This window comes from Xenopus tropicalis, chromosome 7 (assembly GCF_000004195.4).
Source record: "Xenopus tropicalis strain Nigerian chromosome 7, UCB_Xtro_10.0, whole genome shotgun sequence".
Classification (NCBI taxonomy): domain Eukaryota; kingdom Metazoa; phylum Chordata; class Amphibia; order Anura; family Pipidae; genus Xenopus; species Xenopus tropicalis.
The window spans coordinates 76636967-76699217 of record NC_030683.2 but is presented as its reverse complement, the minus strand read 5'-3'; the positions used below and the strand labels follow the sequence as shown (position 1 = coordinate 76699217).

Below are 62251 nucleotides of genomic sequence, written 5' to 3'. Positions count from 1 at the left end.
ATCTATCTATCTATCTATCTATCTATCTATCTATCTATCTATCATCTATCTATCCATCCTTACTAACACACAGCTTTAAACTAAGCACAAATCAACCAATCTATTTTCAAATGTCTTGCAACAATAAGAATTTACTAAAAATGAGTTACAAAGACAAATGTGCATATCTAAAATAACCATTCCAACTAATATAACTATATACATATCTATATTCTACTGCTTCAATATACATTTAGCAAAGTGACTAAGTTTTTACCTGCAACATATGGGGGGTTTAACCTTAAGAAGTAAACATGTTGCAGGTAAAAATTGGCTCCTTTGCTAAATGTATATTAAAGCAGTAGAATTCTTAATAAATCACAAAATTCAGTGTAGGACTGGCCAGAAGGGATGACTTTGACATAGTTGGCAAGCTTGAAGTATATTGCAATATATGGACAAACAATCCCTGTTTTGCTTAAAGGGTAGGGCATTTCTTAGTAGCTTAATGCACAGAATGCCTTAATGTCCTTTATATATTGATAATGGGTGAGTGCAGAGGATCTTTTCTAGTTTTATATATATATATATATATATATATATATATATATATATATATATATATATATATATATATATATATCCACAAATAGTTTGAAATTTTAAAGATATATGTGTGTGTTTCATTCCTCTTTGTGCAATCAACATCCTCTGTCTCCTCTCCATCTTCACTAAAGATGTGTGACATGTCACCTTGTACTTGAAGGCTAGGCCTTTGAAGCCTGTTGCCATTGTCCTTCCTTCAGACTTCGGCTGCATACTTGCATACCTTATAACAACTTTATCTGACAATGTTCTAAACTGTATTGCCAATAAGTTACAATTGTTGGAGGTTTACTATCAAATCTTAATTTTTAAGTTTTTGCTTAAAAAAAGTAGTTGTACGAATGTATTTAGCTTATAAATGTTCATATATTAGGCTGTGTGTATATTTATGTGTATAGATTTCAAGTATGCAGGGGGAGCCCTTAGATGGGCCAGACATTTTTGGTAATTTAAACAATGGCATATGGGCCATACACACAGAATGCTAAACTCTGAAATGTGCCCCCATCAAAAAGTTTCTGGGTGACCCCCGGGCAACGGTAGCATATAGACTGCACACCTGGAAGTCTGAAATAGACATCTCTCTGTGTGGTTTACTTTTTGAAATCTGCAACTGCTCGTTGCTTTCATACCAATAGATTTCAGAAGTCATTCTGTGTCCAATCTACAATATCTATGTGGATATTGGGGTAAAGGTTTATTGTTACAAGACATTAAACAAATGTGCAGTTGTTCTGTGCTAAGGTCAAGCTGTATGTGTGTAAATATATTTGTGTTTGTGTATGTCTGTAGTATATATATATATATATATATATATATATATATATATATATATATATATATATATATATATATATATATACATAAGTTTTAGCTTGGTAAATGCTTTTTCCAGTAATAAAAACAGGCCAAAAATGTAGTTTTTGTTCCAAATCATTTGATTTGCAAAATGAGGAATGAAACACACACACATATCTTTGAAATTTCAAACTATTTGTGGATATATATATATATATATAATATATATATCTATCCACAAATAGTTTGGAATTTTAAAGATATATGTGTGTGTGTGTGTGTGTTTCATTCCTCTTTTTGCAAGTCAAATGATTTGGAACAAAAACTACATTTTTGGTCTGTTTTTATTATTGGAAAAAAGCATTTACCAAGCTAAAACTTAGAAAGTTCAGATTTGATAGTAAACCCCCAATCAATTCTAACTTCTTTGCATGAAAGCTCTAATACAGTTGGTACCACTGTCAGATTAAGATTGTTGTAAGGTATGCAGCCTAATCCCCTAGACTCCCATGCCAGAGAGATTAAGTTTTTGACAACTTGACTTAATCCCCCTGTACCTACATACTGATCAGCAACAGGTGTGAAAGAATGTTAAGCTGTAGCAGAAACTGTAACACCTGTAACTGTAATCCCTATAAAGAATGAAGTTTGATTAATACACAAAAATCTAGCCAGGTATTGTCTCCATGTCTTGATTTCTATTGGTTTGCTATACTTGTTGGCTGGTATAAATATTCCCTCCTGCTCTCATTTGAACCATACCTCATTTTGTGAATCATTGAAGTAACAAGCTCCTGTAGCTTGCCTTCCTTTTGTGAATCACAGAAACCGTTACTTCATTTTTGGCTTTTTAATTTTATTTGAAAATGGATTCTAAGAAGACACCTAACCGCTATCATCTTGCCTGCAAGTTTTGCCTGAAGCTTACAGGCAAATTGCCTTTCATCTGAGGAGAGCCTGCATGAAACATGCAGATAACCAAGAAATTGAATTTGTGATGCAAGAAGCAAGAGGAAAGATGAGAGCAATCCTGGAAGGGCTAAGTATTGTTAATTATGAAGACCTGGACTATGAGGATTCTGATCCTAAACAATTTTTTGTCCAGTTCCTGGAGAAAAATGGCTGCTATATTAGAGGGAAGCAAGAGTCAGCAAGGTATGTATTGCTCCTGTCTGGCTGTGTCTAGACATGTATGTCCATATGTCTTTAATATTATTGTTTGTTTTTATTTCTTCTTAACAATCAATCTTTTGTTGCATTACAGCTGTGCCATGAAAGAGAGCATCCGTCCATCAAATATGGACAGAAACAAGGTGAACGTCAATTGGCCAGCAGATGAAGTAGTGGAGACACAGGCCCCTTGTAAAGGTCTGGACCTGTAAGTATACTCGGCATATGTTCTTTTAAGATTCACCTGTCTACATTGTAATTTGCACATTGTTATTCATTGTTTCTGAAATGTTGTTGATGTTTATCAATATTGCCCTGTCAGGTCACATAAGATGATAAGCCCCAGCCCCTTGAATGCTGAAAATGGGCAGAAACAGCAACCTACACTTCAGTCACTTCAGGAGAGCATTGACTTCCTAATGTCACAATTGGCCAAAATGCATGAGAAGGTAAACTCCAGACCCTTGAATGCTGAAGCAGTGCAGAAACAGCGACCTGTTGTACAACAGGGCCTGTAAGTATACTTGCCATATGTGCATCTAATATTCACCTCTACTTTGTAATATGTGTGCATGGTTTTTTTTTTGTGTTTCAATCTTTTCTGAACTTTAGTTGATATTTATTATTTTAGACCCATCGAGTCAGATGAGGAGGACTTTGTAAGCCCTGTGAATGAACAAGAGGTGGAGATGCAGGGACCTGAGCTTGACCTGTAAGTATAAGTGTCATATGTACATCTAATCTACACCTGTACAGATACTAATATTAACCTCTACTTTGTAATATGCGTGCATGTTTTTTTTTTTGTGTTTCAATCCTTTCTGAACTTTAGTTGATCTTTATTATTTTAGCCCCATCGAGTCAGATGAGGAGAACTTCGTAAGCCCTGTGAATGAACAAGAGGTGGAGATGCAGGGACCTGAGCTTGACCTGTAAGTATAAGTGTTCATATGTACATCTAATCTACACCTGTCTACATAGCAGTATGTGTTTCAACTTTTTTCAATCTGAACATTTTGTTGATTTTTTATTAATACAGTCCTGTTGAGTCAGAGGAGACCAATGCAGACCCCTTGACTGATGACAACGATGATGATGATTATGATGATGACGGCAAGGAATATGAAGAGATGGAGACACACAATCTTGTTGGAGGGCTTGAACAGTAAGTTAACAAGCGTATTTTAAAGGGAAAAGTAACATTAAAAAATTTTTAACTAAATTTTTTAACTAAAAAAATCTATTCTACCCTCCCCCAATAATTGCCCTATCCTGAAAACCATTTGTTATTTTGAATGCTTTAGAAGAAAATACCTGTTAAACTTGGCTTCCGGTCATTTGACACCGGTCCATGTTGTAATAAGTACAGATTTTCAATCATTTCTAAATATATTTTTCTTTGGACTAGGAGCGAGACCAATTCAAATTACGTTCTGCTTAGAAGAAGAATGATGGCTGCAGGCATGTATAGAAAACACTCTCTTGAATGTGGTGTTCTTGCTCGCTTCCGAAAATATCTGCAGCAAGAATTACAAGTAAGAAGATGGTCACAAGAGGTAAGAGTCACACCTGTCTATGTAAACATTTGTTGTTTACCTTTGTTATTTTGCTGTTCACATTTCCTCATAATGATATTTATTCCTGTGTATCATTTTAGGTGGCAAATGTGGCCAGGTTTTTGTATTTTGTGGACCCCTCCAAGGCATCCTTAAGCTTCCTGACCGACACACAGAAGACGTTGGACTTTTTTACGGCACTTGAGAATTTGGGGAACGCTCATGCCACAATGTTTTCGTACCTGAAACATATCAAGAGGTTTGTGAGATCTCAAACAGATACTTTGTCCAGCGGATCCCATCAAAGTGAAGAACTTGTCGGAAAATGCAAACGCTATCTCGACATGACCTCGCCTCTGCAGCGAAGGCTGAGCAAGGGAATTTCGGCCAGCGTTGTGGGGAAAAAGTAAGTATGCTTTAGTACCTGTGCATTTATTTTGGCTTTTTGTGTGTGTAGGTTTGGTGTGTAACATTTACTACCCCTATTCACAGGTTTGACTATCTGACATCTGCAAAAAAGGACCCCTCAGAGTGTCAACGGATCCTCATAGTGGCCAGACCAACATTTGAGCAGATAATAAAGAAGGCCAAGATGGGTGGACGTCTTTTGGAGAAGGAAAAGTCTTATGTCGTCTATTACTTGGAGGCACTGATTGTCTTAAAATACCTCCAGCGACCAGGGGTTGTGCAAAATATGACTGTGAGTATACATGATACATTTTTTCACTGCCATGCTTTTTATGTTCCGCTGACATGATATGAACGTGAACTTTTTGATATTTTACCGATCCTTGTGTCTTTTTTGCTTATAGGTGGAAGAATGGTGCAAGAGGATACCATCTGATTGCAAAACCCGTATGGTCATTGGTGTAAAAAGGCATAAGACATCCACTCAGCAAGTCGCCTCTATACTGCTAGAAGAAGAAGAAGAAGAGGTATATGTCTGAAACAAACAAACATTGCATATTGTGATAGACTTTTTGCATAGCATTTTTTTTAACTTGACTTTCTTTTCTGTCATTTTAGTGGTTTGATGTTTTTTATAAAAAAATACGGCCATCATTTATCAGGAGTGGGAAATGCCCACAGACATTTTTCATATCGTCAACAGGGGAACCAATTCACAGTGTGACGAATGACATCGCCCGGCTTCATCATAAGTAAGTATAGATTGTCGCATACAAATACAAGTATTTGTTAGTTCTTCTCAGAAACTATAGCTATCGTGTGATTACTGGCATAGGCTTACGTTCTAGCCCCGTTTAGTACTGGTTTCAACGTTCACATTTCTGAACATACATTTTTTCCCTTAGGTTTAAATTGCGCCCTGTCACAAGTCAAGAGGCTAGAAGGACAATGGAGACATACATGGTCTCCCACTTTCAAACTGATGCTCAGAGGAACATGTTTGCCAGGTTGCTTGGCCATTCAAATGTGACTGCCGGAAGGATATATGGCGAGAAGACCGTTGACAATATGGTAGAAGCGGCAGAAATGATGAAGAGGGCGATGCATGAATCCCAGCCATCAACATCAAGGTAATTTAATAGAGCATTTACATGGCTTTGCATATGCAATTTTTTTTTTTTAAGTACAGATAAATTATGATTTATACAGAAAGCAGGGAATAACCACTCGTTTCTTTTTAATTATTCATTTAACAGGTGTCAAGAGGTGCCACAGAAGCCCCTGCAAGAAGAAACACCAGAAGTCTCCCGTGGGTTGAGGGAGGAAGCCTTTGAAAAATTTAAAAAGTGCCACCCACTTACTATTGATGCCACGCCTCCTTGCTTAAAGGCAGCACTAGGCTTTTCCCGTGAGTACGGCCAGTACGTTTATGACCGTTGGAGAAAACAGCAAAATAAGATGAGAGTGGATTATGTTGCTGGTAAGTCTTCCTAAATTGTTGAATGTTCAATCACTGAATGTATCCGTTTGTATACGTTACCAAGTGAATATCTAATAATTCTTTCTTCTCTACCCATCCATTCTAGGACTTCTCAAATATGAGAATCCACATGAAGAAAGAGATGTATCCAAGGCACTGGATGGAAGACCAACTTGCCACCGATAAGGGATATTTTGGAAACCTGTAACCCTCGGTAATAGTGAATCAGGTTTCTGAACACGTTCCAAGTGGAATGGGCATGAATTCAACTTGAAAAAAGATAAGTACACTTATTTACTTCCCTCCCCGACACCTTGTCTCTCACGCACTCACTCTGCCTCTCTGAGTTATATTTGTTATCAAATTTATAACATATGTTTTATTTTTTAGGTCTAAAAAGAAGCACAACTTGGATATCAGAATGGCCATAAATTCATCCAGAATAAGATAAGTACACCTATTTTATACTTATTTTCTGACATTACTATTTAGCATTTTTTCTCTTTTTCTCCGCCCTTCTTTTTTTTTCTAATGAACAATACATCGACACAGTTTAGATAATTGACTGTGACCATTCTGATATCTATATTATTTTTAGGCTTTAAAAAATAAGCAGAGTCATCACTGGAGTTTTTAGAGAGAATGGTGAAATACTTTGGCTTCTGAAGCATTCCTCATGTGAGATGCAGATGAGAAACCAGCACCTGAAACCATCAAAAGAGTCTGAAGAGATTGTCAGTCTACTGGATATGCCACATGAGGGAAACCATGAAATACTTTGGACTTTTTTTTTTTTTTGAGGGGGGGGAGTTTTTAGAGAAAATTGTGAAATACTTTGTCTTCTGAAGCATTCCTCATGAGAGATGCAGATGAGACACCAGCACCTGAAACCATCAAAAGAGTCTGAAGAGATTGTCAGCCAACTGGATCTGCCACATGAAGGAAACCATGAAATACTTTGGACATTTTTTTAAGGGGGTGGTGTTATTTAATTTTTCCTTCAGAGTGTTAATAAATGTTCCTTTACTTATAAACCTCTTGTGTATTCTCATTGAGTGCCCTGGAAATGCTAGGCCCTGCTGAAGTCCCCATGCTTACCTGTTTCGGGGGGGGGGGTGTGGCTGGCAAAACCTTAACAATAGCTTGTGGCTACCTCATTAGCAATTGAAGGACACAGCCCCCAGGAATCCCTTGCACTACATACCCCATGATGCCCTCTGAAGCTAGGGCTCAGATAGCTGTTGTAAATATATGGACCATATATATATTTTTATATATGCACATTTATGTGTGTGTGTGTGTGTGTAATTTACTTGGGATAAAAGTTTATTGCTCCAAGACATTAGACAATAGAGCAGTTGTTCTGTGCTAAGGTCAAGCTGTATGTGTGTAAATATATTTGTGTTTGTGTATGTCTGTATATATATATATATCCACAAATAGTTTGAAATTTTAAAGATATATGTGTGTGTTTCATTCCTCTTTGTGCAATCAACATCCTCTGTCTCCTCTCCATCCTCACAAAAGATGTGTGACATGTCACCTTGTGCTTTAAGGCTAGGCCTTTGAAGCCTGTTGCCATTGTCCTTCCTTCAGATTCCGGCTGCATACTTGCATACCTTATAACAACTTTGATGTGATATGTCATAAGGTGTAAAAGAAAGTTGTGAGACTAATTCCTCAATTGAGGTGACAAAGTCCATAATGCATAATCCCCAAGACTCCTGAAACAAACATATTAATTGAACAGAGACATCCAAAACTTACAAAGCAGGCATTATAGGTTAAAACCATTTTAAAATATATCTATCTATCTATCTATCTATCTATCTATCTATCTATCTATCATCTATCTATCCATCCTTACTAACACACAGCTTAAACTAAGCACAAATCAACCAATCTATTTTCAAATGTCTTGCAACAATAAGAATTTACTAAAAATGAGTTACAAAGACAAATGTGCATATCTAAAAATAACCATTCCAACTAATATAACTATATACATATCTATATTCTACTGCTTCAATATACATTTAGCAAAGTGACTAAGTTTTACCTGCAACATATGGGGGGTTTAACCTTAAGAAGTAAACATGTTGCAGGTAAAAATTGGCTCCTTTGCTAAATGTATATTAAAGCAGTAGAATTCTTAATAAATCACAAAATTCAGTGTAGGACTGGCCAGAAGGGATGACTTTGACATAGTTGGCAAGCTTGAAGTATATTGCAATATATGGACAAACAATCCCTGTTTTGCTTAAAGGGTAGGGCATTTCTTAGTAGCTTAATGCACAGAATGCCTTAATGTCCTTTATATATTGATAATGGGTGAGTGCAGAGGATCTTTTCTAGTTTTATATATATATATATATATATATATATATATATATATATATCCACAAATAGTTTGAAATTTTAAAGATATATGTGTGTGTTTCATTCCTCTTTGTGCAATCAACATCCTCTGTCTCCTCTCCATCTTCACTAAAGATGTGTGACATGTCACCTTGTACTTGAAGGCTAGGCCTTTGAAGCCTGTTGCCATTGTCCTTCCTTCAGACTTCGGCTGCATACTTGCATACCTTATAACAACTTTATCTGACAATGTTCTAAACTGTATTGCCAATAAGTTACAATTGTTGGAGGTTTACTATCAAATCTTAATTTTTAAGTTTTTGCTTAAAAAAAGTAGTTGTACGAATGTATTTAGCTTATAAATGTTCATATATTAGGCTGTGTGTATATTTATGTGTATAGATTTCAAGTATGCAGGGGGAGCCCTTAGATGGGCCAGACATTTTTGGTAATTTAAACAATGGCATATGGGCCATACACACAGAATGCTAAACTCTGAAATGTGCCCCCATCAAAAAGTTTCTGGGTGACCCCCGGGCAACGGTAGCATATAGACTGCACACCTGGAAGTCTGAAATAGACATCTCTCTGTGTGGTTTACTTTTTGAAATCTGCAACTGCTCGTTGCTTTCATACCAATAGATTTCAGAAGTCATTCTGTGTCCAATCTACAATATCTATGTGGATATTGGGGTAAAGGTTTATTGTTACAAGACATTAAACAAATGTGCAGTTGTTCTGTGCTAAGGTCAAGCTGTATGTGTGTAAATATATTTGTGTTTGTGTATGTCTGTAGGTATATATATATATATATATATATATATATATATATATACATAAGTTTTAGCTTGGTAAATGCTTTTTCCAGTAATAAAAACAGGCCAAAAATGTAGTTTTTGTTCCAAATCATTTGATTTGCAAAATGAGGAATGAAACACACACACATATCTTTGAAATTTCAAACTATTTGTGGATATATATATATATATATATATATATCCACAAATAGTTTGAAATTTTAAAGATATATGTGTGTGTGTGTGTGTGTTTCATTCCTCTTTTTGCAAGTCAAATGATTTGGAACAAAAACTACATTTTTGGTCTGTTTTTATTATTGGAAAAAGCATTTACCAAGCTAAAACTTAGAAAGTTCAGATTTGATAGTAAACCCCCAATCAATTCTAACTTCTTTGCATGAAAGCTCTAATACAGTTGGTACCACTGTCAGATAAGATTGTTGTAAGGTATGCAGCCTAATCCCCTAGACTCCCATGCCAGAGAGATTAAGTTTTTGACAACTTGACTTAATCCCCCTGGTACCTACATACTGATCAGCAACAGGTGTGAAAGAATGTTAAGCTGTAGCAGAAACTGTAACACCTGTAACTGTAATCCCTATAAAGAATGAAGTTTGATTAATACACAAAAATCTAGCCAGGTATTGTCTCCATGTCTTGATTTCTATTGGTTGCTATACTTGTTGGCTGGTATAAATATTCCCTCCTGCTCTCATTTGAACCATACCTCATTTTGTGAATCATTGAAGTAACAAGCTCCTGTAGCTTGCCTTCCTTTTGTGAATCACAGAAACCGTTACTTCATTTTTGGCTTTTTAATTTTATTTGAAAATGGATTCTAAGAAGACACCTAACCGCTATCATCTTGCCTGCAAGTTTTGCCTGAAGCTTACAGGCAAATTGCCTTTTCATCTGAGGAGAGCCTGCATGAAACATGCAGATAACCAAGAAATTGAATTTGTGATGCAAGAAGCAAGAGGAAAGATGAGAGCAATCCTGGAAGGGCTAAGTATTGTTAATTATGAAGACCTGGACTATGAGGATTCTGATCCTAAACAATTTTTTGTCCAGTTCCTGGAGAAAAATGGCTGCTATATTAGAGGGAAGCAAGAGTCAGCAAGGTATGTATTGCTCCTGTCTGGCTGTGTCTAGACATGTATGTCCATATGTCTTTAATATTATTGTTTGTTTTTATTTCTTCTTAACAATCAATCTTTTGTTGCATTACAGCTGTGCCATGAAAGAGAGCATCCGTCCATCAAATATGGACAGAAACAAGGTGAACGTCAATTGGCCAGCAGATGAAGTAGTGGAGACACAGGCCCCTTGTAAAGGTCTGGACCTGTAAGTATACTCGGCATATGTTCTTTTAAGATTCACCTGTCTACATTGTAATTTGCACATTGTTATTCATTGTTTCTGAAATGTTGTTGATGTTTATCAATATTGCCCTGTCAGGTCACATAAGATGATAAGCCCCAGCCCCTTGAATGCTGAAAATGGGCAGAAACAGCAACCTACACTTCAGTCACTTCAGGAGAGCATTGACTTCCTAATGTCACAATTGGCCAAAATGCATGAGAAGGTAAACTCCAGACCCTTGAATGCTGAAGCAGTGCAGAAACAGCGACCTGTTGTACAACAGGGCCTGTAAGTATACTTGCCATATGTGCATCTAATATTCACCTCTACTTTGTAATATGTGTGCATGGTTTTTTTTTTGTGTTTCAATCTTTTCTGAACTTTAGTTGATATTTATTATTTTAGACCCATCGAGTCAGATGAGGAGGACTTTGTAAGCCCTGTGAATGAACAAGAGGTGGAGATGCAGGGACCTGAGCTTGACCTGTAAGTATAAGTGTCATATGTACATCTAATCTACACCTGTACAGATACTAATATTAACCTCTACTTTGTAATATGCGTGCATGTTTTTTTTTTTGTGTTTCAATCCTTTCTGAACTTTAGTTGATCTTTATTATTTTAGCCCCATCGAGTCAGATGAGGAGAACTTCGTAAGCCCTGTGAATGAACAAGAGGTGGAGATGCAGGGACCTGAGCTTGACCTGTAAGTATAAGTGTCATATGTACATCTAATCTACACCTGTCTACATAGCAGTATGTGTTTCAACTTTTTTCAATCTGAACATTTTGTTGATTTTTTATTAATACAGTCCTGTTGAGTCAGAGGAGACCAATGCAGACCCCTTGACTGATGACAACGATGATGATGATTATGATGATGACGGCAAGGAATATGAAGAGATGGAGACACACAATCTTGTTGGAGGGCTTGAACAGTAAGTTAACAAGCGTATTTTAAAGGGAAAAGTAACATTAAAAAATTTTTAACTAAATTTTTTAACTAAAAAAATCTATTCTACCCTCCCCCAATAATTGCCCTATCCTGAAAACCATTTGTTATTTTGAATGCTTTAGAAGAAAATACCTGTTAAACTTGGCTTCCGGTCATTTGACACCGGTCCATGTTGTAATAAGTACAGATTTTCAATCATTTCTAAATATATTTTTCTTTGGACTAGGAGCGAGACCAATTCAAATTACGTTCTGCTTAGAAGAAGAATGATGGCTGCAGGCATGTATAGAAAACACTCTCTTGAATGTGGTGTTCTTGCTCGCTTCCGAAAATATCTGCAGCAAGAATTACAAGTAAGAAGATGGTCACAAGAGGTAAGAGTCACACCTGTCTATGTAAACATTTGTTGTTTACCTTTGTTATTTTGCTGTTCACATTTCCTCATAATGATATTTATTCCTGTGTATCATTTTAGGTGGCAAATGTGGCCAGGTTTTTGTATTTTGTGGACCCCTCCAAGGCATCCTTAAGCTTCCTGACCGACACACAGAAGACGTTGGACTTTTTTACGGCACTTGAGAATTTGGGGAACGCTCATGCCACAATGTTTTCGTACCTGAAACATATCAAGAGGTTTGTGAGATCTCAAACAGATACTTTGTCCAGCGGATCCCATCAAAGTGAAGAACTTGTCGGAAAATGCAAACGCTATCTCGACATGACCTCGCCTCTGCAGCGAAGGCTGAGCAAGGGAATTTCGGCCAGCGTTGTGGGGAAAAAGTAAGTATGCTTTAGTACCTGTGCATTTATTTTGGCTTTTTGTGTGTGTAGGTTTGGTGTGTAACATTTACTACCCCTATTCACAGGTTTGACTATCTGACATCTGCAAAAAAGGACCCCTCAGAGTGTCAACGGATCCTCATAGTGGCCAGACCAACATTTGAGCAGATAATAAAGAAGGCCAAGATGGGTGGACGTCTTTTGGAGAAGGAAAAGTCTTATGTCGTCTATTACTTGGAGGCACTGATTGTCTTAAAATACCTCCAGCGACCAGGGGTTGTGCAAAATATGACTGTGAGTATACATGATACATTTTTTCACTGCCATGCTTTTTATGTTCCGCTGACATGATATGAACGTGAACTTTTTGATATTTTACCGATCCTTGTGTCTTTTTTGCTTATAGGTGGAAGAATGGTGCAAGAGGATACCATCTGATTGCAAAACCCGTATGGTCATTGGTGTAAAAAGGCATAAGACATCCACTCAGCAAGTCGCCTCTATACTGCTAGAAGAAGAAGAAGAAGAGGTATATGTCTGAAACAAACAAACATTGCATATTGTGATAGACTTTTTGCATAGCATTTTTTTTAACTTGACTTTCTTTTCTGTCATTTTAGTGGTTTGATGTTTTTTATAAAAAAATACGGCCATCATTTATCAGGAGTGGGAAATGCCCACAGACATTTTTCATATCGTCAACAGGGGAACCAATTCACAGTGTGACGAATGACATCGCCCGGCTTCATCATAAGTAAGTATAGATTGTCGCATACAAATACAAGTATTTGTTAGTTCTTCTCAGAAACTATAGCTATCGTGTGATTACTGGCATAGGCTTACGTTCTAGCCCCGTTTAGTACTGGTTTCAACGTTCACATTTCTGAACATACATTTTTTCCCTTAGGTTTAAATTGCGCCCTGTCACAAGTCAAGAGGCTAGAAGGACAATGGAGACATACATGGTCTCCCACTTTCAAACTGATGCTCAGAGGAACATGTTTGCCAGGTTGCTTGGCCATTCAAATGTGACTGCCGGAAGGATATATGGCGAGAAGACCGTTGACAATATGGTAGAAGCGGCAGAAATGATGAAGAGGGCGATGCATGAATCCCAGCCATCAACATCAAGGTAATTTAATAGAGCATTTACATGGCTTTGCATATGCAATTTTTTTTTTTTTAAGTACAGATAAATTATGATTTATACAGAAAGCAGGGAATAACCACTCGTTTCTTTTTAATTATTCATTTAACAGGTGTCAAGAGGTGCCACAGAAGCCCCTGCAAGAAGAAACACCAGAAGTCTCCCGTGGGTTGAGGGAGGAAGCCTTTGAAAAATTTAAAAAGTGCCACCCACTTACTATTGATGCCACGCCTCCTTGCTTAAAGGCAGCACTAGGCTTTTCCCGTGAGTACGGCCAGTACGTTTATGACCGTTGGAGAAAACAGCAAAATAAGATGAGAGTGGATTATGTTGCTGGTAAGTCTTCCTAAATTGTTGAATGTTCAATCACTGAATGTATCCGTTTGTATACGTTACCAAGTGAATATCTAATAATTCTTTCTTCTCTACCCATCCATTCTAGGACTTCTCAAATATGAGAATCCACATGAAGAAAGAGATGTATCCAAGGCACTGGATGGAAGACCAACTTGCCACCGATAAGGGATATTTTGGAAACCTGTAACCCTCGGTAATAGTGAATCAGGTTTCTGAACACGTTCCAAGTGGAATGGGCATGAATTCAACTTGAAAAAAGATAAGTACACTTATTTACTTCCCTCCCCGACACCTTGTCTCTCACGCACTCACTCTGCCTCTCTGAGTTATATTTGTTATCAAATTTATAACATATGTTTTATTTTTTAGGTCTAAAAAGAAGCACAACTTGGATATCAGAATGGCCATAAATTCATCCAGAATAAGATAAGTACACCTATTTTATACTTATTTTCTGACATTACTATTTAGCATTTTTTCTCTTTTTCTCCGCCCTTCTTTTTTTTTCTAATGAACAATACATCGACACAGTTTAGATAATTGACTGTGACCATTCTGATATCTATATTATTTTTAGGCTTTAAAAAATAAGCAGAGTCATCACTGGAGTTTTTAGAGAGAATGGTGAAATACTTTGGCTTCTGAAGCATTCCTCATGTGAGATGCAGATGAGAAACCAGCACCTGAAACCATCAAAAGAGTCTGAAGAGATTGTCAGTCTACTGGATATGCCACATGAGGGAAACCATGAAATACTTTGGACTTTTTTTTTTTTGAGGGGGGGGAGTTTTTAGAGAAAATTGTGAAATACTTTGTCTTCTGAAGCATTCCTCATGAGAGATGCAGATGAGACACCAGCACCTGAAACCATCAAAAGAGTCTGAAGAGATTGTCAGCCAACTGGATCTGCCACATGAAGGAAACCATGAAATACTTTGGACATTTTTTTAAGGGGGTGGTGTTATTTAATTTTTCCTTCAGAGTGTTAATAAATGTTCCTTTACTTATAAACCTCTTGTGTATTCTCATTGAGTGCCCTGGAAATGCTAGGCCCTGCTGAAGTCCCCATGCTTACCTGTTTCGGGGGGGGGGGTGTGGCTGGCAAAACCTTAACAATAGCTTGTGGCTACCTCATTAGCAATTGAAGGACACAGCCCCCAGGAATCCCTTGCACTACATACCCCATGATGCCCTCTGAAGCTAGGGCTCAGATAGCTGTTGTAAATATATGGACCATATATATATTTTTATATATGCACATTTATGTGTGTGTGTGTGTGTGTGTGTAATTTACTTGGGATAAAAGTTTATTGCTCGAAGACATTAGACAATAGAGCAGTTGTTCTGTGCTAAGGTCAAGCTGTATGTGTGTAAATATATTTGTGTTTGTGTATGTCTGTATATATATATATATCCACAAATAGTTTGAAATTTTAAAGATATATGTGTGTGTTTCATTCCTCTTTGTGCAATCAACATCCTCTGTCTCCTCTCCATCCTCACAAAAGATGTGTGACATGTCACCTTGTGCTTTAAGGCTAGGCCTTTGAAGCCTGTTGCCATTGTCCTTCCTTCAGATTCCGGCTGCATACTTGCATACCTTATAACAACTTTGATGTGATATGTCATAAGGTGTAAAAGAAAGTTGTGAGACTAATTCCTCAATTGAGGTGACAAAGTCCATAATGCATAATCCCCAAGACTCCTGAAACAAACATATTAATTGAACAGAGACATCCAAAACTTACAAAGCAGGCATTATAGGTTAAAACCATTTTAAAATATATCTATCTATCTATCTATCTATCTATCATCTATCTATCCATCCTTACTAACACACAGCTTAAACTAAGCACAAATCAACCAATCTATTTTCAAATGTCTTGCAACAATAAGAATTTACTAAAAATGAGTTACAAAGACAAATGTGCATATCTAAAAATAACCATTCCAACTAATATAACTATATACATATCTATATTCTACTGCTTCAATATACATTTAGCAAAGTGACTAAGTTTTACCTGCAACATATGGGGGGTTTAACCTTAAGAAGTAAACATGTTGCAGGTAAAAATTGGCTCCTTTGCTAAATGTATATTAAAGCAGTAGAATTCTTAATAAATCACAAAATTCAGTGTAGGACTGGCCAGAAGGGATGACTTTGACATAGTTGGCAAGCTTGAAGTATATTGCAATATATGGACAAACAATCCCTGTTTTGCTTAAAGGGTAGGGCATTTCTTAGTAGCTTAATGCACAGAATGCCTTAATGTCCTTTATATATTGATAATGGGTGAGTGCAGAGGATCTTTTCTAGTTTTATATATATATATATATATATATATATATATATATATATATATATATATATATATCCACAAATAGTTTGAAATTTTAAAGATATATGTGTGTGTTTCATTCCTCTTTGTGCAATCAACATCCTCTGTCTCCTCTCCATCTTCACTAAAGATGTGTGACATGTCACCTTGTACTTGAAGGCTAGGCCTTTGAAGCCTGTTGCCATTGTCCTTCCTTCAGACTTCGGCTGCATACTTGCATACCTTATAACAACTTTATCTGACAATGTTCTAAACTGTATTGCCAATAAGTTACAATTGTTGGAGGTTTACTATCAAATCTTAATTTTTAAGTTTTTGCTTAAAAAAAGTAGTTGTACGAATGTATTTAGCTTATAAATGTTCATATATTAGGCTGTGTGTATATTTATGTGTATAGATTTCAAGTATGCAGGGGGAGCCCTTAGATGGGCCAGACATTTTTGGTAATTTAAACAATGGCATATGGGCCATACACACAGAATGCTAAACTCTGAAATGTGCCCCCATCAAAAAGTTTCTGGGTGACCCCCGGGCAACGGTAGCATATAGACTGCACACCTGGAAGTCTGAAATAGACATCTCTCTGTGTGGTTTACTTTTTGAAATCTGCAACTGCTCGTTGCTTTCATACCAATAGATTTCAGAAGTCATTCTGTGTCCAATCTACAATATCTATGTGGATATTGGGGTAAAGGTTTATTGTTACAAGACATTAAACAAATGTGCAGTTGTTCTGTGCTAAGGTCAAGCTGTATGTGTGTAAATATATTTGTGTTTGTGTATGTCTGTAGGTATATATATATATATATATATATATATATATATATATATATATATATACATAAGTTTTAGCTTGGTAAATGCTTTTTCCAGTAATAAAAACAGGCCAAAAATGTAGTTTTTGTTCCAAATCATTTGATTTGCAAAATGAGGAATGAAACACACACACATATCTTTGAAATTTCAAACTATTTGTGGATATATATATATATATATATATATATCTATCCACAAATAGTTTGAAATTTTAAAGATATATGTGTGTGTGTGTGTGTGTTTCATTCCTCTTTTTGCAAGTCAAATGATTTGGAACAAAAACTACATTTTTGGTCTGTTTTTATTATTGGAAAAAGCATTTACCAAGCTAAAACTTAGAAAGTTCAGATTTGATAGTAAACCCCCAATCAATTCTAACTTCTTTGCATGAAAGCTCTAATACAGTTGGTACCACTGTCAGATAAGATTGTTGTAAGGTATGCAGCCTAATCCCCTAGACTCCCATGCCAGAGAGATTAAGTTTTTGACAACTTGACTTAATCCCCCTGGTACCTACATACTGATCAGCAACAGGTGTGAAAGAATGTTAAGCTGTAGCAGAAACTGTAACACCTGTAACTGTAATCCCTATAAAGAATGAAGTTTGATTAATACACAAAAATCTAGCCAGGTATTGTCTCCATGTCTTGATTTCTATTGGTTGCTATACTTGTTGGCTGGTATAAATATTCCCTCCTGCTCTCATTTGAACCATACCTCATTTTGTGAATCATTGAAGTAACAAGCTCCTGTAGCTTGCCTTCCTTTTGTGAATCACAGAAACCGTTACTTCATTTTTGGCTTTTTAATTTTATTTGAAAATGGATTCTAAGAAGACACCTAACCGCTATCATCTTGCCTGCAAGTTTTGCCTGAAGCTTACAGGCAAATTGCCTTTTCATCTGAGGAGAGCCTGCATGAAACATGCAGATAACCAAGAAATTGAATTTGTGATGCAAGAAGCAAGAGGAAAGATGAGAGCAATCCTGGAAGGGCTAAGTATTGTTAATTATGAAGACCTGGACTATGAGGATTCTGATCCTAAACAATTTTTTGTCCAGTTCCTGGAGAAAAATGGCTGCTATATTAGAGGGAAGCAAGAGTCAGCAAGGTATGTATTGCTCCTGTCTGGCTGTGTCTAGACATGTATGTCCATATGTCTTTAATATTATTGTTTGTTTTTATTTCTTCTTAACAATCAATCTTTTGTTGCATTACAGCTGTGCCATGAAAGAGAGCATCCGTCCATCAAATATGGACAGAAACAAGGTGAACGTCAATTGGCCAGCAGATGAAGTAGTGGAGACACAGGCCCCTTGTAAAGGTCTGGACCTGTAAGTATACTCGGCATATGTTCTTTTAAGATTCACCTGTCTACATTGTAATTTGCACATTGTTATTCATTGTTTCTGAAATGTTGTTGATGTTTATCAATATTGCCCTGTCAGGTCACATAAGATGATAAGCCCCAGCCCCTTGAATGCTGAAAATGGGCAGAAACAGCAACCTACACTTCAGTCACTTCAGGAGAGCATTGACTTCCTAATGTCACAATTGGCCAAAATGCATGAGAAGGTAAACTCCAGACCCTTGAATGCTGAAGCAGTGCAGAAACAGCGACCTGTTGTACAACAGGGCCTGTAAGTATACTTGCCATATGTGCATCTAATATTCACCTCTACTTTGTAATATGTGTGCATGGTTTTTTTTTTGTGTTTCAATCTTTTCTGAACTTTAGTTGATATTTATTATTTTAGACCCATCGAGTCAGATGAGGAGGACTTTGTAAGCCCTGTGAATGAACAAGAGGTGGAGATGCAGGGACCTGAGCTTGACCTGTAAGTATAAGTGTCATATGTACATCTAATCTACACCTGTACAGATACTAATATTAACCTCTACTTTGTAATATGCGTGCATGTTTTTTTTTTTGTGTTTCAATCCTTTCTGAACTTTAGTTGATCTTTATTATTTTAGCCCCATCGAGTCAGATGAGGAGAACTTCGTAAGCCCTGTGAATGAACAAGAGGTGGAGATGCAGGGACCTGAGCTTGACCTGTAAGTATAAGTGTCATATGTACATCTAATCTACACCTGTCTACATAGCAGTATGTGTTTCAACTTTTTTCAATCTGAACATTTTGTTGATTTTTTATTAATACAGTCCTGTTGAGTCAGAGGAGACCAATGCAGACCCCTTGACTGATGACAACGATGATGATGATTATGATGATGACGGCAAGGAATATGAAGAGATGGAGACACACAATCTTGTTGGAGGGCTTGAACAGTAAGTTAACAAGCGTATTTTAAAGGGAAAAGTAACATTAAAAAATTTTTAACTAAATTTTTTAACTAAAAAAATCTATTCTACCCTCCCCCAATAATTGCCCTATCCTGAAAACCATTTGTTATTTTGAATGCTTTAGAAGAAAATACCTGTTAAACTTGGCTTCCGGTCATTTGACACCGGTCCATGTTGTAATAAGTACAGATTTTCAATCATTTCTAAATATATTTTTCTTTGGACTAGGAGCGAGACCAATTCAAATTACGTTCTGCTTAGAAGAAGAATGATGGCTGCAGGCATGTATAGAAAACACTCTCTTGAATGTGGTGTTCTTGCTCGCTTCCGAAAATATCTGCAGCAAGAATTACAAGTAAGAAGATGGTCACAAGAGGTAAGAGTCACACCTGTCTATGTAAACATTTGTTGTTTACCTTTGTTATTTTGCTGTTCACATTTCCTCATAATGATATTTATTCCTGTGTATCATTTTAGGTGGCAAATGTGGCCAGGTTTTTGTATTTTGTGGACCCCTCCAAGGCATCCTTAAGCTTCCTGACCGACACACAGAAGACGTTGGACTTTTTTACGGCACTTGAGAATTTGGGGAACGCTCATGCCACAATGTTTTCGTACCTGAAACATATCAAGAGGTTTGTGAGATCTCAAACAGATACTTTGTCCAGCGGATCCCATCAAAGTGAAGAACTTGTCGGAAAATGCAAACGCTATCTCGACATGACCTCGCCTCTGCAGCGAAGGCTGAGCAAGGGAATTTCGGCCAGCGTTGTGGGGAAAAAGTAAGTATGCTTTAGTACCTGTGCATTTATTTTGGCTTTTTGTGTGTGTAGGTTTGGTGTGTAACATTTACTACCCCTATTCACAGGTTTGACTATCTGACATCTGCAAAAAAGGACCCCTCAGAGTGTCAACGGATCCTCATAGTGGCCAGACCAACATTTGAGCAGATAATAAAGAAGGCCAAGATGGGTGGACGTCTTTTGGAGAAGGAAAAGTCTTATGTCGTCTATTACTTGGAGGCACTGATTGTCTTAAAATACCTCCAGCGACCAGGGGTTGTGCAAAATATGACTGTGAGTATACATGATACATTTTTTCACTGCCATGCTTTTTATGTTCCGCTGACATGATATGAACGTGAACTTTTTGATATTTTACCGATCCTTGTGTCTTTTTTGCTTATAGGTGGAAGAATGGTGCAAGAGGATACCATCTGATTGCAAAACCCGTATGGTCATTGGTGTAAAAAGGCATAAGACATCCACTCAGCAAGTCGCCTCTATACTGCTAGAAGAAGAAGAAGAAGAGGTATATGTCTGAAACAAACAAACATTGCATATTGTGATAGACTTTTTGCATAGCATTTTTTTTAACTTGACTTTCTTTTCTGTCATTTTAGTGGTTTGATGTTTTTTATAAAAAAATACGGCCATCATTTATCAGGAGTGGGAAATGCCCACAGACATTTTTCATATCGTCAACAGGGGAACCAATTCACAGTGTGACGAATGACATCGCCCGGCTTCATCATAAGTAAGTATAGATTGTCGCATACAAATACAAGTATTTGTTAGTTCTTCTCAGAAACTATAGCTATCGTGTGATTACTGGCATAGGCTTACGTTCTAGCCCCGTTTAGTACTGGTTTCAACGTTCACATTTCTGAACATACATTTTTTCCCTTAGGTTTAAATTGCGCCCTGTCACAAGTCAAGAGGCTAGAAGGACAATGGAGACATACATGGTCTCCCACTTTCAAACTGATGCTCAGAGGAACATGTTTGCCAGGTTGCTTGGCCATTCAAATGTGACTGCCGGAAGGATATATGGCGAGAAGACCGTTGACAATATGGTAGAAGCGGCAGAAATGATGAAGAGGGCGATGCATGAATCCCAGCCATCAACATCAAGGTAATTTAATAGAGCATTTACATGGCTTTGCATATGCAATTTTTTTTTTTTTAAGTACAGATAAATTATGATTTATACAGAAAGCAGGGAATAACCACTCGTTTCTTTTTAATTATTCATTTAACAGGTGTCAAGAGGTGCCACAGAAGCCCCTGCAAGAAGAAACACCAGAAGTCTCCCGTGGGTTGAGGGAGGAAGCCTTTGAAAAATTTAAAAAGTGCCACCCACTTACTATTGATGCCACGCCTCCTTGCTTAAAGGCAGCACTAGGCTTTTCCCGTGAGTACGGCCAGTACGTTTATGACCGTTGGAGAAAACAGCAAAATAAGATGAGAGTGGATTATGTTGCTGGTAAGTCTTCCTAAATTGTTGAATGTTCAATCACTGAATGTATCCGTTTGTATACGTTACCAAGTGAATATCTAATAATTCTTTCTTCTCTACCCATCCATTCTAGGACTTCTCAAATATGAGAATCCACATGAAGAAAGAGATGTATCCAAGGCACTGGATGGAAGACCAACTTGCCACCGATAAGGGATATTTTGGAAACCTGTAACCCTCGGTAATAGTGAATCAGGTTTCTGAACACGTTCCAAGTGGAATGGGCATGAATTCAACTTGAAAAAAGATAAGTACACTTATTTACTTCCCTCCCCGACACCTTGTCTCTCACGCACTCACTCTGCCTCTCTGAGTTATATTTGTTATCAAATTTATAACATATGTTTTATTTTTTAGGTCTAAAAAGAAGCACAACTTGGATATCAGAATGGCCATAAATTCATCCAGAATAAGATAAGTACACCTATTTTATACTTATTTTCTGACATTACTATTTAGCATTTTTTCTCTTTTTCTCCGCCCTTCTTTTTTTTTCTAATGAACAATACATCGACACAGTTTAGATAATTGACTGTGACCATTCTGATATCTATATTATTTTTAGGCTTTAAAAAATAAGCAGAGTCATCACTGGAGTTTTTAGAGAGAATGGTGAAATACTTTGGCTTCTGAAGCATTCCTCATGTGAGATGCAGATGAGAAACCAGCACCTGAAACCATCAAAAGAGTCTGAAGAGATTGTCAGTCTACTGGATATGCCACATGAGGGAAACCATGAAATACTTTGGACTTTTTTTTTTTTGAGGGGGGGGAGTTTTTAGAGAAAATTGTGAAATACTTTGTCTTCTGAAGCATTCCTCATGAGAGATGCAGATGAGACACCAGCACCTGAAACCATCAAAAGAGTCTGAAGAGATTGTCAGCCAACTGGATCTGCCACATGAAGGAAACCATGAAATACTTTGGACATTTTTTTAAGGGGGTGGTGTTATTTAATTTTTCCTTCAGAGTGTTAATAAATGTTCCTTTACTTATAAACCTCTTGTGTATTCTCATTGAGTGCCCTGGAAATGCTAGGCCCTGCTGAAGTCCCCATGCTTACCTGTTTCGGGGGGGGGGGTGTGGCTGGCAAAACCTTAACAATAGCTTGTGGCTACCTCATTAGCAATTGAAGGACACAGCCCCCAGGAATCCCTTGCACTACATACCCCATGATGCCCTCTGAAGCTAGGGCTCAGATAGCTGTTGTAAATATATGGACCATATATATATTTTTATATATGCACATTTATGTGTGTGTGTGTGTGTAATTTACTTGGGATAAAAGTTTATTGCTCCAAGACATTAGACAATAGAGCAGTTGTTCTGTGCTAAGGTCAAGCTGTATGTGTGTAAATATATTTGTGTTTGTGTATGTCTGTATATATATATATATCCACAAATAGTTTGAAATTTTAAAGATATATGTGTGTGTTTCATTCCTCTTTGTGCAATCAACATCCTCTGTCTCCTCTCCATCCTCACAAAAGATGTGTGACATGTCACCTTGTGCTTTAAGGCTAGGCCTTTGAAGCCTGTTGCCATTGTCCTTCCTTCAGATTCCGGCTGCATACTTGCATACCTTATAACAACTTTGATGTGATATGTCATAAGGTGTAAAAGAAAGTTGTGAGACTAATTCCTCAATTGAGGTGACAAAGTCCATAATGCATAATCCCCAAGACTCCTGAAACAAACATATTAATTGAACAGAGACATCCAAAACTTACAAAGCAGGCATTATAGGTTAAAACCATTTTAAAATCTATCTATCTATCTATCTATCTATCTATCTATCTATCTATCATCTATCTATCCATCCTTACTAACACACAGCTTAAACTAAGCACAAATCAACCAATCTATTTTCAAATGTCTTGCAACAATAAGAATTTACTAAAAATGAGTTACAAAGACAAATGTGCATATCTAAAAATAACCATTCCAACTAATATAACTATATACATATCTATATTCTACTGCTTCAATATACATTTAGCAAAGTGACTAAGTTTTACCTGCAACATATGGGGGGTTTAACCTTAAGAAGTAAACATGTTGCAGGTAAAAATTGGCTCCTTTGCTAAATGTATATTAAAGCAGTAGAATTCTTAATAAATCACAAAATTCAGTGTAGGACTGGCCAGAAGGGATGACTTTGACATAGTTGGCAAGCTTGAAGTATATTGCAATATATGGACAAACAATCCCTGTTTTGCTTAAAGGGTAGGGCATTTCTTAGTAGCTTAATGCACAGAATGCCTTAATGTCCTTTATATATTGATAATGGGTGAGTGCAGAGGATCTTTTCTAGTTTTATATATATATATATATATATATCCACAAATAGTTTGAAATTTTAAAGATATATGTGTGTGTTTCATTCCTCTTTGTGCAATCAACATCCTCTGTCTCCTCTCCATCTTCACTAAAGATGTGTGACATGTCACCTTGTACTTGAAGGCTAGGCCTTTGAAGCCTGTTGCCATTGTCCTTCCTTCAGACTTCGGCTGCATACTTGCATACCTTATAACAACTTTATCTGACAATGTTCTAAACTGTATTGCCAATAAGTTACAATTGTTGGAGGTTTACTATCAAATCTTAATTTTTAAGTTTTTGCTTAAAAAAAGTAGTTGTACGAATGTATTTAGCTTATAAATGTTCATATATTAGGCTGTGTGTATATTTATGTGTATAGATTTCAAGTATGCAGGGGGAGCCCTTAGATGGGCCAGACATTTTTGGTAATTTAAACAATGGCATATGGGCCATACACACAGAATGCTAAACTCTGAAATGTGCCCCCATCAAAAAGTTTCTGGGTGACCCCCGGGCAACGGTAGCATATAGACTGCACACCTGGAAGTCTGAAATAGACATCTCTCTGTGTGGTTTACTTTTTGAAATCTGCAACTGCTCGTTGCTTTCATACCAATAGATTTCAGAAGTCATTCTGTGTCCAATCTACAATATCTATGTGGATATTGGGGTAAAGGTTTATTGTTACAAGACATTAAACAAATGTGCAGTTGTTCTGTGCTAAGGTCAAGCTGTATGTGTGTAAATATATTTGTGTTTGTGTATGTCTGTAGGTATATATATATATATATATATATATATATATATACATAAGTTTTAGCTTGGTAAATGCTTTTTCCAGTAATAAAAACAGGCCAAAAATGTAGTTTTTGTTCCAAATCATTTGATTTGCAAAATGAGGAATGAAACACACACACATATCTTTGAAATTTCAAACTATTTGTGGATATATATATATATATATATATATATATCCACAAATAGTTTGAAATTTTAAAGATATATGTGTGTGTGTGTGTGTGTTTCATTCCTCTTTTTGCAAGTCAAATGATTTGGAACAAAAACTACATTTTTGGTCTGTTTTTATTATTGGAAAAAGCATTTACCAAGCTAAAACTTAGAAAGTTCAGATTTGATAGTAAACCCCCAATCAATTCTAACTTCTTTGCATGAAAGCTCTAATACAGTTGGTACCACTGTCAGATAAGATTGTTGTAAGGTATGCAGCCTAATCCCCTAGACTCCCATGCCAGAGAGATTAAGTTTTTGACAACTTGACTTAATCCCCCTGGTACCTACATACTGATCAGCAACAGGTGTGAAAGAATGTTAAGCTGTAGCAGAAACTGTAACACCTGTAACTGTAATCCCTATAAAGAATGAAGTTTGATTAATACACAAAAATCTAGCCAGGTATTGTCTCCATGTCTTGATTTCTATTGGTTGCTATACTTGTTGGCTGGTATAAATATTCCCTCCTGCTCTCATTTGAACCATACCTCATTTTGTGAATCATTGAAGTAACAAGCTCCTGTAGCTTGCCTTCCTTTTGTGAATCACAGAAACCGTTACTTCATTTTTGGCTTTTTAATTTTATTTGAAAATGGATTCTAAGAAGACACCTAACCGCTATCATCTTGCCTGCAAGTTTTGCCTGAAGCTTACAGGCAAATTGCCTTTTCATCTGAGGAGAGCCTGCATGAAACATGCAGATAACCAAGAAATTGAATTTGTGATGCAAGAAGCAAGAGGAAAGATGAGAGCAATCCTGGAAGGGCTAAGTATTGTTAATTATGAAGACCTGGACTATGAGGATTCTGATCCTAAACAATTTTTTGTCCAGTTCCTGGAGAAAAATGGCTGCTATATTAGAGGGAAGCAAGAGTCAGCAAGGTATGTATTGCTCCTGTCTGGCTGTGTCTAGACATGTATGTCCATATGTCTTTAATATTATTGTTTGTTTTTATTTCTTCTTAACAATCAATCTTTTGTTGCATTACAGCTGTGCCATGAAAGAGAGCATCCGTCCATCAAATATGGACAGAAACAAGGTGAACGTCAATTGGCCAGCAGATGAAGTAGTGGAGACACAGGCCCCTTGTAAAGGTCTGGACCTGTAAGTATACTCGGCATATGTTCTTTTAAGATTCACCTGTCTACATTGTAATTTGCACATTGTTATTCATTGTTTCTGAAATGTTGTTGATGTTTATCAATATTGCCCTGTCAGGTCACATAAGATGATAAGCCCCAGCCCCTTGAATGCTGAAAATGGGCAGAAACAGCAACCTACACTTCAGTCACTTCAGGAGAGCATTGACTTCCTAATGTCACAATTGGCCAAAATGCATGAGAAGGTAAACTCCAGACCCTTGAATGCTGAAGCAGTGCAGAAACAGCGACCTGTTGTACAACAGGGCCTGTAAGTATACTTGCCATATGTGCATCTAATATTCACCTCTACTTTGTAATATGTGTGCATGGTTTTTTTTTTGTGTTTCAATCTTTTCTGAACTTTAGTTGATATTTATTATTTTAGACCCATCGAGTCAGATGAGGAGGACTTTGTAAGCCCTGTGAATGAACAAGAGGTGGAGATGCAGGGACCTGAGCTTGACCTGTAAGTATAAGTGTCATATGTACATCTAATCTACACCTGTACAGATACTAATATTAACCTCTACTTTGTAATATGCGTGCATGTTTTTTTTTTTGTGTTTCAATCCTTTCTGAACTTTAGTTGATCTTTATTATTTTAGCCCCATCGAGTCAGATGAGGAGAACTTCGTAAGCCCTGTGAATGAACAAGAGGTGGAGATGCAGGGACCTGAGCTTGACCTGTAAGTATAAGTGTCATATGTACATCTAATCTACACCTGTCTACATAGCAGTATGTGTTTCAACTTTTTTCAATCTGAACATTTTGTTGATTTTTTATTAATACAGTCCTGTTGAGTCAGAGGAGACCAATGCAGACCCCTTGACTGATGACAACGATGATGATGATTATGATGATGACGGCAAGGAATATGAAGAGATGGAGACACACAATCTTGTTGGAGGGCTTGAACAGTAAGTTAACAAGCGTATTTTAAAGGGAAAAGTAACATTAAAAAATTTTTAACTAAATTTTTTAACTAAAAAAATCTATTCTACCCTCCCCCAATAATTGCCCTATCCTGAAAACCATTTGTTATTTTGAATGCTTTAGAAGAAAATACCTGTTAAACTTGGCTTCCGGTCATTTGACACCGGTCCATGTTGTAATAAGTACAGATTTTCAATCATTTCTAAATATATTTTTCTTTGGACTAGGAGCGAGACCAATTCAAATTACGTTCTGCTTAGAAGAAGAATGATGGCTGCAGGCATGTATAGAAAACACTCTCTTGAATGTGGTGTTCTTGCTCGCTTCCGAAAATATCTGCAGCAAGAATTACAAGTAAGAAGATGGTCACAAGAGGTAAGAGTCACACCTGTCTATGTAAACATTTGTTGTTTACCTTTGTTATTTTGCTGTTCACATTTCCTCATAATGATATTTATTCCTGTGTATCATTTTAGGTGGCAAATGTGGCCAGGTTTTTGTATTTTGTGGACCCCTCCAAGGCATCCTTAAGCTTCCTGACCGACACACAGAAGACGTTGGACTTTTTTACGGCACTTGAGAATTTGGGGAACGCTCATGCCACAATGTTTTCGTACCTGAAACATATCAAGAGGTTTGTGAGATCTCAAACAGATACTTTGTCCAGCGGATCCCATCAAAGTGAAGAACTTGTCGGAAAATGCAAACGCTATCTCGACATGACCTCGCCTCTGCAGCGAAGGCTGAGCAAGGGAATTTCGGCCAGCGTTGTGGGGAAAAAGTAAGTATGCTTTAGTACCTGTGCATTTATTTTGGCTTTTTGTGTGTGTAGGTTTGGTGTGTAACATTTACTACCCCTATTCACAGGTTTGACTATCTGACATCTGCAAAAAAGGACCCCTCAGAGTGTCAACGGATCCTCATAGTGGCCAGACCAACATTTGAGCAGATAATAAAGAAGGCCAAGATGGGTGGACGTCTTTTGGAGAAGGAAAAGTCTTATGTCGTCTATTACTTGGAGGCACTGATTGTCTTAAAATACCTCCAGCGACCAGGGGTTGTGCAAAATATGACTGTGAGTATACATGATACATTTTTTCACTGCCATGCTTTTTATGTTCCGCTGACATGATATGAACGTGAACTTTTTGATATTTTACCGATCCTTGTGTCTTTTTTGCTTATAGGTGGAAGAATGGTGCAAGAGGATACCATCTGATTGCAAAACCCGTATGGTCATTGGTGTAAAAAGGCATAAGACATCCACTCAGCAAGTCGCCTCTATACTGCTAGAAGAAGAAGAAGAAGAGGTATATGTCTGAAACAAACAAACATTGCATATTGTGATAGACTTTTTGCATAGCATTTTTTTTAACTTGACTTTCTTTTCTGTCATTTTAGTGGTTTGATGTTTTTTATAAAAAAATACGGCCATCATTTATCAGGAGTGGGAAATGCCCACAGACATTTTTCATATCGTCAACAGGGGAACCAATTCACAGTGTGACGAATGACATCGCCCGGCTTCATCATAAGTAAGTATAGATTGTCGCATACAAATACAAGTATTTGTTAGTTCTTCTCAGAAACTATAGCTATCGTGTGATTACTGGCATAGGCTTACGTTCTAGCCCCGTTTAGTACTGGTTTCAACGTTCACATTTCTGAACATACATTTTTTCCCTTAGGTTTAAATTGCGCCCTGTCACAAGTCAAGAGGCTAGAAGGACAATGGAGACATACATGGTCTCCCACTTTCAAACTGATGCTCAGAGGAACATGTTTGCCAGGTTGCTTGGCCATTCAAATGTGACTGCCGGAAGGATATATGGCGAGAAGACCGTTGACAATATGGTAGAAGCGGCAGAAATGATGAAGAGGGCGATGCATGAATCCCAGCCATCAACATCAAGGTAATTTAATAGAGCATTTACATGGCTTTGCATATGCAATTTTTTTTTTTTTTAAGTACAGATAAATTATGATTTATACAGAAAGCAGGGAATAACCACTCGTTTCTTTTTAATTATTCATTTAACAGGTGTCAAGAGGTGCCACAGAAGCCCCTGCAAGAAGAAACACCAGAAGTCTCCCGTGGGTTGAGGGAGGAAGCCTTTGAAAAATTTAAAAAGTGCCACCCACTTACTATTGATGCCACGCCTCCTTGCTTAAAGGCAGCACTAGGCTTTTCCCGTGAGTACGGCCAGTACGTTTATGACCGTTGGAGAAAACAGCAAAATAAGATGAGAGTGGATTATGTTGCTGGTAAGTCTTCCTAAATTGTTGAATGTTCAATCACTGAATGTATCCGTTTGTATACGTTACCAAGTGAATATCTAATAATTCTTTCTTCTCTACCCATCCATTCTAGGACTTCTCAAATATGAGAATCCACATGAAGAAAGAGATGTATCCAAGGCACTGGATGGAAGACCAACTTGCCACCGATAAGGGATATTTTGGAAACCTGTAACCCTCGGTAATAGTGAATCAGGTTTCTGAACACGTTCCAAGTGGAATGGGCATGAATTCAACTTGAAAAAAGATAAGTACACTTATTTACTTCCCTCCCCGACACCTTGTCTCTCACGCACTCACTCTGCCTCTCTGAGTTATATTTGTTATCAAATTTATAACATATGTTTTATTTTTTAGGTCTAAAAAGAAGCACAACTTGGATATCAGAATGGCCATAAATTCATCCAGAATAAGATAAGTACACCTATTTTATACTTATTTTCTGACATTACTATTTAGCATTTTTTCTCTTTTTCTCCGCCCTTCTTTTTTTTTCTAATGAACAATACATCGACACAGTTTAGATAATTGACTGTGACCATTCTGATATCTATATTATTTTTAGGCTTTAAAAAATAAGCAGAGTCATCACTGGAGTTTTTAGAGAGAATGGTGAAATACTTTGGCTTCTGAAGCATTCCTCATGTGAGATGCAGATGAGAAACCAGCACCTGAAACCATCAAAAGAGTCTGAAGAGATTGTCAGTCTACTGGATATGCCACATGAGGGAAACCATGAAATACTTTGGACTTTTTTTTTTTTGAGGGGGGGGAGTTTTTAGAGAAAATTGTGAAATACTTTGTCTTCTGAAGCATTCCTCATGAGAGATGCAGATGAGACACCAGCACCTGAAACCATCAAAAGAGTCTGAAGAGATTGTCAGCCAACTGGATCTGCCACATGAAGGAAACCATGAAATACTTTGGACATTTTTTTAAGGGGGTGGTGTTATTTAATTTTTCCTTCAGAGTGTTAATAAATGTTCCTTTACTTATAAACCTCTTGTGTATTCTCATTGAGTGCCCTGGAAATGCTAGGCCCTGCTGAAGTCCCCATGCTTACCTGTTTCGGGGGGGGGGTGTGGCTGGCAAAACCTTAACAATAGCTTGTGGCTACCTCATTAGCAATTGAAGGACACAGCCCCCAGGAATCCCTTGCACTACATACCCCATGATGCCCTCTGAAGCTAGGGCTCAGATAGCTGTTGTAAATATATGGACCATATATATATTTTTATATATGCACATTTATGTGTGTGTGTGTGTGTAATTTACTTGGGATAAAAGTTTATTGCTCCAAGACATTAGACAATAGAGCAGTTGTTCTGTGCTAAGGTCAAGCTGTATGTGTGTAAATATATTTGTGTTTGTGTATGTCTGTATATATATATATATCCACAAATAGTTTGAAATTTTAAAGATATATGTGTGTGTTTCATTCCTCTTTGTGCAATCAACATCCTCTGTCTCCTCTCCATCCTCACAAAAGATGTGTGACATGTCACCTTGTGCTTTAAGGCTAGGCCTTTGAAGCCTGTTGCCATTGTCCTTCCTTCAGATTCCGGCTGCATACTTGCATACCTTATAACAACTTTGATGTGATATGTCATAAGGTGTAAAAGAAAGTTGTGAGACTAATTCCTCAATTGAGGTGACAAAGTCCATAATGCATAATCCCCAAGACTCCTGAAACAAACATATTAATTGAACAGAGACATCCAAAACTTACAAAGCAGGCATTATAGGTTAAAACCATTTTAAAATCTATCTATCTATCTATCTATCTATCATCTATCTATCCATCCTTACTAACACACAGCTTAAACTAAGCACAAATCAACCAATCTATTTTCAAATGTCTTGCAACAATAAGAATTTACTAAAAATGAGTTACAAAGACAAATGTGCATATCTAAAAATAACCATTCCAACTAATATAACTATATACATATCTATATTCTACTGCTTCAATATACATTTAGCAAAGTGACTAAGTTTTACCTGCAACATATGGGGGGTTTAACCTTAAGAAGTAAACATGTTGCAGGTAAAAATTGGCTCCTTTGCTAAATGTATATTAAAGCAGTAGAATTCTTAATAAATCACAAAATTCAGTGTAGGACTGGCCAGAAGGGATGACTTTGACATAGTTGGCAAGCTTGAAGTATATTGCAATATATGGACAAACAATCCCTGTTTTGCTTAAAGGGTAGGGCATTTCTTAGTAGCTTAATGCACAGAATGCCTTAATGTCCTTTATATATTGATAATGGGTGAGTGCAGAGGATCTTTTCTAGTTTTATATATATATATATATATATATATATATATATATATATATATATATATATATATCCACAAATAGTTTGAAATTTTAAAGATATATGTGTGTGTTTCATTCCTCTTTGTGCAATCAACATCCTCTGTCTCCTCTCCATCTTCACTAAAGATGTGTGACATGTCACCTTGTACTTGAAGGCTAGGCCTTTGAAGCCTGTTGCCATTGTCCTTCCTTCAGACTTCGGCTGCATACTTGCATACCTTATAACAACTTTATCTGACAATGTTCTAAACTGTATTGCCAATAAGTTACAATTGTTGGAGGTTTACTATCAAATCTTAATTTTTAAGTTTTTGCTTAAAAAAAGTAGTTGTACGAATGTATTTAGCTTATAAATGTTCATATATTAGGCTGTGTGTATATTTATGTGTATAGATTTCAAGTATGCAGGGGGAGCCCTTAGATGGGCCAGACATTTTTGGTAATTTAAACAATGGCATATGGGCCATACACACAGAATGCTAAACTCTGAAATGTGCCCCCATCAAAAAGTTTCTGGGTGACCCCCGGGCAACGGTAGCATATAGACTGCACACCTGGAAGTCTGAAATAGACATCTCTCTGTGTGGTTTACTTTTTGAAATCTGCAACTGCTCGTTGCTTTCATACCAATAGATTTCAGAAGTCATTCTGTGTCCAATCTACAATATCTATGTGGATATTGGGGTAAAGGTTTATTGTTACAAGACATTAAACAAATGTGCAGTTGTTCTGTGCTAAGGTCAAGCTGTATGTGTGTAAATATATTTGTGTTTGTGTATGTCTGTAGGTATATATATATATATATATATATATATATATATATACATAAGTTTTAGCTTGGTAAATGCTTTTTCCAGTAATAAAAACAGGCCAAAAATGTAGTTTTTGTTCCAAATCATTTGATTTGCAAAATGAGGAATGAAACACACACACATATCTTTGAAATTTCAAACTATTTGTGGATATATATATATATATATATATATATATATATCCACAAATAGTTTGAAATTTTAAAGATATATGTGTGTGTGTGTGTGTGTTTCATTCCTCTTTTTGCAAGTCAAATGATTTGGAACAAAAACTACATTTTTGGTCTGTTTTTATTATTGGAAAAAGCATTTACCAAGCTAAAACTTAGAAAGTTCAGATTTGATAGTAAACCCCCAATCAATTCTAACTTCTTTGCATGAAAGCTCTAATACAGTTGGTACCACTGTCAGATAAGATTGTTGTAAGGTATGCAGCCTAATCCCCTAGACTCCCATGCCAGAGAGATTAAGTTTTTGACAACTTGACTTAATCCCCCTGGTACCTACATACTGATCAGCAACAGGTGTGAAAGAATGTTAAGCTGTAGCAGAAACTGTAACACCTGTAACTGTAATCCCTATAAAGAATGAAGTTTGATTAATACACAAAAATCTAGCCAGGTATTGTCTCCATGTCTTGATTTCTATTGGTTGCTATACTTGTTGGCTGGTATAAATATTCCCTCCTGCTCTCATTTGAACCATACCTCATTTTGTGAATCATTGAAGTAACAAGCTCCTGTAGCTTGCCTTCCTTTTGTGAATCACAGAAACCGTTACTTCATTTTTGGCTTTTTAATTTTATTTGAAAATGGATTCTAAGAAGACACCTAACCGCTATCATCTTGCCTGCAAGTTTTGCCTGAAGCTTACAGGCAAATTGCCTTTTCATCTGAGGAGAGCCTGCATGAAACATGCAGATAACCAAGAAATTGAATTTGTGATGCAAGAAGCAAGAGGAAAGATGAGAGCAATCCTGGAAGGGCTAAGTATTGTTAATTATGAAGACCTGGACTATGAGGATTCTGATCCTAAACAATTTTTTGTCCAGTTCCTGGAGAAAAATGGCTGCTATATTAGAGGGAAGCAAGAGTCAGCAAGGTATGTATTGCTCCTGTCTGGCTGTGTCTAGACATGTATGTCCATATGTCTTTAATATTATTGTTTGTTTTTATTTCTTCTTAACAATCAATCTTTTGTTGCATTACAGCTGTGCCATGAAAGAGAGCATCCGTCCATCAAATATGGACAGAAACAAGGTGAACGTCAATTGGCCAGCAGATGAAGTAGTGGAGACACAGGCCCCTTGTAAAGGTCTGGACCTGTAAGTATACTCGGCATATGTTCTTTTAAGATTCACCTGTCTACATTGTAATTTGCACATTGTTATTCATTGTTTCTGAAATGTTGTTGATGTTTATCAATATTGCCCTGTCAGGTCACATAAGATGATAAGCCCCAGCCCCTTGAATGCTGAAAATGGGCAGAAACAGCAACCTACACTTCAGTCACTTCAGGAGAGCATTGACTTCCTAATGTCACAATTGGCCAAAATGCATGAGAAGGTAAACTCCAGACCCTTGAATGCTGAAGCAGTGCAGAAACAGCGACCTGTTGTACAACAGGGCCTGTAAGTATACTTGCCATATGTGCATCTAATATTCACCTCTACTTTGTAATATGTGTGCATGGTTTTTTTTTTGTGTTTCAATCTTTTCTGAACTTTAGTTGATATTTATTATTTTAGACCCATCGAGTCAGATGAGGAGGACTTTGTAAGCCCTGTGAATGAACAAGAGGTGGAGATGCAGGGACCTGAGCTTGACCTGTAAGTATAAGTGTCATATGTACATCTAATCTACACCTGTACAGATACTAATATTAACCTCTACTTTGTAATATGCGTGCATGTTTTTTTTTTTGTGTTTCAATCCTTTCTGAACTTTAGTTGATCTTTATTATTTTAGCCCCATCGAGTCAGATGAGGAGAACTTCGTAAGCCCTGTGAATGAACAAGAGGTGGAGATGCAGGGACCTGAGCTTGACCTGTAAGTATAAGTGTCATATGTACATCTAATCTACACCTGTCTACATAGCAGTATGTGTTTCAACTTTTTTCAATCTGAACATTTTGTTGATTTTTTATTAATACAGTCCTGTTGAGTCAGAGGAGACCAATGCAGACCCCTTGACTGATGACAACGATGATGATGATTATGATGATGACGGCAAGGAATATGAAGAGATGGAGACACACAATCTTGTTGGAGGGCTTGAACAGTAAGTTAACAAGCGTATTTTAAAGGGAAAAGTAACATTAAAAAATTTTTAACTAAATTTTTTAACTAAAAAAATCTATTCTACCCTCCCCCAATAATTGCCCTATCCTGAAAACCATTTGTTATTTTGAATGCTTTAGAAGAAAATACCTGTTAAACTTGGCTTCCGGTCATTTGACACCGGTCCATGTTGTAATAAGTACAGATTTTCAATCATTTCTAAATATATTTTTCTTTGGACTAGGAGCGAGACCAATTCAAATTACGTTCTGCTTAGAAGAAGAATGATGGCTGCAGGCATGTATAGAAAACACTCTCTTGAATGTGGTGTTCTTGCTCGCTTCCGAAAATATCTGCAGCAAGAATTACAAGTAAGAAGATGGTCACAAGAGGTAAGAGTCACACCTGTCTATGTAAACATTTGTTGTTTACCTTTGTTATTTTGCTGTTCACATTTCCTCATAATGATATTTATTCCTGTGTATCATTTTAGGTGGCAAATGTGGCCAGGTTTTTGTATTTTGTGGACCCCTCCAAGGCATCCTTAAGCTTCCTGACCGACACACAGAAGACGTTGGACTTTTTTACGGCACTTGAGAATTTGGGGAACGCTCATGCCACAATGTTTTCGTACCTGAAACATATCAAGAGGTTTGTGAGATCTCAAACAGATACTTTGTCCAGCGGATCCCATCAAAGTGAAGAACTTGTCGGAAAATGCAAACGCTATCTCGACATGACCTCGCCTCTGCAGCGAAGGCTGAGCAAGGGAATTTCGGCCAGCGTTGTGGGGAAAAAGTAAGTATGCTTTAGTACCTGTGCATTTATTTTGGCTTTTTGTGTGTGTAGGTTTGGTGTGTAACATTTACTACCCCTATTCACAGGTTTGACTATCTGACATCTGCAAAAAAGGACCCCTCAGAGTGTCAACGGATCCTCATAGTGGCCAGACCAACATTTGAGCAGATAATAAAGAAGGCCAAGATGGGTGGACGTCTTTTGGAGAAGGAAAAGTCTTATGTCGTCTATTACTTGGAGGCACTGATTGTCTTAAAATACCTCCAGCGACCAGGGGTTGTGCAAAATATGACTGTGAGTATACATGATACATTTTTTCACTGCCATGCTTTTTATGTTCCGCTGACATGATATGAACGTGAACTTTTTGATATTTTACCGATCCTTGTGTCTTTTTTGCTTATAGGTGGAAGAATGGTGCAAGAGGATACCATCTGATTGCAAAACCCGTATGGTCATTGGTGTAAAAAGGCATAAGACATCCACTCAGCAAGTCGCCTCTATACTGCTAGAAGAAGAAGAAGAAGAGGTATATGTCTGAAACAAACAAACATTGCATATTGTGATAGACTTTTTGCATAGCATTTTTTTTAACTTGACTTTCTTTTCTGTCATTTTAGTGGTTTGATGTTTTTTATAAAAAAATACGGCCATCATTTATCAGGAGTGGGAAATGCCCACAGACATTTTTCATATCGTCAACAGGGGAACCAATTCACAGTGTGACGAATGACATCGCCCGGCTTCATCATAAGTAAGTATAGATTGTCGCATACAAATACAAGTATTTGTTAGTTCTTCTCAGAAACTATAGCTATCGTGTGATTACTGGCATAGGCTTACGTTCTAGCCCCGTTTAGTACTGGTTTCAACGTTCACATTTCTGAACATACATTTTTTCCCTTAGGTTTAAATTGCGCCCTGTCACAAGTCAAGAGGCTAGAAGGACAATGGAGACATACATGGTCTCCCACTTTCAAACTGATGCTCAGAGGAACATGTTTGCCAGGTTGCTTGGCCATTCAAATGTGACTGCCGGAAGGATATATGGCGAGAAGACCGTTGACAATATGGTAGAAGCGGCAGAAATGATGAAGAGGGCGATGCATGAATCCCAGCCATCAACATCAAGGTAATTTAATAGAGCATTTACATGGCTTTGCATATGCAATTTTTTTTTTTTTAAGTACAGATAAATTATGATTTATACAGAAAGCAGGGAATAACCACTCGTTTCTTTTTAATTATTCATTTAACAGGTGTCAAGAGGTGCCACAGAAGCCCCTGCAAGAAGAAACACCAGAAGTCTCCCGTGGGTTGAGGGAGGAAGCCTTTGAAAAATTTAAAAAGTGCCACCCACTTACTATTGATGCCACGCCTCCTTGCTTAAAGGCAGCACTAGGCTTTTCCCGTGAGTACGGCCAGTACGTTTATGACCGTTGGAGAAAACAGCAAAATAAGATGAGAGTGGATTATGTTGCTGGTAAGTCTTCCTAAATTGTTGAATGTTCAATCACTGAATGTATCCGTTTGTATACGTTACCAAGTGAATATCTAATAATTCTTTCTTCTCTACCCATCCATTCTAGGACTTCTCAAATATGAGAATCCACATGAAGAAAGAGATGTATCCAAGGCACTGGATGGAAGACCAACTTGCCACCGATAAGGGATATTTTGGAAACCTGTAACCCTCGGTAATAGTGAATCAGGTTTTTGAACACGTTCCAAGTGGAATGGGCATGAATTCAACTTGAAAAAAGATAAGTACACTTATTTACTTCCCTCCCCGACACCTTGTCTCTCACGCACTCACTCTGCCTCTCTGAGTTATATTTGTTATCAAATTTATAACATATGTTTTATTTTTTAGGTCTAAAAAGAAGCACAACTTGGATATCAGAATGGCCATAAATTCATCCAGAATAAGATAAGTACACCTATTTTATACTTATTTTCTGACATTACTATTTAGCATTTTTTCTCTTTTTCTCCGCCCTTCTTTTTTTTCTAATGAACAATACATCGACACAGTTTAGATAATTGACTGTGACCATTCTGATATCTATATTATTTTTAGGCTTTAAAAAATAAGCAGAGTCATCACTGGAGTTTTTAGAGAGAATGGTGAAATACTTTGGCTTCTGAAGCATTCCTCATGTGAGATGCAGATGAGAAACCAGCACCTGAAACCATCAAAGAGTCTGAAGAGATTGTCAGTCTACTGGATATGCCACATGAGGGAAACCATGAAATACTTTGGACTTTTTTTTTTTTGAGGGGGGGGAGTTTTTAGAGAAAATTGTGAAATACTTTGTCTTCTGAAGCATTCCTCATGAGAGATGCAGATGAGACACCAGCACCTGAAACCATCAAAAGAGTCTGAAGAGATTGTCAGCCAACTGGATCTGCCACATGAAGGAAACCATGAAATACTTTGGACATTTTTTTAAGGGGGTGGTGTTATTTAATTTTTCCTTCAGAGTGTTAATAAATGTTCCTTTACTTATAAACCTCTTGTGTATTCTCATTGAGTGCCCTGGAAATGCTAGGCCCTGCTGAAGTCCCCATGCTTACCTGTTTCGGGGGGGGGGTGTGGCTGGCAAAACCTTAACAATAGCTTGTGGCTACCTCATTAGCAATTGAAGGACACAGCCCCCAGGAATCCCTTGCACTACATACCCCATGATGCCCTCTGAAGCTAGGGCTCAGATAGCTGTTGTAAATATATGGACCATATATATATTTTTATATATGCACATTTATGTGTGTGTGTGTGTGTGTGTAATTTACTTGGGATAAAAGTTTATTGCTCGAAGACATTAGACAATAGAGCAGTTGTTCTGTGCTAAGGTCAAGCTGTATGTGTGTAAATATATTTGTGTTTGTGTATGTCTGTATATATATATATATCCACAAATAGTTTGAAATTTTAAAGATATATGTGTGTGTTTCATTCCTCTTTGTGCAATCAACATCCTCTGTCTCCTCTCCATCCTCACAAAAGATGTGTGACATGTCACCTTGTGCTTTAAGGCTAGGCCTTTGAAGCCTGTTGCCATTGTCCTTCCTTCAGATTCCGGCTGCATACTTGCATACCTTATAACAACTTTGATGTGATATGTCATAAGGTGTAAAGAAAGTTGTGAGACTAATTCCTCAATTGAGGTGACAAAGTCCATAATGCATAATCCCCAAGACTCCTGAAACAAACATATTAATTGAACAGAGACATCCAAAACTTACAAAGCAGGCATTATAGGTTAAAACCATTTTAAAATCTATCTATCTATCTATCTATCTATCTATCTATCTATCATCTATCTATCCATCCTTACTAACACACAGCTTAAACTAAGCACAAATCAACCAATCTATTTTCAAATGTCTTGCAACAATAAGAATTTACTAAAATGAGTTACAAAGACAAATGTGCATATCTAAAATAACCATTCCAACTAATATAACTATATACATATCTATATTCTACTGCTTCAATATACATTTAGCAAAGTGACTAAGTTTTACCTGCAACATATGGGGGGTTTAACCTTAAGAAGTAAACATGTTGCAGGTAAAAATTGGCTCCTTTGCTAAATGTATATTAAAGCAGTAGAATTCTTAATAAATCACAAAATTCAGTGTAGGACTGGCCAGAAGGGATGACTTTGACATAGTTGGCAAGCTTGAAGTATATTGCAATATATGGACAAACAATCCCTGTTTTGCTTTAAAGGGTAGGGCATTTCTTAGTAGCTTAATGCACAGAATGCCTTAATGTCCTTTATATATTGATAATGGGTGAGTGCAGAGGATCTTTTCTAGTTTTATATAATATATATATATATATATATATCCACAAATAGTTTGAAATTTTAAAGATATATGTGTGTGTTTCATTCCTCTTTGTGCAATCAACATCCTCTGTCTCCTCTCCATCTTCACTAAAGATGTGTGACATGTCACCTTGTACTTGAAGGCTAGGCCTTTGAAGCCTGTTGCCATTGTCCTTCCTTCAGACTTCGGCTGCATACTTGCATACCTTATAACAACTTTATCTGACAATGTTCTAAACTGTATTGCCAATAAGTTACAATTGTTGGAGGTTTACTATCAAATCTTAATTTTTAAGTTTTTGCTTAAAAAAAGTAGTTTGTACGAATGTATTTAGCTTATAAATGTTCATATATTAGGCTGTGTGTATATTTATGTGTATAGATTTCAAGTATGCAGGGGGAGCCCTTAGATGGGCCAGACATTTTTGGTAATTTAAACAATGGCATATGGGCCATACACACAGAATGCTAAACTCTGAAATGTGCCCCCATCAAAAAGTTTCTGGGTGACCCCCGGGCAACGGTAGCATATAGACTGCACACCTGGAAGTCTGAAATAGACATCTCTCTGTGTGGTTTACTTTTTGAAATCTGCAACTGCTCGTTGCTTTCATACCAATAGATTTCAGAAGTCATTCTGTGTCCAATCTACAATATCTATGTGGATATTGGGGTAAAGGTTTATTGTTACAAGACATTAAACAAATGTGCAGTTGTTCTGTGCTAAGGTCAAGCTGTATGTGTGTAAATATATTTGTGTTTGTGTATGTCTGTAGGTATATATATATATATATATATATTATATATATATATATATATATACATAAGTTTAGCTTGGTAAATGCTTTTTCCAGTAATAAAAACAGGCCAAAAATGTAGTTTTTGTTCCAAATCATTTGATTTGCAAAATGAGGAATGAAACACACACACATATCTTTGAAATTTCAACTATTTGTGGATATATATATATATATATATATATATATATATTATCCACAATAGTTTGAAATTTTAAGATATATGTGTGTGTGTGTGTGTGTGTTTCATTCCTCTTTGTTGCCAAGTCAAATGATTTGGAACAAAAACTACATTTTTGGTCTGTTTTTATTATTGGAAAAGCATTTACCAAGCTAAACTTAGAAAGTTCAGATTTGAAGTAAACCCCCAACTCAATTCTAACTTCTTTGGCCATGAAAGCTTCTAATACAGTTGGTCCACTGTCAGATAAGATTGTTGTAAGGTATGCAGGCCTAATCCCCTAGACTCCCCATGCCAGAGAGATTAATTTTTTGACAACTTGACTTAATCCCCTGGTACCTACATACTGATCAGCAAAGGTGTGAAGAATGTTAAGCTGTAGCAGAAACTGTAACACCTGTAACTGTAATCCCTATAAAGAATGAAGTTTGATTAATACACAAAAATCTAGCCAGGTATTGTCTCCATGTCTTGATTTCTATTGGTTGCTATACTTGTTGGCTGGGTATAAATATTCCCTCCTGCTCTCATTTGAACCATACCTCATTTTGTGAATCATTGAAGTAACAAGCTCCTGTAGCTTGCCTTCCTTTTGTGAATCACAGAAACCGTTACTTCATTTTTGGCTTTTTAATTTTATTTGAAAAATGGATTCTAAGAAGAACACCTAACCGCTATCATCTTGCCTGCAAGTTTTGCCTGAAGCTTACAGGCAAATTGCCTTTTCATCTGAGGAGAGCCTGCATGAAACATGCAGATAACCAAGAAATTGAATTTGTTGATGCAAGAAGCAAGAGGAAAGATGAGAGCAATCCTGGAAAGGGCTAAAGTATTGTTAATTATGAAGACCTGGACTATGAGGATTCTGATCCTAAACAATTTTTTGTCCAGTTCCTGGAGAAAAATGGCTGCTATATTAGAGGGAAGCAAGAGTCAGCAAGGTATGTATTGCTCCTGTCTGGCTGTGTCTAGACATGTATGTCGCATATGTTCTTTAATATTATTGTTTTGTTTTTATTTCTTCTTAACAATCAATCTTTTGTTGGCATTACAGCTGTGCCATGAAAGAGAGCATCCGTCCATCAAAATATGGACAGAAACAAGGTGAACGTCAATTGGCCAGCAGATGAAGTAGTGGAGACACAGGCCCCTTTGTAAAGGTCTGGACCTGTAAGTATACTCGGCATATGTTCTTTTAAGATTCACCTGTCTAACATTGTAATTTGCACATTGTTATTCATTGTTTCTGAAATGTTGTTGATGTTTATCAATATTGCCCTGTCAGGTCAGCATAAGATGATAAGCCCAGCCCCTTGAATGCTGAAAATGGCAGAACAGCAACCTACACTTCAGTCACTTCAGGAGAGCATTGACTTCCTAATGTCACAATTGGCCAAATGCATGAGAAGGTAAACTCCAGACCCCTTGAATGCTGAAGCAGTGCAGAAACAGCGACCTGTTGTACAACAGGCCTGTAAGTATACTTGCCATATGTGCATCTAATATTCACCTCTACTTTGTAATATGTGTGCATTGGTTTTTTTTTTTGTGTTTCAATCTTTTCCTGAACTTTAGTTGATATTTATTATTTTAGACCCATCGAGTCAGATGAGGAGGACTTTGTAAGCCCTGTGAATGAACAAGAGGTGGAGATGCAGGGACCTGAGCTTGACCTGTAAGTATAGTGTCATATGTACATCTAATCTACACCTGTACAGATACTAATATTAACCTCTACTTTGTAATATGCGTGCATGTTTTTTTTTTTTGGTGTTTCAATCCTTTCTGAACTTTAGTTGATCTTTATTATTTTAGGCCCCATCGAGTCAGATGAGGAGAACTTCGTAAGCCCTGTGAATGAACAAGAGGTGGAGATGCAGGGACCTGAGCTTGACCTGTAAGTATAAGTGTCATATGTACATCTAATCTACACCTGTCTACATAGCAGTATGTGTTTCAACTTTTTTCAATCTGAACATTTGTTGATTTTTTATTAATACAGTCCGTTTGAGTCAGAGGAGACCAATGCAGAAGACCCCTTGACTGATGACAACGATGATGATGATTATGATGATGACGGCAAGGAATATGAAGAGATGGAGACACACAATCTTGTTTGGAGGGCTTGAACAGTAAGTTAACAAGCGTATTTTTAAAGGGAAAAGTAACATTAAAAATTTTTAACTAAATTTTTTTAACTAATCTATTCTACCCTCCCCAATAATTGCCCTATCCTGAAAACCATTTGTTATTTTGAATGCTTTAGAAGAAAATACCTGTTAAACTTGGCTTCCGGTCAATTTGACACCGGTCCATGTTGTAATAAGTACAGATTTTCAATCATTTCTAAATATATTTTTCTTTGACTAGGAGCGAGACCAATTCAAATTACGTTCTGCTTAGAAGAAGAATTGATGGCTGCAGGCATGTATAGAAACACTCTCTTGAATGTGGTGTTCTTGCTCGTTCCGAAAATATCTGCAGCAAGAATTACAAGTAAGAAGATGGTCACAAGAGGTAAGAGTCCACACCTGTCTATGTAAACATTTGTTGTTTACCTTTGTTATTTTGCTGTTCACATTTCTCATAATGATATTTATTCCTGTGTATCATTTTAGGTGGCAAATGGTGGCCAGGTTTTTGTATTTTTGTGGACCCCTCCAAGGCATCCTTAAGTGAACAACATATTTAATTGAAACAGAGACATCCAAAACTTACAAAGCAGGCATTATAGGTTAAAACCATTTTAAAATCTATCTATCTATCTCTATCTATCTATCTATCTATCTATCTATCTATCTATCAGTCTATCTATCCATCCTTACTAACACACAGCTTAAACGTAAGCACAAATCAACCAAATCTATTTTCAAATGTCTTGCAACAATAAGAATTTACTAAAAATGAGTTACAAAAGACAAATGTTGCATATCTAAAAAATAACCATTCAACTAATATAAACTATATACATATCTATATTCTACTGCTTCATATAACATTTAGCAAAGTGGACTAATTTTACCTGCAACATATGGGGGGTTTAACCTTAAGAAGTAAACATGTTGCAGGTAAAATTGGCTCCTTTGCTAAATGTATATTAAAGCAGTAGAATTCTTAATAAATCACAAAATTTCAGTGTAGGACTGGCCAGAAGGGATGACTTTGACATATTGGCAAGCTTGAAGTATATTGCAATATATGGACAAACAATCCCTGTTTTGCTTAAAGGGTAGGGCATTTCTTAGTAGCTTAATGCCCACAGAATGCCTTAATGTCTTTATATATTGATAATGGTGTAGTGCAGAGGATCTTTTCTAGCTTAATAGTTTTATATATATATATATATATCCACAAAATAGTTTGAAATTTTAAAGATATATGTGTGTGTTTCATTCCTCTTTGTGCAATCAACATCCTCTGTCTCCTCTCCATCCACTAAGATGTGTGACATGTCACCTTGTACTTGAAGGCTAGGCCTTTGAAGCCTGTTGCCATTGTCCTTCCTTCAGACTTCGGCTGCATACTTGCATACCTTTATAAACAACTTTATCTGACAATTCTAAACTGTATTGCCAATAAGTTACAATTGTTGGAGGTTTACTATCAAATCTTAATTTTAAGTTTTTGCTTTAAAAAAAGTAGTTGTACGAATGTATTTAGCTTATAAATGTTCATATATTACGGCTGGGTGTATATTTATGTGTATAGATTTCAAGTATGCAGGGGGAGCCCTTAGATTGGGCCAGACATTTTTGGTAATTTAAACCAATGGCATATGGGCCATACACACAGAATGCTTAACTCTGAAATGTGCCCCCATCAAAAAGTTTCTGGGTGACCCCCGGGCAACGGTAGCATATAGACTGCACACCTGAAGTCTGAAATAGACACTCTCTGTTGTGGTTTACTTTTTGAAATCTGCAACTGCTCGTTGCTTTCATACAATAGATTTCAGATAGTCATTCTGTTGTCCAATCTACAATATCTAGTGATATTGGGGTAAAGGTTTATCTGTTACAAGACATTAAACCAAATGTGCAGTTGTTCTGTGCATAAGGTCAAGCTGTATGAGTGTAAATATATTTGTGTTTGTGTTATGTCTGTAGGTATATATATATATATAATATATACATAAGTATTTAGCTTGGTAAATGCTTTTTCCAGTAATAAAAAACAGGGCCAAAAATTGTAGTTTTTGTTCCAAATCATTTGATTTGCAAAATTGAGGGAATGAAAACACACACACATATCTTTCGAAATTTTCAAACTATTTGTGGAATATTATATATATATATATATATATATATATATATCCACAAATAGTTTGGAAAATTTTAAAGATTATGATGTTGTGTTGTGTGTGTGTTTCATTCCTCTTTTTGCAAGTCAAATGCATTTGGAACAAAAACTACATTTTGGTCTGTTTTTATTATTGGAAAAAAGCATTTACCAAGGCTAAAATAGAAAGTTCGAGAAGTGTGACGAATGACATCGCCCGGCTTCATCATAAGTAAGTATAGATTGTCGCATACAAATACAAGTATTTGTTAGTTCTTCTCAGAAACTATAGCTATCGTGTGATTACTGGCATAGGCTTACGTTCTAGCCCCGTTTAGTACTGGTTTCAACGTTCACATTTCTGAACATACATTTTTTCCCTTAGGTTTAAATTGCGCCCTGTCACAAGTCAAGAGGCTAGAAGGACAATGGAGACATACATGGTCTCCCACTTTCAAACTGATGCTCAGAGGAACATGTTTGCCAGGTTGCTTGCCATTCAAATGTGACTGCCGGAAGGATATATGGCGAGAAGACCGTTGACAATATGGTAGAAGCGGCAGAAATGATGAAGAGGGCGATGCATGAATCCCAGCCATCAACATCAAGGTAATTTAATAGAGCATTTACATGGCTTTGCATATGCAATTTTTTTTTTTTAAGTACAGATAAATTATGATTTATACAGAAAGCAGGGAATAACCACTCGTTTCTTTTTAATTATTCATTTAACAGGTGTCAAGAGGTGCCACAGAAGCCCCTGCAAGAAGAAACACCAGAAGTCTCCCGTGGGTTGAGGGAGGAAGCCTTTGAAAAATTTAAAAAGTGCCACCCACTTACTATTGATGCCACGCCTCCTTGCTTAAAGGCAGCACTAGGCTTTTCCCGTGAGTACGGCCAGTACGTTTATGACCGTTGGAGAAAACAGCAAAATAAGATGAGAGTGGATTATGTTGCTGGTAAGTCTTCCTAAATTGTTGAATGTTCAATCACTGAATGTATCCGTTTGTATACGTTACCAAGTGAATATCTAATAATTCTTCTTCTCTACCCATCCATTCTAGGACTTCTCAAATATGAGAATCCACATGAAGAAAGAGATGTATCCAAGGCACTGGATGGAAGACCAACTTGCCACCGATAAGGGATATTTTGGAAACCTGTAACCCTCGGTAATAGTGAATCAGGTTTCTGAACACGTTCCAAGTGGAATGGGCATGAATTCAACTTGAAAAAAGATAAGTACACTTATTTACTTCCCTCCCCGACACCTTGTCTCTCACGCACTCACTCTGCCTCTCTGAGTTATATTTGTTATCAAATTTATAACATATGTTTTATTTTTTAGGTCTAAAAGAAGCACAACTTGGATATCAGAATGGCCATAAATTCATCCAGAATAAGATAAGTACACCTATTTTATACTTATTTTCTGACATTACTATTTAGCATTTTTTCTCTTTTTCTCCGCCCTTCTTTTTTTTTCTAATGAACAATACATCGACACAGTTTAGATAATTGACTGTGACCATTCTGATATCTATATTATTTTAGGCTTTTAAAAAATAAGCAGAGTCATCACTGGAGTTTTTAGAGAGAATGGTGAAATACTTTGGCTTCTGAAGCATTCCTCATGTGAGATGCAGATGAGAAACCAGCACCTGAAACCATCAAAAGAGTCTGAAGAGATTGTCAGTCTACTGGATATGCCACATGAGGGAAACCATGAAATACTTTGGACTTTTTTTTTTTTGAGGGGGGGGGAGTTTTTAGAGAAAATTGTGAAATACTTTGTCTTCTGAAGCATTCCTCATGAGAGATGCAGATGAGACACCAGCACCTGAAACCATCAAAAGAGTCTGAAGAGATTGTCAGCCAACTGGATCTGCCACATGAAGGAAACCATGAAATACTTTGGACATTTTTTTAAGGGGGTGGTGTTATTTAATTTTTCCTTCAGAGTGTTAATAAATGTTCCTTTACTTATAAACCTCTTGTGTATTCTCATTGAGTGCCCTGGAAATGCTAGGCCCTGCTGAAGTCCCCATGCTTACCTGTTTCGGGGGGGGGGTGGTGGCTGGCAAAACCTTAACAATAGCTTGTGGGCTACCTCATTAGCAATTGAAGGACACAGCCCCCAGGAATCCCTTGCACTTACTACCCATGATGCCCTCTGAAGCTAGGGCTCAGATAGCTGTTTGTAAATATATGGACCATATATATATTTTTATATATGCACATTTATGTGTGTTGTGTGTGTGTAATAATTTACTTTGGGATAAAAGTTTATTGCTCGAAGACATTAGACAATAGAGCAGTTGTTCTGTGCTAAGGTCAAGCTGTATGTGTGTAAATATATTTGTGTTTGTGTATGTCTTGTATATATATATATATCCACAAATAGTTTGAAATTTTAAAGATATATGTGTGTGTTTCATTCCTCTTTGTGCAATCAACATCCTCTGTCTCCTTCTCCATCCTCACAAAAGATTGTGTGACATGTCACCTTGTGCTTTAAGGCTAGGCCTTTGAAAGCCTGTTGCCATTGTCCTTCCTTCGATTCCGGTTGCATACTTGCATACCTTATAACAACTTTGATGTGATATGTCATAAGGTGTAAAAGAAAGTTGTGAGACTAATTCCTCAATTTGATGGTGACAAAAGTCCATAATGCATAATCCCCAAGACTCCTGAAACAAACATATTAATTGAACAGAGACATCCAAAACTTACAAAGCAGGCATTATAGGTTAAAACCATTTTAAAATCTATCTATCTATCTATCTATCTATCTATCTATCTATCTATCTATCTATCTATCATCTATCTATCCATCCTTACTAACACACAGCTTAAACTAAGCACAAATCAACCAATCTATTTTTCAAATGTCTTGCAACAATAAGAATTTACTAAAAATGAGTTACAAAGACAAATGTGCATATCTAAAAATAACCATTCCAACTAATATAACTATATACATATCTATATTCTACTGCTTCAATATACATTAGCAAAGTGACTAAGTTTTACCTGCAACCATATGGGGGCGTTTAACCTTAAGAAGTAAACATGTTGCAGGTAAAAATTGGCTCCTTTGCTAAATGTATATTAAAGCAGTAGAATTCTTAATAAATCACAAAATTCAGTGTAGGACTGGCCAGAAGGGATGACTTTGACATAGTTGGCAAGCTTGAAGTATATTGCAATATATGGACAAACAATCCCTGTTTTGCTTAAAGGGTAGGGCATTTCTTAGTAGCTTAATGCACAGAATGCCTTAATGTCCTTTATATATTGATAATGGGTGAGTGCAGAGGATCTTTTCTAGTTTATATATATATATATATATCCACAAATAGTTTGAAATTTTAAAGATATATGTGTGTGTTTCATTCCTCTTTGTGCAATCAACATCCTCTGTCTCCTCTCCATCTTCACTAAAGATGTGTGACATGTCACCTTGTACTTGAAGGCTAGGCCTTTTGAAGCCTGTTGCCATTGTCCTTCCTTCAGACTTCGGCTGCATACTTGCATACCTTTATAAACAACTTTATCTGACAATGTTCTAAACTGTTATTGCCAATAAGTTTACAATTGTTGGAGGTTTACTATTCAAATCTTAATTTTTAAGTTTTTGCTTTAAAAAAAGTAGTTGTACGAATGTATTTAGCTTATAAATGTTCATATATTAGGCTGTGTGTATATTTATGTGTATAGATTTCAAGTATGCAGGGGGAGCCCTTAGATTGGGCCAGACATTTTTGGTAATTTAAAACAATGGCATATGGGCCATACACACAGAATGCTAAACTCTGAAATGTGCCCCCATCAAAAGTTTCTGGGTGACCCCCGGGCAACGGTAGGATATAGACTGCACACCTGGAAGTCTGAAATAGACATCTCTCTGTGTGGTTTACTTTTTGAAATCTGCAACTGCTCGTTGCTTTCATACAATAGATTTCAGAAGTCATTCTGTGTCCAATCTACAATATCTATGTGGATATTGGGGTAAAGGTTTATTGTTACAAGACATTAAACCAAATGTGCAGTTGTCTGTGCTAAGGTCAAGCTGTATGTGTGTAAATATATTTGTGTTTGTGTATGTCTGTAGGTTATATTATATATTATATATATATACATAAGTTTTAGCTTGGTAAATGCTTTTTCCAGTAATAAAAAACAGGGCCAAAAATGTAGTTTTTGTTCCAAATCATTTGATTTGCCAAAATGAGGGAATGAAACACACACACATATCTTTTGAAATTTTCAAACTATTTGTGGATTATATATATTATATATTATATATATATTATATCCACAAATAGTTGAAATTTTAAAGATATATGTGTGTGGTTGTGTGTGTGTTTCATTCCTCGTTTTTGCAAGTCAAATGATTTGGAACAAAAACTACATTTTTGGTCTGTTTTTATTATTGGAAAAAGCATTTTACCAAGCTAAAACTTAGAAAGTTCAGATTTGATAGTAAACCCCCAATCAATTCTACTTCTTTGCATGAAAGCTCTAATACAGTTGGTACCACTGTCAGATAAGATTGTTGTAAGGTATGCAGCCTAATCCCCTAGACTCCCATGCCAGAGAGATTAAGTTTTTGACAACTTGACTTAATCCCCCTGGTACCTACATACTGATCAGCAACAGGTGTGAAAGAATGTTTAAACTGTAGCAGAAACTGTAACACCTGTAACTGTAATCCCTATAAAGAATGAAGTTTGATTAATACACAAAAATCTAGCCAGTATTGTCTCCATGTCTTGATTTCTATGGTTGCTATACTTGTTGGCTGGTATAAATATTCCCTCCTGCTCTCATTTGAACCATACCTCATTTTTGTGAATCATTGATAGTAACAAGCTCCTGTAGCTTGCCTTCCTTTTGTGAATCACAGAAACCGTTACTTCATTTTTGGCTTTTTAATTTTATTGAAAATGGATTCTAAGAAGACACCTAACCGCTATCATCTTGCCTGCAAGTTTTGCCTGAAGCTTACAGGGCAAATTGCCTTTTCATCTGAGCGAGAGCCTGCATGAAACATGCAGATAACCAAGAAATTGAATTTGTGATGCAAGAAGCAAGAGGAAAGATGAGAGCAATCCTGGAAGGGCTAAGTATTGTTAATTATGAAGACCTGGACTATGAGGATTCTGATCCTAAACAATTTTTTGTCCAGTTCCTGGAGAAAAATGGCTGCTATATTAGAGGGAAGCAAGAGTCAGCAAGGTATGTATTGCTCCTGTCTGGCTGTGTCTAGACATGTATGTCCATATGTCTTTAATATTATTGTTTGTTTTTATTTCTTCTTTAACAATCAATCTTTTGTTGCATTACAGCTGTGCCATGAAAGAGAGCATCCGTCCATCAAATATGGACAGAAACAAGGTGAACGTCAATTGGCCAGCAGATGAAGTAGTGAGACACAGGCCCCTTGTAAAGGTCTGGACCTGTAAGTATACTCGGCATATGTTCTTTTAAGATTCACCTGTCTAACATTGTAATTTGCACATTGTTATTCATTGTTTCTGAAATGTTGTTGATGTTTATCAATATTGCCCTGTCAGGTCACATAAGATGATAAGCCCCAGCCCCTTGAATGCTGAAAATGGGCAGAAACAGCAACCTACACTTCAGTCACTTCAGGAGAGCATTGACTTCCTAATGTCACAATTGGCCAAAATGCATGAGAAGGTAAACTCCAGACCCTTGAATGCTGAAGCAGTGCAGAAACAGCGACCTGTTGTACAACAGGGCCTGTAAGTATACTTGCCATATGTGCATCTAATATTCACCTCTACTTTGTAATATGTGTGCATGGTTTTTTTTTTGTGTTTCAATCTTTTCTGAACTTTAGTTGATATTTATTATTTTAGACCCATCGAGTCAGATGAGGAGGACTTTGTAAGCCCTGTGAATGAACAAGAGGTGGAGATGCAGGGACCTGAGCTTGACCTGTAAGTATAAGTGTCATATGTACATCTAATCTACACCTGTACAGATACTAATATTAACCTCTACTTTGTAATATGCGTGCATGTTTTTTTTTTTGTGTTTCAATCCTTTCTGAACTTTAGTTGATCTTTATTATTTTAGCCCCATCGAGTCAGATGAGGAGAACTTCGTAAGCCCTGTGAATGAACAAGAGGTGGAGATGCAGGGACCTGAGCTTGACCTGTAAGTATAAGTGTCATATGTACATCTAATCTACACCTGTCTACATAGCAGTATGTGTTTCAACTTTTTTCAATCTGAACATTTTGTTGATTTTTATTAATACAGTCCTGTTGAGTCAGAGGAGACCAATGCAGACCCCTTGACTGATGACAACGATGATGATGATTATGATGATGACGGCAAGGAATATGAAGAGATGGAGACACACAATCTTGTTGGAGGGCTTGAACAGTAAGTTAACAAGCGTATTTTAAAGGGAAAAGTAACATTAAAAAAATTTTAACTAAATTTTTTAACTAAAAAAATCTATTCTACCCTCCCCAATAATTGCCCTATCCTGAAAACCATTTGTTATTTTGAATGCTTTAGAAGAAATACCTGTTAAACTTGGCTTCCGGTCATTTGACACCGGTCCATGTTGTAATAAGTACAGATTTTCAATCATTTCTAAATATATTTTTCTTTGGACTAGGAGCGAGACCAATTCAAATTACGTTCTGCTTAGAAGAAGAATGATGGCTGCAGGCATGTATAGAAAACACTCTCTTGAATGTGGTGTTCTTGCTCGCTTCCGAAAATATCTGCAGCAAGAATTACAAGTAAGAAGATGGTCACAAGAGGTAAGAGTCACACCTGTCTATGTAAACATTTGTTGTTTACCTTTGTTATTTTGCTGTTCACATTTCCTCATAATGATATTTATTCCTGTGTATCATTTAGGTGGCAAATGTGGCCAGGTTTTTGTATTTTGTGGACCCCTCCAAGGCATCCTTAAGCTTCCTGACCGACACACAGAAGACGTTGGACTTTTTTACGGCACTTGAGAATTTGGGGAACGCTCATGCCACAATGTTTTCGTACCTGAAACATATCAAGAGGTTTGTGAGATCTCAAACAGATACTTTGTCCAGCGGATCCCATCAAAGTGAAGAACTTGTCGGAAAATGCAAACGCTATCTCGACATGACCTCGCCTCTGCAGCGAAGGCTGAGCAAGGGAATTTCGGCCAGCGTTGTGGGGAAAAAGTAAGTATGCTTTAGTACCTGTGCATTTATTTTGGCTTTTTGTGTGTGTAGGTTTGGTGTGTAACATTTACTACCCCTATTCACAGGTTTGACTATCTGACATCTGCAAAAAGGACCCCTCAGAGTGTCAACGGATCCTCATAGTGGCCAGACCAACATTTGAGCAGATAATAAAGAAGGCCAAGATGGGTGGACGTCTTTTGGAGAAGGAAAAGTCTTATGTCGTCTATTACTTGGAGGCACTGATTGTCTTAAAATACCTCCAGCGACCAGGGGTTGTGCAAAATATGACTGTGAGTATACATGATACATTTTTTCACTGCCATGCTTTTTATGTTCCGCTGACATGATATGAACGTGAACTTTTTGATATTTTACCGATCCTTGTGTCTTTTTTGCTTATAGGTGGAAGAATGGTGCAAGAGGATACCATCTGATTGCAAAAACCCGTATGGTCATTGGTGTAAAAAGGCATAAGACATCCACTCAGCAAGTCGCCTCTATACTGCTAGAAGAAGAAGAAGAAGAGGTATATGTCTGAAACAAACAAACATTGCATATTGTGATAGACTTTTTGCATAGCATTTTTTTTAACTTGACTTTCTTTTCTGTCATTTTAGTGGTTTGATGTTTTTTATAAAAAAATACGGCCATCATTTATCAGGAGTGGGAAATGCCCACAGACATTTTTCATATCGTCAACAGGGGAACCAATTCACAGTGTGACGAATGACATCGCCCGGCTTCATCATAAGTAAGTATAGATTGTCGCATACAAATACAAGTATTTGTTAGTTCTTCTCAGAAACTATAGCTATCGTGTGATTACTGGCATAGGCTTACGTTCTAGCCCCGTTTAGTACTGGTTTCAACGTTCACATTTCTGAACATACATTTTTCCCTTAGGTTTAAATTGCGCCCTGTCACAAGTCAAGAGGCTAGAAGGACAATGGAGACATACATGGTCTCCCACTTTCAAACTGATGCTCAGAGGAACATGTTTGCCAGGTTGCTTGGCCATTCAAATGTGACTGCCGGAAGGATATATGGCGAGAAGACCGTTGACAATATGGTAGAAGCGGCAGAAATGATGAAGAGGGCGATGCATGAATCCCAGCCATCAACATCAAGGTAATTTAATAGAGCATTTACATGGCTTTGCATATGCAATTTTTTTTTTTTTAAGTACAGATAAATTATGATTTATACAGAAAGCAGGGAATAACCACTCATTTCTTTTTAATTATTCATTTAACAGGTGTCAAGAGGTGCCACAGAAGCCCCTGCAAGAAGAAACACCAGAAGTCTCCCGTGGGTTGAGGGAGGAAGCCTTTGAAAATTTAAAAAGTGCCACCCACTTACTATTGATGCCACGCCTCCTTGCTTAAAGGCAGCACTAGGCTTTTCCCGTGAGTACGGCCAGTACGTTTATGACCGTTGGAGAAAACAGCAAAATAAGATGAGAGTGGATTATGTTGCTGGTAAGTCTTCCTAAATTGTTGAATGTTCAATCACTGAATGTATCCGTTTGTATACGTTACCAAGTGAATATCTAATAATTCTTTCTTCTCTACCCATCCATTCTAGGACTTCTCAAATATGAGAATCCACATGAAGAAAGAGATGTATCCAAGGCACTGGATGGAAGACCAACTTGCCACCGATAAGGGATATTTTGGAAACCTGTAACCCTCGGTAATAGTGAATCAGGTTTCTGAACACGTTCCAAGTGGAATGGGCATGAATTCAACTTGAAAAAAGATAAGTACACTTATTTACTTCCCTCCCCGACACCTTGTCTCTCACGCACTCACTCTGCCTCTCTGAGTTATATTTGTTATCAAATTTATAACATATGTTTTATTTTTAGGTCTAAAAAGAAGCACAACTTGGATATCAGAATGGCCATAAATTCATCCAGAATAAGATAAGTACACCTATTTTATACTTATTTTCTGACATTACTATTAAGCATTTTTTCTCTTTTTCTCCGCCCTTCTTTTTTTTTCTAATGAACAATACATCGACACAGTTTAGATAATTGACTGTGACCATTCTGATATCTATATTATTTTTAGGCTTTAAAAAATAAGCAGAGTCATCACTGGAGTTTTTAGAGAGAATGGTGAAATACTTTGGCTTCTGAAGCATTCCTCATGTGAGATGCAGATGAGAAACCAGCACCTGAAACCATCAAAAGAGTCTGAAGAGATTGTCAGTCTACTGGATATGCCACATGAGGGAAACCATGAAATACTTTGGACTTTTTTTTTTTTGAGGGGGGGGGAGTTTTTAGAGAAAATTGTGAAATACTTTGTCTTCTGAAGCATTCCTCATGAGAGATGCAGATGAGACACCAGCACCTGAAACCATCAAAAGAGTCTGAAGAGATTGTCAGCCAACTGGATCTGCCACATGAAGGAAACCATGAAATACTTTGGACATTTTTTTAAGGGGGTGGTGTTATTTAATTTTTCCTTCAGAGTGTTAATAAATGTTCCTTTACTTATAAACCTCTTGTGTATTCTCATTGAGTGCCCTGGAAATGCTAGGCCCTGCTGAAGTCCCCATGCTTACCTGTTTCAGGGGGGTGTGTGGCTTGCAAAACCTTAACAATAGCTTGTGGCTACCTCAATTGCAATTGAAGGACACAGCCCCCAGGAATCCCTTGCACTACATATCCCATGATGCTCTGAAGCTAGGGCTCAGATAGCTGTTGTTAATGGAATCTCCAACTAGCCAAAATGCTGTAGTGCTGCTTCATTATCTGTTAAGACAGCCTTCAAAGAGTTAACAAAAGTTTGTACTTTTGTACATTGTACTGGGCAACCCCCATATGCTGCAGCGGTATTGGCAGTTTACCTGTGTTTGACAAATTCAAATGTACACAGCCAATGGCTATATAGTTGTGTAATTGTAGGAATGTTAATTTTTATATATGCACATTTATGTGTGTGTGTATAATTCACTTGGCGTAAAAGTTTATTGCTACAAGACATTAGAGAATAGAGCAGTTGTTCTGTGCTAAGGTCAAGCTGTTTGTGTGTAAATATATTTGTGTATGCCTGTGTATATATATATATACAGTTACAATATACACTCATGTTACAGCAAGTGATTCAGAGCTGGAGATTGGCTATTAGTGATAGTTGTAGTAGTAGAAGCAGTAGTAGTAGTAAGTGGTAATAGTAGCAACAAGTAATGGTAAGTTGTAATAGTAGTAGTAGTAGTAGTAGGTAGTAGCCAATGTTGTAGTTAGTTGTAGTAGAAGAAAGTGGTAGTAGTAAGTAGTAGTAGTAGTTATAGTAGTAGGTAGTAGTAAGTGGTAGTGTTGGTGGTGGTGGTAGTAGTAGTAAGTAGTAGTGAGTAGTAGTTGTAGGTAGTAGTAATAGTAGGTAGTAGTAAGTGGTAGTGGTAAATGGTAGTGGTGAATGGTAGTAATAAATGGTGGTAGTAATAAGTGGTGGTAGTAGTAGTTGAAGTAGTAATATGGTACATACAAGTTACAATATACACCCACGTTACAGCAAGTGTGCACCTGTCTCTAGAGATGTAGCGAACCTCACAAAAAAAGTTTGCGAACCCGTTCGCAAACTTCTGCCAAAAAGTGTGAACTTTGCGAACCCCATAGACTTCAATGAGAAGGCGAACTTTAAAACCTAGAAAAGCCATTTCTGGCCAGAAAGCTGATTTTAAAGTTGTTTAAAGGGTGCCACGACCTGGACAGTGGCATGCAGGAGGGGGAACAAGGGCAAAAATTTCTCTGAAAAATACGTTGTTGACACAGGGTTGCGTTTTGTGCTGTAAAGGGCACAAATCGCACTACATTTCTAAACTTGTGTAATAAACTGCTTTAAAATGTCCAGTGTCTACATGCCAATCAAGTCGTGTAAAGGTTACAGCCAGTTCACATGCAAAGACAAACACCGCGTTTATTGCAACGCAAAATAACGCAAAGAGCTTTAATGATACCGTCAAGTGAGCGAATAATAGTTTTTACTAGTTTGCTTGTCACCTCCAGGATGTTCGTCCTGTCGGTGGCAATATTTCTGTAGTGGTGTGTTTAGCAGTCACCGTGCTTGTGCACATGTGCACGGTCAGGCAGAGGTAATTCAATGACAGTGAAGTGAACCAAAAAACACTGATCCTGCAGTGTGGGTCCAGTTTTGGCCTACTTTATTGATCACCTGCGGTGACCATAAAAAATACTATTGTGTACATTCCTGAAAAATTATGTTTTTTTTGTCACAGCCACTGAAGCACAGAGGCCAGAAAAAATATGGCATATAAATGCTGAAAATATTTGTTTTTTTGTTGCAGCCAGCCACTGAAGCACAGAGGCCAGAAAAAATATGGCATATAAATGCTGAAAATATTCATTTTTTTGTTGTCGCAGGCACTGAAGCACAGAGGCCAGAAAACCGTTTGGCAAAAAGTTTGTCTTAAAATTAAACCAGTAGGGTTTGCACCCTAGTTTGTACGGTGGCGGAGGAGGATGCTAAAGAACAGCTATGTGTGGAGTCATGCGGCGTGCAGAGTAGGACAGCTGCATGGGGAGTTAGAACAAGTCTTCCAGCGTGCAGTAACCCTCCGAGATCCATGCCTCATTCATTTTAATAAAGGTCAGGTAATCCACACTTTTGTGACCTAGGCGAGTTCTCTTCTCAGTGACAATCCCTCCTGCTGCACTGAAGGTCCTTTCTGAGAGGACATTTGAGGTGGGGCAAGACAAGAGGTCGATGGCAAATTGTGACAGCTCTGGCCACAGATCAAGCCTGCGCACCCAGTAGTCCAGGGGTTTATCGCTCCTGAGAGTGTCACAAGCCCCCTGGGAAGCCTGCTCCTGTTGGTCTTCCTCCTCCACAAAGCCACCTTCCTCCTCTGACTCAACTTCTGACACCTCTCCCTGCATTGCAGCAGGTGCCTGGGCTCGTTCTTGTGATTCCTCCCACAAATCGTGCTCTTCCTGCTCCTGGTCACGCTGGTCTATGGCCTCATCTGTCACTCGTCGTACGGCACACTCCAGGAAGAAAACAAAGGGTATTAGGTCGCTGATGGTGCCTTCAGTGCGACTAGCCATGTTTGTGACCTCATCAAAAGGGCGCATGAGCCTTCAGGCATCGCGCATAATCACCCAGTAAACATACCCCCCAACTGTCCCGCTTTGCGCGGGACAGTCCCGCTTTTTACAGTGCATACCGCTGTCCTGGAAAGGTCCATGAATGTCCCGCATTTCCGTAATAGATTATGGAAATGCGGGATATTCATGGAACGATCCGTGATAGCGGGATGCGCTGGCTGAAGGTGGGCGCTCCAGCTCCTTGCACGGGTCTTCTCCTTATTTGGCTCCTTCTCTGGCGGTGGCAGGCACTTTTAAAAGGTTGCGCCCCATGCGTTCTGACGTCACACGTACCCACGGGCGCAACCTTATAAAAGGTCCTGTCGCCGCTGCATAAGGAACCGCACAAGATGAGGAACCACTGAAGAGGAAGGAGTGTATTGGGGGCTCTGTGTATGGGGGGGTCTCTGTCTATGAGGGGCACTGTGTATGGGGGGGTCTCTGTGTATGGGGGGCTCTGTGTATGAGGGGCACTGTGTTTGGGGGGTACTGTGTATGGGGGGCTCTGTGTATGAGGGGCACTGTTTATGGGGGGCTCTGTGTATGAGGGGCTCTGTGTATGGGGGGTACTGTGTATCAGAAGAAAAGAGGAGAGCACCTTCATGCAGATGAACTGCTTCAGCCTTTATTCAAACCACAGCACACAACATGTTTCGGACGTCACACATACCCACGGGCGCAACCTTATAAAAGGTCCTGTCGCCGCTGCATAAGGAACCGCACAAGATGAGGAACCACTGAAGAGGAAGGAGTGTATTGGGGGCTCTGTGTATGGGGGGGTCTCTGTCTATGAGGGGCACTGTGTATGGGGGGGTCTCTGTGTATGGGGGGCTCCTGTGTATGAGGGGCACTGTGTTTGGAGGGTACTGTGTATGGGGGCACTGTGTATGGGGGGAACTGTGTATGGGGGCTCTGTGTATGGTGGGCTTTGTGTATGGAGGCACTGTGTATGGGGGGAACTGTGTATGGGGGGCTCTGTGTATGGGGGGCTTTGTGTATGGGGACTTTGTGTATGGGGGAACCGCGTATGGGGGCTCTGTGTATGGGGGCACTGTGTATGGGGGGGCTCTGTGTATGAGGGGCACTGTGTATGGGGGTACTGTGTATGGGGGGCACTGTGTATTGGGGGGCTCTGTGTATGGGGAGGCACTGTGTATGGGGGGTACTGTGTATGGGGGGCACTGTGTATTGGGGGGGCTCTGTGTATGGGGAGGCACTGTGTATGGGGGCTCTGTGTATGGGGGGTACTGTGTATGGGGGGCTCTGTGTATGAGGGGCACTGTGTATGGGGGTACTGTGTATGGGTGGCACTGTGTATTGGGGGCTCTGTGTATTGGGGGCACTGTGTATGGAGGGCTCTGTGTATGGGGGGTACTGTCAATGGGGGGCACTGTGTATGGGAGGTACTGTCTATTGGGCCATTGGGGGGCACTGTGTATGTGCCCCCCAATGGCCCATACAGTTGGGCCAATGGATTATGGAGTCTCCCACTTTCTTTAGACACTTTATTGGGGCTTAATTTTCGGGGCGTGGGGATTCCATGCATTTCTGTTGAGACAGGGGGCTATCTTGGTGTTGCAGGGGGGTCCTCTTGGTGTTGTGGTGTAGGGGGTCACCATTTTTTTCATACATTGAAAAATATACTGAGTGTCTGGATTTCTGTATCTGGGTAACAGGAACATGTTTTGGGGTTACAGGGGAGTGACAGACATGTTTCGGGGTACAGGGGTCAACCTTTTTTCTTTTTTTTTTAAATCGAGCATTTGGGTGATAGAAATATGTTTTGGGGTGGGGGGTCCCCGTTTTTTTATACATTAAAACATATACTGAGTGCGTGGATTTCTGTATCTGGTTAAAAGGAACATGTTTTGGGGTAGTAGGGGAGTGACAGACACGTTTCAGGGTACAGGCGTCATGGATAGCCTCCCCTACCTCAAAATAGGATGCCCAGGAGATGTTGCCGGGTAACAACGCATGGGGGGGCAAATGGGGGGCAAATAACCAACAAAATAAACCTGGGGCCTTATGTTCACTTGCTGGGGCCTTGTGTTCACTTCCTGGCCCTAATGTTCATTTCCTTGGGCCTAATGTTCACTTCCTGGGGTCTAATGTTCACTTCCTGGTGCCTAATGTTAACTTACTGGTGCCTAGCGTTCACTTCCTGGCCCTAATGTTCACTTCCTGGTGCCTAATGGTCCACTGCCAGAGGCTTAATGGTCCAACCCTGCTGTGGGGGGAACAGATAGCCTCCCCTACCACAAAGCCAGATGCCCAGGTGATGCTGCCAGGTAAATACGCATGGAGGGGTAAATGGGGGGCAAATAACCAACAAAATAAATAGATAAATAAATGAAAATTTTGATACAATTCTCTTTATCTCCACCGGGGGACGATGAGTGGGGAGCGTAGGTCACCCTCAAAGGCCCATGGACCATCTGGGCAGGTGCCTGTGGACCAGGAAGGAAGCGGGGTCCGACGGGAGGCTGTTAATCCCGGGAAAAAAATGTGAATTTTTTTTTCTACACTGGTGGGGAGAACTGGAGGGGCGCCATCAGCCTCCAAAGTTGTAAAAGAGGGCACAGGGGGCAAATGAGGGACAAATAACCAACTGTAAATACAAATAAATAAATGAAAATGTTGATGTAATTCTCATTCTCTCCGCTGGGGGAGCTGTGGGAGGGCATGGATAGCCTCCCCTACCTCAAAACAGGATGCCCAGGAGACGCTGCCAGGTAACAACGCATGGGGGGGGCAAATAACCAACAAAATAAATAGACAAATAATTGGAAATGTTGGTATAATTCTAATTCTCTCCACCGGGGGTGCTGCGGGGGGCATGGGTGGCCTCCCCTACCTCAAAGCCAGATGCTCAGGTGATGCTCCCGGGTAGAAATGTATGGGGGGGCAAATAACCAACAAAATCAACCTGGGGCCTTATGTTCATTTGCTGGGGCCTCGTGTTCACTTCCTGGCCCTAATGTTCATTTCCTTGGGCCTAATGTTCACTTCCTGGGGCCTAATGTTCACTTCCTGGGGCCTAATGTTCACTTCCTGGCACCTATGTTCACTTCCTGGAGCCTAATGGTCCACTACCAGAGGACCATAATGCCCTAATGGTCCACTGTCTGAGGCTTAATGGTCCAACCCTGCTGCAAGGGGCACAGATAGCCTCCCCTACCTCAAAGCCAGATGCCCAGGTGATGCTGCCAGGTAAAACCACATGGAGGGGCAAATGGGGGGCAAATAACCAACAAAATAAATAGATAAATAAATGAAAATTTTGATACAATTCTAATTCTCTCTGCTGGGGGCGCTGCAGGGGGGCATGGGTGGCCTCCCCTACCTTAAAACAGGATGCCCAGGAGATGCTGCCGGGTAACAATGCATGGGGGGACAAATGGGGGGCAAATAACCAACAAAATAAATAGACAAATAATTGGAAATGTTGGTATAATTCTAATTCTCTCTGCTGGGGCGCTGCAGGGGAGCATGGGTGGCCTCCCCTACCTCAAAGCCAGATGCCCAGGTGACGCTCCCGGGGAAAAATGCATGGGGGGAAAATAACCAACAAAAGCACTCCTGGTGCCTAGTGTTCACTTCCTGGCGCCTAATGTTCACTTCCTGGCGCCTACTGGTCCACTGCCAGAGGACCATTATGCCCCAATGGTCCACTGCCTGAGACTTAATGGTCCAACCCTGCTGCGGGGGGCACAGATAGCCTCCCCTACCTCAAAGCCAGATGCCCAGGTGACGCTGCCAGATAAAAACCCATGGAGGGGCAAATAACCAACAAAATAAATAGATAAATAAATGAAAATTTTGATACAATTCTGATTCTCTCTGCCAGGGGCGCTGCAAGGGGGCATGGGTGGCCTCCCCTACCTCAAAACCAGCTGCCCAGGTGACGCTGCATGGTAAAAATGCATGGGGGCAAATGGGGGGGCAAATAACCAAGAAAATAAATAGATAAATTAATGAAAATTAAAGGTAATTCTCTTTCTCTCCACTGGGGTACACTGAATGGGGAGCGTAGGTCACCCTCACAGGCCTGGGGACCATCCGGGCAGGTGCCCGTGGGCCAGGAAGGAAGCGGGGTCCGACGGGAGGCCGTTAATCCCCGGCAAAAAAAATGTGAAAACAGTTTTTTTTCCTGCACTGGGGGGAGAACCGGAGGGGTGCCGTCGGCCTCCAAAGTTGTAAAACCGGACGCCCAGGTGCCGGCGCTGGAAAATAGGGCACGGGGACAAATAGGGGCAAATAACCAACTGTAAATACAAATAAATAAATGAAAATTTAGAGGTAATTCTCATTCTCTCCACTGGGGGAGATGTGGGGGGCACCGATAGCCTCCCCTACCTCAAAACAGGATGCCCAGGAGATGCTGCTGGGTAACAACGCATGGGGGGGCAAATGGGGGGAAAATAACCAACAAAATAAATAGATACATAAATGAAAATTTAGATATAATTCTTATTCTCTCAACTGAGAGGAGCTGCGGGGACACAGATAGCCTCTCCTACCTTAATACAGGATGCCCAGAAGACGCTGCCGGGTAACAACGCATGGGGGTCGCCTATGCATCTGGCTTTTAGGTAGGGGAAGCGATCCGTGCCCCCCACAGCACCCCCAGCTGAAAGAATTAGAATTCTATAAAAATTATCATTTATTTATCTATTTCTTTTGTTGGTTATTTGCCCCCCATGCATTGTTACCCAGCAGCGTCACCTGGGCATCTGGCTTTTAGGTAGGGGAGGCGATCCATGCCCCTCACAGCACCCCCGGCAGAGAGAATTAGAATTATATAAAAATTTTAATTTATTTATCTATTTATTTCGTTGGTTATTTGCCCCCCATTTGCCCCCCCATGCATTGTTACCCGGCAGCATCTCCTAGGCATCCTGTCTGGAGGTAGGGGAGGCTATCTGAGAATGAGAATTACATCTAAATTTTAATTTATTTATTTGTATTTTTAGTTGGTTAATTGCTCCCCATTTGCCCCCCATGCATATCTTTCCATCGCTATCGCCTGGACGTCCAGATATGCTCCGGGGGATGCACCCCTCTGGTGCATACATTTTTTTTTCACAGTTTTTGCCCAGGACTACCAGCCTCCCGTTTGACCCCGCTTCCTTCCTGGCCCATGGGTACCTACCCGGATGGGCCCCAGGCCCGTAAGGACAACCTACGCTCCCCACTGCGTCCCCAGTGGGACAAAAGAGAATTACCTTTACATTTTCACAAATTTTCATTCATTTATCTATTTATTTTGCTGGTTATTTGCCCCCATGTGTTTTTACCCAGCAGCGTCACCTGGGCATCTAGCTTTTAGGTAGGGGAGGCCACCCATGCTCCCCCTGCAGTGCACCCAGCAGAGAGAATTAGAACTATTTTA

The 62251-nt window shown here is 38.4% G+C and overlaps 6 pseudogenes across 3 annotated transcripts; all 6 read left to right on the top strand.

The window, feature by feature from the left end:
• The first annotated feature begins 2151 nt into the window (after positions 1–2151).
• Positions 2152–7031, top strand: LOC116406485 (annotated as a pseudogene).
• A 2837-nt stretch (positions 7032–9868) lies between these two features.
• On the top strand, positions 9869–14764 carry LOC116412029 (annotated as a pseudogene). The gene is made up of 14 exons (XR_004223484.1): positions 9869–10273; positions 10383–10496; positions 10611–10802; positions 10920–11000; positions 11140–11220; positions 11327–11452; positions 11696–11843; positions 11945–12249; positions 12336–12543; positions 12656–12778; positions 12870–13003; positions 13157–13381; positions 13509–13732; positions 13839–14764. The product of XR_004223484.1 is annotated as an uncharacterized LOC116412029 (transcript).
• A 2853-nt stretch (positions 14765–17617) lies between these two features.
• LOC108645177 lies at positions 17618–22513 on the top strand (annotated as a pseudogene). Its single transcript, XR_004223482.1, has 14 exons — positions 17618–18022; positions 18132–18245; positions 18360–18551; positions 18669–18749; positions 18889–18969; positions 19076–19201; positions 19445–19592; positions 19694–19998; positions 20085–20292; positions 20405–20527; positions 20619–20752; positions 20906–21130; positions 21258–21481; positions 21588–22513. The product of XR_004223482.1 is annotated as an uncharacterized LOC108645177 (transcript).
• Positions 22514–25324: 2811 nt separating this feature from the next.
• LOC100495709 lies at positions 25325–30221 on the top strand (annotated as a pseudogene). Its single transcript, XR_004223483.1, has 14 exons — positions 25325–25729; positions 25839–25952; positions 26067–26258; positions 26376–26456; positions 26596–26676; positions 26783–26908; positions 27152–27299; positions 27401–27705; positions 27792–27999; positions 28112–28234; positions 28326–28459; positions 28613–28837; positions 28966–29189; positions 29296–30221. The product of XR_004223483.1 is annotated as an uncharacterized LOC100495709 (transcript).
• Positions 30222–33052: 2831 nt separating this feature from the next.
• LOC105945171 lies at positions 33053–37947 on the top strand (annotated as a pseudogene).
• An 11622-nt stretch (positions 37948–49569) lies between these two features.
• On the top strand, positions 49570–53604 carry LOC116412030 (annotated as a pseudogene).
• The last annotated feature ends 8647 nt before the right edge of the window (positions 53605–62251 follow it).